Source organism: Symphalangus syndactylus, chromosome 15 (assembly GCF_028878055.3).
Source record: "Symphalangus syndactylus isolate Jambi chromosome 15, NHGRI_mSymSyn1-v2.1_pri, whole genome shotgun sequence".
Classification (NCBI taxonomy): domain Eukaryota; kingdom Metazoa; phylum Chordata; class Mammalia; order Primates; family Hylobatidae; genus Symphalangus; species Symphalangus syndactylus.
Genome location: NC_072437.2, coordinates 93,239,274 through 93,309,631, shown reverse-complemented (window position 1 = coordinate 93,309,631; position 70,358 = coordinate 93,239,274). Strand labels below are relative to the sequence as shown.

The 70,358-nt window shown below is 47.5% G+C and overlaps 4 protein-coding genes across 7 annotated transcripts in view; 3 read left to right on the top strand and 1 right to left on the bottom strand.

Annotated features, from left to right (window-relative positions):
* FLT3 (fms related receptor tyrosine kinase 3) overlaps positions 1 to 6,799 on the top strand; it is a 100,529-nt gene extending 93,730 nt beyond the window's left edge. For all 3 annotated transcript variants that reach the window (XM_055244380.2, XM_055244381.2, XM_055244382.2), the window contains one exon: positions 6,238 to 6,799. In XM_055244380.2, the coding sequence (XP_055100355.2) occupies positions 6,238 to 6,360 (123 nt within the window). In that variant the 3' untranslated portion in view covers positions 6,361 to 6,799. The remainder of the gene's footprint in view (positions 1 to 6,237) is intronic.
* Positions 6,800 to 25,425: 18,626 nt separating this feature from the next.
* Positions 25,426 to 36,111, top strand: URAD (ureidoimidazoline (2-oxo-4-hydroxy-4-carboxy-5-) decarboxylase). Its single transcript, XM_055244387.2, is given in 4 exon segments — positions 25,426 to 25,600; positions 35,751 to 35,816; positions 35,819 to 35,998; positions 36,001 to 36,111. Coding segments are annotated over 4 exon segments (513 nt in total). The 3' UTR covers positions 36,093 to 36,111.
* An 8,770-nt stretch (positions 36,112 to 44,881) lies between these two features.
* Positions 44,882 to 52,051, top strand: CDX2 (caudal type homeobox 2). Of its 2 annotated transcripts, none has more exons than XM_055244384.2 (3): positions 44,882 to 45,735; positions 49,179 to 49,320; positions 50,819 to 52,051. In XM_055244384.2, exons 1-3 carry the CDS (start codon positions 45,195 to 45,197, stop codon positions 50,955 to 50,957), a joined length of 822 nt encoding a protein of 273 aa, XP_055100359.1. In that variant the 5' UTR covers positions 44,882 to 45,194; the 3' UTR covers positions 50,958 to 52,051. The 2 variants fall into 2 exon arrangements, with proteins under 2 accessions (XP_055100359.1, XP_055100358.1); XM_055244383.2 differs by having other exon boundaries at positions 49,179 to 49,324.
* A 15,660-nt stretch (positions 52,052 to 67,711) lies between these two features.
* Positions 67,712 to 68,068, bottom strand: LOC134732569 (ATP synthase subunit epsilon, mitochondrial-like). The gene has a single exon (XM_063618495.1). It carries the CDS (start codon positions 68,018 to 68,020, stop codon positions 67,865 to 67,867), a length of 156 nt encoding a protein of 51 aa, XP_063474565.1. The 5' UTR covers positions 68,021 to 68,068; the 3' UTR covers positions 67,712 to 67,864.
* Between the last annotated feature and the right edge of the window lie 2,290 nt (positions 68,069 to 70,358).

The window sequence follows — 70,358 nt, the reverse complement described above, 5'->3', positions numbered from 1 at the left end:
ACGGTGGCTCACACTTGTAATCCCAGCACTTTGGGAGGCCGAGTGGGGTGGATCACGAGGTCAGGAGATCGAGACCATGGTGAAACCCCGTCTCTACTAAAAATACAAAAAATTAGCCGGGCGTGGTGGCGGGCGCCTGTAGTCCCAGCTACTCGGAGAGGCTGAGGCAGGAGAATGGCGTGAACCTGGGAGGCGGAGCTTGCAGTGAGCCAAGATCGCGCCACCGCACTCCAGCCTGGGTGACAGAGCGAGACTCCGTCTCAAAAAAAAAAAAAAAAAAAGAAGTTTGGAAAAGCGAGGCAGAAGATGAGACGTCAGGACACCAGTTGAGAGGGGCGGCAGCAGCAGGGATGGGCATGCTGAGGGGGAGCGCACTAGGCAGGGGCCGTGGGCTGATGAAAGGGGACACATGCTTGTCCCCTGTTTCAGAAAAGGGATCTGAACTAACATCACTCCCCTCTCCTACTCGGCTGCATAAATTATAGGAAATTTTTTTTTTTTTTTTTTAAAGAGAAGAGAGGCCAAGTGTGGTGGCTGACACATAATCCCAGCACTTTGGGAGGCTGAGGCACAAACATAGATTGAGCTCAGGAGTTCAAGGCCAGTCTGGGCAACATGGTAAAACCCTATCTCTACAAAAAAATTTAAAAATTAGCCAGGCGTGGTGGCACATTCCTGTGGTCCCAGCTGCTAGGGAGGCTGAGGTGGGAGGATCGCTTGAATCTGGGGGTGGGTCATGGCTGCAGTGAGCCATGATCATGCCACTGTACTCTAACCTGGGTGACAGAGCAAGACTCTGTCTCAACAAAACTAAACTAAACTTAAAATTGAGGCCATAATTGGCTTTGACAGTAAGAAAGAGATCTTTTTGTGGACCAGAAACTGTGGAAAATCCCTGAGACAATGAAAGCAGTTAAAATTGCACTGCAGAGGGAAAACCCACCACAGAGGATGCCTGGGAAAAACAAGGACAAGGCTAACACAAAGGCAGCAAGAAGTCCTGGGACCCTGCAGAAGCTCTGAAGCGCGAGTAGCCACATGGTGAAATCAACATAAGATTACATGTGGGTGTTAAAAGTGTAAGAACGATATGGGTGAGATAGAAATGTAACATATAACTTCTGGTTCAGTACAGGGGAAAAAAATGACCATAGAAAACATAATCAGTCCAACAAAATGGGGAAGAGAAAAATAAAGAGAATTCATGGAAATAGAAAACACAAAATTAGCTGGGTGTTGTGGTGCACGTTTGTAGTTCTAGCTACTCAGGAGGCTGAACTGGGAGGATCCCCTGAGCCCAGGAAGTCGAGGCTGCAGTGAGCTATATAACTGGGCTGCTGCACTCCAATGTGGGCAAAGGAGAGAGACCCCATCTCTAAAGAATAAAATAAATAAATAAAAATTGAAAATACAAAAATAAAACAAAATGGCAACAATCAGTTAGCCTACTTAGGAAAGAGAATCTCAGAATAAATAAAGTCGTTAACATACATCGTTAGTGAATGCCACATTCACTAATCTCAATACAATGTAATATAAAAATCACCCAACCAAAAAAGCCCCCAAATTTATATACCAAAATTAAAAATCAGCCAGGCGTGGTAGCTCACGCCTGTAATCCTAGCACTTTGAGAGTCCAAGGCGAGTGGATCACCTGAGGTCAGGAGTTCGAGACCAGCCTGGCCAACCTGGTGAAACCCCGTCTCTACTAAAAAGACAAAATTAGCCGGGCGTGGTGGTGGGTAGCTACAATCCCAGCTACTTGGGAGGCTGAGGCATGAGAAGTGCTTGAAACCAGGAGGCAGAGGTTGCAGTGAGCCTAGACTGCGCCATTTCACTCCAGCCTGGGTGACAAGAATGAAACTCTGTCTCAAAAAATAAATAAAATAAAAATCATGCTTCTTAAGGAAGTCTTTGCTTAAGAAGAAGGGGAAAGAGGGAAAAGGAGTAAAAATGGATATTGCCTATTAAAACCTGTGAGAGTTACCCAAATTCGTAATTATAAATTCATTTATTAGAAAACAAAGAAAAATGAAAATCAATAACTAACCTTTTTTTCCTTTGTTTTTTTTTTTTTTTTTTGAGACAGGTTCTTGCTCTGTCACCCTGGCTGGAATGCAGTGACATGATTATATAGCTCACTGTAGCCTCAAACTCCTGGAATCAAGTGATCATCCCACCTCAACTTCCTGAGTAGCTTTTTAAAAATTCTCTTTTGCAGAGATGGGGATCTTGCTACATTGTGCAGGCTAATCTCAAACTGCTGGCCTCAAGCAATCCTCCTGCCTCAGCCTCCCAAAGTGCTGGGATTACTGGTGTGAGCCACCACACCTAGCCTGATTAGCCTTTCAATTTAAGAAGCTAGGGAAAAAACAAACAACAATAAAGAAGAAAGTGCAGAGAGAGAGGAGGAGGAGAATGAACAAAGCAGAAAGAAGGAATTAATAGAGATATAGCCAGATTTAATGACACAGAAGAAGTAGCAACAGCAAAATAATAGCGAAGATCAGGAAAACCAAAAGTTGTTTTTTGAACTAATAATGTAATTGTTAACATTTTTTGAGTATTTAATCATAGAGCTTACTAATGTATTAGCCACAAAATTAGTAACTCTTAATCCTCACCTCAATCTCCTGAAGTAGGTTCTATTATTACCCCTTTAGCAGACTGGTAAATTGAGGCACGGAGAGCTTAAGTAATTTGCCTAAGGTAACATGGTAAATGTCAGACTTAGGATTTGAATACAGCAGTCTGAGTGTAGTCTATACTGTATATTAATATTGTATATCAACAAAGTATACAAATATACTACTAAAGCTACTATCTTTGAAGTGAACAATTAAGAAAAAAAGAAGTCGGGTATGGTGGCTCACGCCTGTAATCCCAGCACATTGGGAGGTCAAGGTGGGAGGATCACTTGGGTTCAGAGGTTTGAGACCAGACTGGGCAACACAATGGGACCCCATCTCTACCAAAAATTTAAAAATTAACCAGGTGTAGTGGCGCACACCAGTAGTTCCAGTTACTCAGGAGGCTGAGACAAGAGAATCACTTCTGCCTAGGAGGTTGAGGCTGCAGCCAGCCGTGATTGCACCACTGTACTCCAGCCTGAGTAACAGAGCGAGACCCTGTCTCGAAAAAGAAAAAAGCACAAATAAATAACATTCAGATGAAAAGGAAAAGAAAACTAAGGAAAAAAGAACTATTTTTTAAAGTATAAGAAAATTTATGTACTTCTTTGAAAACCCAGGGTTTGTTTCACAATTTCATAAGGAGAATGTATTTAAAAAGTCATTTAAAGGTCACGTTTATGATGTTACCTGTGGGCTTGTTAAAAACAACAGTGGCTGAGTGTGGTGGCTCACGCCTGTAATCCCAGCACTTTGGGAGGCCTAGGTGAGTGGATCCCTTGAGGCCAGGAGTGCAAGACCAGCCTGGTCAACATGGTGAAACCCTGTCTCTACTAAAAAAATATAAAATTAGCCAGGTGTGGTGGTACACACCTATAGTCCCAGCTACTTGAAGCACAAGAATCGCTTGAACCCAAGAGACAGAGGTTGCTGTGAGCTGAGATCATGCTACAGCACTCCAGCCTGGGCGACAGAGTGAGACTCTGTCACAACAGCAACAACAACAAAAAAAAAAAAAAAAAAAAAAAGGAAAGAAAGGTCACTTAAAGAAATGGAAAAGAGTGATGTATTACAACTATACCCAGTAACTAGCTATGGGAGTGGAGAGAGATTGAGATGTCAGAGATGGTTCTAGAAACTTCTAGACAGTGAGACAGGATGAAGAGCATATGTTAGTTAATTCAGGTGGAAGATTGGAAGTGTTATTGGTATTTATGCTACACAAGTCCTTCATGAGATGGTTAGAAATTCAGTGGTAGAGATGTACATTTGGATTCAACAGGTTCAACAAATGCTAACTAACTGCTATGTCTACTTCGCAAAAGGCATGCATGAGTAGTTACTGTTTATCCTTCAGGGTACAAGCAAAGCTGTCATTGTGCAGCACCTGGTTCACAATTGATATATTTTGGGTCAAAGGATACACACACACACACATACACACACACACACACGCACACACACAATTTTCTAGAAAGAATAGTGAAGTGTAGGAGGCAGTCTGGACAGTTCATACTAAAACTGTCAAAAAGAAAAAGAAGTAGACAGTAACCGGCTGTGGGAAGGGAGCAAATCTATAAAATTTAAATAGAATGCATGATTCTTAAATCATAAAGTTCTTATAAACAAATAATAATAAAAATGTATCACCTTTTAAAAAGTTCTTTCTTTTAGAGACAGAATCTCGCTATGTTGGCCAGGTTGGTCTTGAACTCTTGGCCTCAAGCAGTCCTCCTGCCCTGGCCTCCCAAAGTGCTAGGATTACAGAGGTGAGCCACCATGCCCAGCCTATATAGCCTTTTATGTATATAAAAGGCAAAGGAAATATTCAAAATGAAAACAAATGCACATAAAGTATAGGAAAAAGGCCCAACTTTGCAGATAATGAAACATATATAGTTAAGGAGATAGAACTTCTTGCTCAGCAAAAGAGAAGAGATGTGAGAGGCTGACATACCCATTGTTCAGAAGGCTCTGGAAAATGTAGAGTTCCCAGGCACCGTTGATAGGAGTAGAAATAAATACAGCCTTTCTGCAGGGCAGCCTGGCCTTGTGTATCACAGTTCAAGTGTGCATTCTTTTTGATCTAGCAATTCCACTTCTGCTTATCCCAGCGTCAGACTAGATCGAGTGTGCACTTTTCACTTTGTTTTGTATAACTAGTTGGTCAAAAGGTTAGTTATGACGCATCAGTACTATGGAACTCTAGGCTGCTATGAAAAAAAAAAATGTGGCCATCCTTAGTGAATAACATAAATATGTGACACAGGCAACATATGAGCAGTTTAATAACAATATATTGATAATTCAAAAATAAGGCTCTAAAATAGAATATACAGCCTGAGCCCACAGACACAAAATTGTGTGTGCATAGCAAGCTGTCTATAATGGTGGGTACTTGTCATGACTTGTAGCCTTTTTTCTTTTTCTTTTTCTTTTTCTTTTTTTTTTTTTGAGATGGAGTCTTGCTCCGTCGCCCAGGCTGGAGTGCAGTGGCGCAATCTAGGCTCACTGCAGCCTCTGCCTCCCAGGTTCAAGCAATTCTCCTGCCTTAGCCTCCCGAGTAGCTGGGACTGCAGGTGCGCACCACCATGCCCGGCTAGTTTTGTATTTTTAGTAGAGACAGAGTTTCTCCATGTTGACCAGGCTGGTCCCGAACACCCGACCTCAGGTGATCTGCCTGCCTCGGCATCCCAAAGTGCTGGGATTACAGGCGTGAGCCACTGGGCCTGGCCTTCTATGTCTCTTTCTGTATTTCTCAAATTATCTATATGAATGCGTGTTAACTTCATATTTGGGAAAGGAAAGTAAATCTCTTCATTTCAGAGAAAAAATTTTAAAGTCATGAAACTCCCAAGGGAAAACCGAAGAATCAGTCCCTTGTATTAACTCCATAATTAACAGATTTCCTTTGTGGCCTTTCTCTTTTATGATTTTTCTGCATGGTTTTAGGATTTCTAAAGTGACATTTTATATCTAAGAGTAGACTCAATAATGAAATAAAATAGTTGACTATGACTTGATTTCTCCATTAATAAAAGGACCAAAATTGCTTTTTTAGTTATGTAGAATATCCTCTGAGACTTATGCATAATAAAAGTACTTGTCTACACATTTCCTGAAAATATGTACATCTATTATATATCAGCTTAAACATTTTAAAAGTGATGTCTAGGCCGGGTGTAGTGGCTCACACCTGTAATCGCAGCACTTTGGGAGGCTGGGGTGGTGGGGGATCACTTGAGCCCAGGAGTTTGAGACCAGCCTGGACAACATAGTGAGACCTCGTCTTTACAAAAAATTAAAAAATTAGCGGGGTGTGGTGGAGCCTGCTTGTGGTCCCAGCTACTCAGGAGGTTAAGGTGGGAGGACTGCTGAAACCCAGAACATCAAGGCCACGGTGAGCTATGGTTGTGCCACTGCACTCCAGTCTGGGCAACAGAGTGAGACTCTGTCTCAAAAAATAAATAAATAAACAACAAACAAACAAAAAAGTAATTGTCTATATAGAACAATTGTTTTTATTTAAATAACTTATAATATGGGCGCATAACATGTACATCTACATCAGATGGTAATCAGTGTTCTGTCTCGTTCCCACATTCAGATGTATCAGAATGTGGATGGTCATGTTTCGGAACGTCCTCACACCTACCAGAACAGGCCACCTTTCGGCAGAGAGACGGATTCGGGGCCACTGTCTCTGCAGGCTCAGGTCGAAGATTCATAGAGGAACAATTTAGTTTTAAGGACTTCATCCCTCCACCTATCCCTAACAGGCTGTAGATTACCAAAACAAGATTAATTTCATCACTAAAAGAAAATCTATTATCAACTGCTGCTTCGCCAGACTTTTCTCTAGAAGCTGTCTGCGTTTACTCTTGTTTTCAAAGGGACTTTTGTAAAATCAAATCATCCTGTCACAAGGCAGGAGGAGCTGATAATGAACTTTATTGGAGCGTCGATCTGCATCCAAGGCCTTCTCAGGCTGGCTTGAGTGAATTGTGCACCTCAAGTATGGTATATTCTTGTAAATACATAAAACAAAAGCATTTTGCTAAGGAGAAGCTAATATGATTTTTTAAAATCTATGTTATAAAATAATATGTAAGTTTTTCAGCTCTTTAGTGATATATTTTATGGATGGGAATAAAATTTCTACTACAGAATTGCCCGTTATTGAATTATTTACATGGTATAATTAGGGCAGGTCTTAACTGGAGTTCATGAACCCCCTGAAATTGTGCACCCATAGCTACCTACACATTCCTTCCAGAGCATGTGTGCTTTTACCCCAAGATATAAGGAATGCGTAGGCGGCTATGGTTGTCACAGCCTAAGATTTCTGCAACAACAGGGGTTGTATTGGGAGAAGTTTATAATGAATAGGTGTTCTACCATAAAGAGTAATACATCACCTAGACACTTTGGCGGCCTTCCCAGACTCAGGGCCAGTCAGAAGTAACATGGAGGATTAGTATTTTCAATAAAGTTACTCTTGTCCCCACAGTCCCCCTCATTTTATTTTTATTTATTTGTTTGTTTATTTAATGTTTTAGTGACAAGGTCTCACCCTGTCTTCCAGGCTGGAGTGGAGTGGTGAGATCACAGCTCACTGCAGCCTGAAACTCCTGGCCTCAAGCGATCCTCCCACCTCAGCCTCCTGAGTGGCTGGGACTACAAGCACAAGCCACTGCACCCAGCTAATTTTTAAAATTTTTTGTAGAGATAGTGTCTTGCTATGTTGTGCAGGCTGGTCACAAATTCTTGGCCTCAAACAGTCCTCTTGCCTCAGCCTCCTGAAGTGCTGGGATTACAGGTGTGAGCCACGGCGACCAGCCCTCTTTGTCCTTTGAAGCTTAGCACCCTCCATCCCATAGGCTTATGATCTTGGCTTGTGCCCCTGCCCCGCCCACCTCCACTTACACGACAGGTGCCACCAAATTCTGCCTCTTCTTTCTCCTCTACCTCCTGTTGTGTGTAGTGGTGAGGGACAAGGGCTCTGGAACCGGTCAGCCCAGGTTGGAATTCTCTTTTCACCTGGTCTTAGCTGTGTCATCAGGGGCAAGTAACTCAACTTCTCTAGCCTCAGTTTCCTTTTCTGAAAAATGGGACCACTAATGGCATCTCTTTTATAGAGTTGCTGGAATAATTAGATGAATTAAATATATACGTAGCTTAGAAATACAGAAATATAGAACATAAACATATACCTCATGTAGATCAATGCCTGGCACCTCAGTGTGACCTAATAGCATCATTTGTGCTTTCCTTTATAGTTTTAATCCTTTGCTTAGTACCAGGTCACCATAAACTCCCTTAGATTACCAGCCCTTTTAATGGCAGCAGTGGCCCATCTGGAGTGGCCACTGCAAAGATGCCGGCTGCAGTGCGGGAGCCACAGGGGCTGTGCGCTCCATGGAGCTAGTGGGAGGCCCGCCCCCTTCTGAGATGGCCAGGCGGGAGCCCCACCCTCCTGGGAGCAGCTGCCACCAGAGTTAGGTGAGGAAGGAGTCACTCAGGCGTCCCTGCGCTCCCGGCTGGGAAAGCCCTTCCTGCCCCCACTGCTCACAAGTGTCAGTTCTTGCTGCCTGGCCTCTTTCCACTCCTGGTGGCACTCAGATTTTGGAGCAATGTTGAGGCTGAGCCCCGGCACTGTCACCACCCTGCCAGGTGTGTGCGCACTTAGGGTGGTGCTGACATGCCAGCCTCCTGCTGCCTTGGCCCCCTCTGGACTTTGGACACCGACCAGCACAGGAGGGAGGCCAAGCTGGGGCTGAGGGTGGCTGGGCATGGGCCTGTAGGTGCCCCTCAGCAGGAACAGTCTGGGCACCGTGGATGACGTAATTGATGGTAGCAGGAGGCAGATAGGCTCCTGGGCAGAAGGGGTCAGGTCCCCAGTGAAGCCCCACCTTCAAGCCAGGGACTGCCTGAAGCATGGGGGCCAAGCTGTCAGTTCCAGGTGGAGTCCCCAGCAGGAAGTGAGAAATTCTGGTGCTTTTTCGCTGGCCCATGCACCAACAATCAGTATGAACTTTCTCCTTTCTGAAGCCCATTAACCTCTCCGCACCCCACACCCCCCTCCCCGACCCCCACAACTCAGCCAGACTTGCAGAGACCTCAGGACAACTTGCCTGTGGAAAGGAACTACCCCCTTCAGGTCTCCTGAGAGCTGTTCTGTTGCACAGTGAAGCTCCCCTCTGCCTTGTTCGCCCTCCACGTGTGCGAGTACCTCATTCTTCCTGGACACTGGACAAGGACTTCGGACCCACTGAATGATGGGAATGAAAGAACTGTAACAACCTGGTGACAAGGGGAGAAGACATGTGGCCCTTCAGGGGGCCCAGACCTAGGGGCTCCCCAAGCCAGGGCTGTGACAGCCTCTTTGGGGCTCTGTGGTTCCTGGCATCTCCAAACTGCCAGGCCACCGTGTTCCCCTCATCCAGACACAGGTGCCTGCAGCGGAAGCAGCATGTGGTATATCTAACCCAGCTGTAGCCTCGCCCTGAGCCGGCACCTGTGCCAGTGCCTGGAGCTGCCCACCCTGCTGCAGCAGCCAGTGTGCCTGGCTGCACAGAGTGGTCGGACCCTTGGTCACTAACCCACGCACCCCTCCTGGCTCTGCACCTGGCTCGCCCTTGGCAGGTGTGGGATCTGGGCCCATAGTGCAAGCTGAGCCAGCCTGCTGGGCTGAGTGGGTGGAATAAGCCCAGAGGCTGCGAGCAGTACTCAGGCAGAAGGCATCACGAGCCACAAAGGTTTCCAGCTGGCAAAGCAACACCCCAAGGATCCTGTGACTCCTTCCTCACCTAACTCTTCCTCCAATCTCTCCACTGAAAACTTCAGTGTTTTCTGTAAGCCACTGCCAGGTTCATCTTCCTAAAGTACTGATTTGCATATGTTGCTGCCTGCAGGGCTTCCTGGGGTCTAGCAGCTAGTTCCCAGGGTCTAGCAGCAAAAGCCACGCTGTCTTCCTAGCACTCCATGCACCCACAGCCTGGCCTCAGCATTGCTCAGCACTGGCTGCATAGCCTGTCCCTCTAGCGAGTATGTCTTGAACATTCCCACCTCCAGTTTTCCTCTCCTTGGAATGTCAACTTCTACTCTTCCTTGTTATGTCCTTGCTTCCTGACCAGACTTCAGCTCTTTCTTCTCCTTCAGGTCTTTGCCAGTTTCCACGCCCATGAGTGATGTCTTCCTGCACTGAAATGTAAGGGCTTCTGGTCTGTATCTTAATGTAGAGCTTGCCCACCTTATGCTGTTATTTATCTTCTTAAGTAAATGTCCTGTCTTCTCAACAGAATTTTAAGAAGTTTGAAAGCAGATATGATTTATGCCAAGTTGTATGCTTAACTCTGATTTGGGTATACAGTCAAGATACAATAAGTATACATAGTCAATCACTTTTTTACTTACTCAAGTAAAAACATAAAATATGCTTGATGTTAAAAATCAAATCATTTTGACCCGGCGCAGTGGCTCACGCCTGTAATCCCAGCACTTTGGGAGGCCGAGGCAGGTGGATCACGAGGTCAGTAGTTCAAGACCAGCCTGACCAAGATGGTGAAACCCTGTCTCTACTAAAAAATACAAAAATTAGCCGGGCATGGTGGTGGGCACCTGTAATCCCAGCTACTCGGAAGCCTGAGGCAGAGAATTGTTTGAACCCGGGAGACGGGGATTGCAGTGAGCTGAGATCACGCCACTGCCCTCCAGCCTGAGCGACAGAGCTAGACTCTGTCTCAAAAAAAAACGAAAATCAAAAATTATTTTATTTTTACCTATAATAATAAGTGGGACCTTTTATTTGCACAACCCAAATCCCAAAATACTTCTTCGGGAAAACTACTGATGAAGTTTGAGGTATTGGCTGGATGCAGTGGTTCATGCCTGTAATCTCAGCACTTTGGGAAGCTGAGATGGGAAGATCACTTGAGGCCAAGAGTTCAAGACCAGCCTGGGCAATGTGGTGAGAGACCCCATCTCTACAAAAATAGAAAGAATTTAAAAACTAGCTGGAAGTGGTGGTGTGTATCCGTAGTCCCAGCTACTTGGGAGGCTATGGTGTAAGGATTGCTCAAACGAGTTCAAGGCTGTGGTGAGCCATGATCACACCATTGCACTCCAGCCTGGGCTACAGAGTGAGACCCTGTCTCTGAAAAAATAAAAAAGTTTGAGGTATATTCCCCCATCTTCTTGTTAAATATATTTACACAGCTGGGCACAGTGGCTCATGCCTGTAATCCCAGTACTTTGGGAGGTCGAGGTGGGCGGATCACCTGAGGTTGGGAGTTAGAGACCAGCCTGACCAACATGGAGAAACCCCGTCTCTACTAAAAATACAAAATTAGCCGGGCATGGTGGCGCATGCCTGTAAATCCCAGCTACTTGGAGGCTGAGGCAGGAGAATCACTTGAATTCAGAAGGTGGAGGTTGTGGTGAGCCGAGATGGATCCATTGCACTCCAGCCTGGGCAACAGGAGCAAAACTCTGTCTCAAAAAAAAAAAAAAATATATATATATATATATATATACACACACATACATATATATATATGTATTTACACTGCATACACATAGTTACACACACACACACACACACACAAATCTTTGTTTTTTACGTAAATGAAATCACACTGGCTATATTGTCAGACATGCCTTTTATTCTTTACAATGTGTCAATATTTGCCCAATATGCATATCTGTGAAGCCCTTGTTATGTGCTAGGCATTGTGCAGGGAACTAGATGTGTGTTATCTCATTTAGTCTTCCTAACTACCTTATGAAGTAAGTTCTAAACTTACACCAATTTTTTCTGAGGAAATTGAAACTTGAGCTAATAACTTGCCGTCTCCAATCCCCTGTTAACACTTACCTTGAGATGACTGTTGGGTTCTACTATTATGTGATTTTCTGTATTTCTTTACTTTTATTTCTTAGCTTTTTGTAATTCTCATTTCGTCTCTTTTTCTCATATCTGTCTTTATTTTTTATTGTGGTAAAAAAAACCCACATAAAATGTACCACTCCAACCATTTTTAAGTATAAATGGAATCATGTTAAGTATATTCACACTGTTGTGAAACAGATCTCCAGAGCTCTTTCCATCTTGCCAATCTGAAACTCTGCACCCTTTAAATACTAACTCCTCATTCCCCCTTCCCCTGGTCCCTGGCAACCACCATTCTACTCTCTGTTTCTGAGTTTGACTGCTTTAGGGACCTCCTATAAATGGAATCATTTAATATTTGCTCTTTCGTGTCCGGCTTATTGCACTTAGCATAATGTCCTCAAAGTTCATCCATGTTACACACGTGTCAGAATTTCCTTCCTTTCTGAGGCTGAATACGATTCCATTGTATGTATTTACCACATTTTGTTTATCCATTCATCCTTCCATGAGCATTTGGGTTGCTTCCACCTCCAGGTTATTGTGAATATACCTCTATGAACATGGTGTGCAAATATCTCTTGAAGACCCTGCTTTAGGCTGGGCACGGTGACTCACACCTGTTATCCCCCCACTTTGGGAGGCTGAGGTGGGCGGATCACCTGAGATCAGAAGTTCAAGACCAGCCTGGCCAACATGGCTGTTGGCCGTCTCTCCTAAAAATACAAACCCCGTCTCTCCTAAAAATACAAAAAATTAGCCAGGCATGGTGCCATGCACCTGTAGTCCCAGCTACTTGGGAAGCTGAGGCACAAGCATCACTTGAACCCAGGAGGCAGAAGCTGCAGTGAGCCAAGATGGCGCCACTGCTCTCCAGCCTCGGAGACAGGGTGAGCCTCCATCTCAAAAAAAAAAAAAAAACAAAAAAGAAAAAGAAAAAAGACCCTGCTTTCAATTCTTTTGGGTAAATCTTCAGACATTAGATTGCTGGATCATAAGGTAGTTCTATTTTTAATTTTTTATTGTATTTATTATTATTATTAATCTTGATTATTGGTAGAGACAAGGTCTCGCCATGTTGCCTAGGCTGATCTCAAACTCCTGGCCTCAAGTGATCCTGCCACCTCAGCCTCCTGAAGTGCTGGGATTACAGGCGTGAGCCACCACACTGGATCCATATTTATTATTTTTAAAGACCCTATTGCACTGCTTATGTGTTTCCTCAGCCATCCAGTATCAATTCCCATTTCACAGCAGCAGCGCTGTAATTTGGGATATTACTTCTCCCCAGCATAATGCAGTTTGTTGGGACTTTAGACAGGTAGCTTTGCCTTCTAACCAAGTAGGGTCCTTGACCCACCCAAGGCTAATCAACTTCCTTTCTTGTTCTGGAACTTTATACCTTGGCTAGATTCAGACAAGGACGAAAAAGAGTTGGAGCTTATTCATACAGTTCCAGTCTTGAAGAATGGCAAGCAGTTCCCACTTTCTAGATCCCTGGAGCTGTTCTGGTCTCTCTTCTTTCCCCAGCCTGGTCTCCAGGCTTCCTCTGAGCCACCCAGTATCCTTTTAGTAAATCCCCTTCTGATGTCGTGAGCCCAGGTCTGCCTCTGTTGCTTACAACTTGAGAACCTTGTGATGGGTCCACTTGTGCTGACTCAAAGATTCCTTGGCAGAACTGAAGGTTTCATCTGCTTTACCTTTTTGTTTGTTTGTTTGTTTGTTTAAAGACAGAGTGTCACTCTGCCCCCCAGGCTGGAGTGCAGTGGCGCAATCTCGGCTCACTGAAACCTTGACCTTCTGGGCCCAAGTGATCCTCCCACCCCAGCCTCCTGAGTAGCTGGGACTGCAGGTGGGCACCACCAAGCCCAATGAATTTTTTCATTTTTAGTGAAGATGGGGTCTCAGTATGTTATCAGGCCAGTCTCAAACTCCTGGGCTCAAGCGATCTTCCTGCCTCAGCCTCCCAAAGTGCTGGAATCACAGGCGTGAGTCACTGTGCCCGGCCTGGTTTGCCTTCTCTAGAATGTCCTCTCTGGTTTGGTCTGCTAATGGTCTTTCTAGCTTTAGTGCCCCACTAATTTATTTTCATTTTTATATTCTTCTATTATCTGGATAGGATCTGAGGAGGGATTAGAGTCACAAGCGTTTGGTAAGCCCGCTTAAACTGCTTGTCCCAAAATGCTTTCTGGTGATGATAGGGAGGAAAATAAATGTGAGTTAACACTTGTAGAAATTCCCGCCTTTCCCTTCTGCAAAACTGATTTTGTTCAGGACACATGCACTTCTTTTTAGACAGAGTCTCGCTCTGTCGCCCAGGCTGGAGTGCGGTGGTATGATCTCGGCACTGCAGCCTCTGCCTCCCGGGTTCAGGCAATTCTTATGCTTCAGCCTCCCAAGTAGCTGGGATTACAGGCATGCGCCACCATGTCCGGCTAATTTTTATATTTTTAGTAGAGATGGGGGTTTCACCTTGTTGGCCAGGCTGGTCTTGAACTCTTGACCTCAAGTGATCTGCCCTCCTTGGCTTCCCAAAGTGCTGGGATTACAGGTGTGAGCCACCATGCCCGGCCACATGCACATTTTTAGTATGACTTGTCTGATTGAAGCCCAAAAAATACATTTATACCTGGCATCACCAGTGGAGCACATTCATTGCAGTGTGCAGTATGAAAGTCACCAAAGGATTTCTTTGAAAGTGAATATTCTCTTGTCCGTGAGTTTTATAAAAATAGTATAATGTAAACCTCCAGATCCTGCATTTTTTTTTTTTTTTTTTGAGACAGAGTCTCACTCTGTTGCCCAGGCTGGAGTGCAATGGTGCAGTCTTGGCTCACTGCAGCTTCCGCCCTCAAGTTCAAGCGATTCTCCTGCCTCAGCCTCCTGAGTAGCTGAGATTACAGGCAACTGCCGCCGTGCCCAGCTAATGTTTGTATTTTTATTTGTCAGTTTAAAATAAAACTTTAAAAACCCAACCCAGTAGAGATGCGGTTTCACCACATGTTGGTCAGGCTGATCTCGAACTCCTTACCTTGTGATCCACCGCCTCGGACTCCCAAAGTGCTGGGATTACAGACGTGAGAGATCCTGCATTCTTAAGAGTAAATCAACATTATGCTTTTAGGATTCATGTATGGTATTAACATGGAGCTGAAGTGTTTTTTGTTTCACTGATGTACTATATGAAAATACAATTACACTATTCTCACACTAATAACATGTGAGTAGTGTTTGGGGTTGACAGTTTGGCTGGATAGTGGCTCGAGGTGTGATTGTACTTTATTTATTTATTTATTTATTTTTGAGACAGGGTCTCAGTCTGTTGCCCAGGCTGGAGTGCAGTGGTGCAATCATAGCTCGCTGCAGCCTCAAGTTCCAAGGCTCAAGCCATCCTCCCACCTCAGCCTCCTGAGTAGCTGGGACTATAGGCATGTGCCACCACACCTGGCTAATTTTTCGGGGTCTTGTCATGTTGCCCAGGCTGGTCTTGAACTCCAGGGCTTAAGCGATCCACCTGCCTCGGTTTCCAAAAGTGCTGGGTTTACAGGTGTGAGCCACCATGCCTGGCTGCTGCTGTGCTTTGGAACGTTTCTTTCGTATGTGTCAAATCTGATATTTAAAAGGCAACATTCTCTGTGGAATGATGGCACTTAAGAACCTCTTAAGGAGAAATGAAAATTAACTCTTATTAAACCAAATTCTTACCACAGATTCTGTTTTAGTTTGGGTCAAGTTTTGTCCCTGACATAACTACCTATTGTTAACACCGAGGAGGAATACAACTTGCTATTCCTACACAGGCTGTTGCTGTAGAGGGCAGCCCTTTCCACCAGGCCTTTGTAGTAATCTTGCCAGCAGCTGGCGCCCTAGCACTACTTTAAAAAATTGATCTCAGGCCCCAGGCCTGACTTCACGACTACGCCCTGCCTGCCCCTGGAAAGGCAGATTTTAAGCAGCAGAATGAAAGAAAAAGCCAGTCATTTCTTCAGTATTCAGTTGGGTTTTTAAAGTTTTATTTTAAACTGACAAGTAATAATTGTATATACTTATGGGGTACAATGTGACGTTTCAATACATGTAAACATTGTGGGATGATGAAGTCAGGGTAATTAGCATATCCATCGCCTCAAATATTTATTATTATTATTATTATTATTATCATTATTATTATCATTTTTTGAGATGGAGTCTTGCTCTTTTGCCCAGGCTGGAGTGCAGTGGCATGATCTCTGTTCACTGCAACCTCCACCTCCCGGGTTCAAGTGATTCTCATGGCCTCAGTCTCCCGAGTAGCTGGGATTACAGGTGCGTGCCACCATGCCCAGCTAATTTTTGTATTTTTAGTAGAGACGAAGTTTCACCATGTTGGCTAGGCTGCTCTCCAACTTCTGACCTCAGGTGATCCAATTGCCTCAGGCTTCCAAAGTGCTAGGATTACAGGTGTGAGCCACCACGCCCGGCCTCAAATATTTATTATTTATTTGTGGTGAGAACATTTAAAACCCTCTGTTTTCGCCATTTTGGAACATACAATACATTACTATTAACTATACTCATTGTGTTGTACAATAGAACACCAGAGCTTATGCTACTGTCTAACGGAAACTTTGGACTCGTTGACAAACTTCTTTCCTCACCTCTCCCCCACATCTTGCCTGCCCCAGCCTCTGGTAACCAACATCTGACTCTACTTCCGTGGTTCGACTTCTTTAGATTCCACACCTAAGTGAGATCATACAATATTTGTCTGTCTGTGTCTGCCTTATTCCAATTAACATAATGTCCTCTAGATTCATCCACGTTATCATAAAGGACAGAATTTCCTGGTTTTTAAAGGCTGAGTAGACCGAGCCTGGTGGCTCATGCCTGTAATCCCAGCACTTTGGGAGGCCAAGGTGGGTGGATCACCTAAGATCAGGAGTTTGAGACTAGCCAGGCCAACATGGCGAAACCCCATCTCTACTAAAAATACAAGAATTAGCTGGGTATATTGGTGGGTGCCAGTAATCCCAGCTACTCTGGAGGCTGAGGCAGGAGGATTACTTGAACCCGGGAGGTGGAGGTTGCACTGAGAGAAGATCATGCCATTGCACTCCAGCCTGGGCAATAAGAGCGAGACTCTGTCTCAAAAAAAAAAAAAAAAAAAAATGCTGAGTAGTTTCTATTGTGTATATGTACTATATTTAAAAAATCCATTCGTCTGTTGCTGGACACTGAGATTGTTTTTATATCTTGGCTATTGTGAATAGTGCTGCAATGAGCATGGTTATGCAGACGTCTCTTCCACATACTGATTCCAATTCTTTTGGATATATACCCAGTGGATTCCTGGATCATGTGGCGAGTCTATTCTTAGTTTTTTGAGGATTCTCCATACTGTCTTCCAAAATGGCTGTATTAATTTACTTTCCCATCAACAGTGCATAACGGTTCCTGTCATCTTTTTATAATAGCCAATCTAACGGATGTGAGGTGGTATTTCATTATGGTTTTAATTTGCATCTGTCTCTCTCTTTTTTTTAAGTGAAATTTTGCTCTTGTTGCCCAAGCTGGAGTGCAATGGCGCGATCTCGGCTCACTGCAACCTCTGCCTCCCAGGTTCAAGCGATTCTTCTGCCTCAGCCTCCTGAGTAGCTGGGATTACAGGCACGCACCACCATGCCTGGCTAATTTTTTGTGTTTTTAGTAGAAACAGGATTTCACCATGTTAGCCAGGCTGGTCTCAAACTCCTGACCTCAGGTGATCCACCCACCTCGGCCTCCCAAAGTGCTGGGATTAGAGGCACGAGCCACCACACCTGGTCTTCATCTCTCTTTTTTTTATTTTTATTTTTTGAGACAGGGTCTCTCTCTGTTGCCCAGGCTGGAGCACAGTGGTGAGATCTTGGCTCACTGCAGCCTCAACCTACTGGGCTCAGGTGATTCTCCCAAGTACCTGGAACTACCGGCGTGTGTCACCATGCCTGGCTAATTTTGTGTGTGTGTATTTTTATTAGAGATGGGGTTTCACATGTCACCCAGGCTGGTTTTGAACTCCTGGACTCAAGCAATTTGCCTGCCTTGGCCTCCCAAAGTGCTGGGATTACAGGTGTGAGCCACCATGCCCAGCCTGCATTTCTCTCTCTCAATTTTTTTTTCAGTACACTGTTGTTGGCTTGAACTGCATTTCTCTTATAATTAGTGATGTTGAACATTTTTTCATATATCTGTTGGTCATCTGTATGTTTTCTTTTGAGAGATGTCTATTCAAGCCCTTGCTCTGTCTCCCAGGCTGAAGTGCAGTGGTGCCATCTCAGCTCACTGCAACCTCTGCCTCCTAGGTTCAAGCGATTCTCCTGCCTCAGCCTACTGAGTAGCTGGGATTACAGGCACGTGCCACCATGCACAGCTAATTTTTGTATTTTTAGTAGAGGCAGGGTTTCACCACATTGTCCAGGCTGGTCTCAAACTCCTGACATCAAGTGATCCACTCATCTCAGCCTCCCAGTATGCTAGGATTACAGGCGTGAGCCACTGCGCCCAGCCATTTGCCCATTTTTAAATAGGTTTGTTTGCTTGTTATTGAGTACTTTGAGTTCCTTGCACATTTTGGATATTGGCCCTTTATCTGATGTGTAATTTGCAAATATTTTCTTCTAATCTATGGGTTGCCTCTTCACTCTATTAATTATTTCATTTGTTGTGCAGAAGCTTTTTAGTTTGATACAATCCCATTCATCTATTTTTGTTTTGTTGCTTGTGCATTTGGGGTCACATCCAAGAAATCACTGTCCAGGTCAGTGTCATAGACATTTCCTGCTATGTTTTCTTCTAGTACTTTTATAGTTCAGGTTTGACATTTAAATCTTTAATCCATTTTGAGTTGATTCTTGTGTAAGGGGTAAGATAAGGGTCCATTTTTATCCTTCTGTGTGTGGATATCCAGTTTTCCCAACACCATTTATTAAAGATTGACCTTCCCCATTGTGTGTTCTTGGCACCTTTGTCAAAAATCAGTTGACGGGCAGCCTGGGCAACATGGCAAAACCCTATCTCCAGTAAAAATACAGAAAATTAGCAGGATGTGGTGGTATGCGCCTGAAGTCCCAGCTACTTAGGAGGCTGAGGCAGGAATTTGAGCCCAGGAGGTGGAGGCTGCAGTGAGTTAAGATCACGCCACTGCACTCGAGTCTGGGCAGCAGAGCAAAACCCTGTCTCAGAAAAAAAAAGATTATTTTGCCTTTATAGGGTCTTCTGAGGTTCTGTATGAAATTTAGTATTTTTTTTCTTTTCTTTTTTTTTTCCTTGAGATAGGGTCTCACTCTGTCACCTAAGCTGGAGTGCAGTGGCATGATCATGGCTCACTGCACCCTTGACCTTCCCGGCTTAAGCGATCCTCCCATCTCGGCCTCCCAAGTAGCTGGGCATGCTTAGGGTTGTTGGAACCTGGACTGGCTTCCTATACCGAAAACAAAGAGCCTGTTGCCCTCTCCTCACGAGTTTTAGGGATTTGGCATGCAGTAGGAAGATGTCTTGGGCAACTTCTTATCACAGTTCTAGCCCCCATCACTACCACTTGTGTTTCTTCCTCATTTTCTTTTTTCTTTTTTTTTTGAGGTAGAGCCCAGGCTAGAGTGCAATGGCATTATCTCAGCTCACTGTAACCTCCACCTCCCGGGTTCAAGCTATTATTGTGCCTCAGCCTCCCAAGTAGCTGGGATTACAGGCATGCGCCACCACGCCCAGCTAATTTTTGTATTTTCAGTAAAGGTGGGGTTTTGCCATGTTGGCCAGGCTAGTCTTGAACTCCTGACCTCAAAGATCCACCCATCTCGGCCTCCCAAAGTGCTGGGATTACAGGCATGAACCACTTGTGCCTGGCCCTTCATTTTCTCTTCTTTCATTCTCTTCAGCTTCTCATGAAAGACTTCCACAGTAACAGACTTAGCTGAACTCCTCTGCCACTCCCTTTATTTTTTTTTTGTCAAAAAGAAATGATCGGCTGGGTGCGGTGGCTCACTCCTGTAATCCCAGCACATTGGGAATCGGAGGCGGGCGGATCACTTGAGGTCAGAAGTTTGGTCTGGTCAACACGGCGAAACCCTGTCTTTACTAAAAATACACAATTTAGCTGGGTGTGGTAGTGCGTGCCTGTAATCCTAGCTACTTGGGAGGCTGAGGCACAAGAATCGCTTGAACCTGGGAGGCGGAGGTTGCAATGAGCCAAGATCACACCATTACACTCCAGCCTGGGTGACAAGAGCAAGACTCCATCTCCAAAAAAAAAAAAAAAAAAAAAAAAGAATCTATCATTGTTTACATTTGATTCTGTCCATGCTACAGTCACCATCAACAACAGAAATAAAAAGTGGGAGGAATTACCACCTAAAAAATACACATTTTTTTTTAGCTCCTAGGGGGTCCAACATGTATTAAGTTCCAAATTATCTTAATGAGAGACAAAAAGGCTTTGGTGAATTTTTTGTGGCAAAATAAACATAACATGAAGTTCACCATCTTAACAACTTTTCAGTGCACAGTTCGGTGGTATTAAGGACATTCACGTTGTTGTGCAACCATCATCACTATCTCGCTCCAGAACTTTTTCATCTTGGAAAACTAAAACTATATGCCCATTAAACCCCTCCCCACTTCCCTCTCCCCCCAGCCCCTCACCACCGCCACCCACTGTCTCTCTGAATCTGACTACTCTAGACACCTCTTATAAGTAGAATCATGCAGTATTTGTCTTTTTGTGACTGGCTTATTTCACCTGGCATAATGTCCTCCAGGTTTGCTTTGATGAATTCTTTTATTGATAACATACTCTGTGCTAAAGGCTTCATACAGATTGTCCCATTTAACAAATCATGAGGTAGGAACTTGCTCTATAGCAGTTTAACAGATGATGAAACCAAGGCTTAAGGAGGTTAAATCACTTTTACATGGAGCCAGTACCTGCTGGGCATGACCTGGAACCCATGCCTGCCTAGCTCCTGGCGGTCACACAATGTGGCGGCCTTTCAGGGCCCCTCCCACCTGTACTTCATCTTTCTTGGCTCAGTCACCCGGCCAGTGAAGGGGTCTGGTAACAGCAGAACAAATGAGTTCCAATTTCTAATTTGCCTCAAATTGAAGATGTATATACCTGGAAGTGATTTGTCTTTCTTGTATCTTATCCAAAAACCATTTCTACATAAGCTCCAATCATGAATAGTGAATGGCTATAGTTGAGAACAGATACAGATGCATGAAATGTTGTTTTGTTTTTTTGAAATGGGATGGGGGTTTCAATCTGTTGCCTGGCGTCAGGTGGTGTGATCATGACGCACTGCAGTGTTAACCTCCTGGGCTCAGGCCATCTTCCTGCCTCAGCCACCACATCTGGCTAATTTTTAAATTATTATTATTTTTAATAGAGATGGAGTCTCTCCATGTTGCCCAGGCTGGTCTCAAACTCCTGGGCTCAAGCAGTCCTCCCACTTCAAAGTGCTGGGATTACAGGCATGAACCACCACACCTGGCCACATGTTGTTTGTGTATATGTGGTGTTTTTGTGTTTGTTTGGTTGTTTTTGTTTGTTTGTTTGTTTTGTTTTTTTAGATGGAGTTTCACTCTGTCGCCCAGGCTGGAGTGCAGTGGCGCGATCTCGGCTCACTGCAACCTCTGCCTCCCGGGTTCAAGTGATTCTCGTGCCTCAGCCTCCCAAGTAGCTGGGATGACAGGTGCCCACCATCACGCCTGGCTAATTTTTGTATTTTTAGCAGAGATGGGGTTTCGCCATGTTGGCCAGGCTGGTCTCAAATTGCTGAGCTCAGATGATCTACCCTCCTTGGTCTCCCAAAGTGCTGGGATTGCAGGCATGAGCCACAGCACCCAGCATTTTTTTTTTTTTTTGAAGCAGGGTCTTGTTCTTGTTCTGTTACCCACTTACCCATGCTGGAGTGCAGTGGTACGATCATAACTCACCGTAAGCTTGAATTCCTGGGCCCAAGCCATCCTCTCACCTCAGCCTATAAAAATGCTGATATTACAGATGTAACCACGATGTCCAGCCTGAAATGTTTCAACTAAAAAATGAAATAAAAATTTAATTTTACCTATTTAAGAACTTTCTCTATATGCTGCAAAAACAGTCTCTTAACAAAATTATAATAAGGTCAAATATATTCAGCAACCAGAACACAAGAATCATATATTGTGTGGTTAAACAAAAATTATGAGGCTACATCAGTATATAATTTAGCTTAAAAAACAGCTTTATTGGTATATAATTTACATAGCATACAATTGTACACTAAATTATAATGTACAATTTAATAAATTAGCTTTTTGCTTGGATGAAAATTGCTTTACTTCCTGACCACCTTACATTTCTTTAATCGATTTGGCTAATGAGAATCAAACAGGAAAAGTTAAGCCCAGAGTACATTTGTGACATGGACTGTCAAATTCCACATTAATAATGTATTTGTTTGGTTTTTGTCATTGTTGCTTCTAAATCCATGACTATTTAGTTTTGTAACCTTTTGTGTCTTAAAGGTTTCTATGTTAGTGAATCATTTGGAATTCCATTATTTTGTGATAGATATAACAAAGTAAGAGGAGGTTAGGTGTCTGGTCTGGTGGAGTAGCATCAGGGGTGTAGCCCTTCCCGCTGCTTGTGCCAGCGTGTCCTTGAGCCAAAGGCATTTCATCTCACAAATTCAGATGTCTCTCTCCTGCTGCAGACGAACTGAGCCCCCCAGCCCCAAAGTGCAGGCAGGAGCTCTCACAGCCCCGGAGACCCTCAGTGTGTGGAGGAAGTGGGAGGGTGGTTCACGCACAGGGGGTGAGCTTTCAGAAGTCAAAGAGCAGCGGCCCAGGGTCTCTTCATCCTCAGCACTGCTCTGCCTTCCCCTCCCACTCACCACAACCCCTGGGATGAGGGACACCTGTGAGGCTGGAGGCCTGGGCAGAGCAGTGGTAGGGGCCCTGACACAGACTCTACCTTCCCTGGTCCCACAGGCCAGCCTGCAAATTAACTGAGGCTGGAGGTGGCAGCAGAGGGAAAAAGAAAACAAACAGATACTGGGCTGTTGGACTATGTCTGTGGCAAAGCATGCCTAGACAAGGAAAAGAGGATGCGACTCTGCTGGCAGAAGGGAAAAAAAGAAAATCCTGTGGCAGTCCAGCGGAGAGACTGCACACAGAAGACGTGTTAGCCAACACCTGTGAAGCGCTCTGAGACAGGAACCGTCGGAGCACTTTGGTGTATTAATTTGTTTAATCTTTGCAAAACTCCCTGAGGCAAATAGTATTTTTTCTTTTTTTCTTTCTTTCTTTTTTTTTTTTTGTTTTTTTGAGACGGAATCTTTTTCTATTGCCCAGGCTGGAGTGCAGTGGTGCAATCTCAGCTCACTGCAATCTCTGCCTTTTGGGTTCAAGTGATTCTCCTGCCTCAGCCTCCTAAGTAGCTGGGATTTCAGGTGCGCGCCACCACTCCCAGCTAATTTTTGTATTTTTAGTAGAGACAGGGTTTCACCATGTTGGCCAGGCTGTTCTCAAACTCCTGATCTCAGGTGATCCACCCACCTTGGCCTCCCAAAGTGCTAGGATCACAGGCGTGAGCCACTGCGCTTGGCCGTAAATACTATTATTATCCTCATTTTACAGATGAGGAAACTGATACATAGAAAAGTTCAAGAACTTGTCACATGTCACACAATAGGTGGTGGAGCTGGGATCAGAACCCAGGTGGTAGCTTCCGAGTCCAAGCTCACTATGCCGTGCTGCACGGCCAGAAACAGCATACATGCTGCGTGATTCCATATACATATACAAATACATATACAAATACATATACAAATACATATACAAATACATATACAAATACATATACATACACACACACACAGGTATACACTGTAGAAGTGTTAACCCTTCCTTCCTTATATTTCAATAGAAGGCCAGTCATGCTGGAACTTCTGGCACCAGATTTATCCCCTTTGAAAAGCAAGTTTTAGCAGCTACTTTTTAAGAGATGAGGGCTCGGTTGGTCAGGTAGTCAAGGAGAGGTGCCAGCTGGGGAACAGTCTATAGACTTAGGACGAAAATAATGGCTGCTGGTAGATCACATGGGTACGGTTGTTGTTTGCCTTTCACAGACGATAGGAGCACATGAGACTGGTTTATGAATCCTAATATGGTTGTTCTCTCATTGAATTTTTGTTTTTTGAGATAAGGTCTCATTATGCTGCCCAGGCTGGCCTGGACCTTCTGGGCTCAAGCAATTCTCCTGCCTCGGCCTCCTGAGTAGCTGGGGCTACAGGCACATGCCACCTTACCTGGTTCATTGAATTTTTATTCAGATGAAAGCAAATGCGTAACTGGTATGGCTTTGGGAAATGTTTGCATTTGTAGTTCTAAAGGGAGATAGCAGTAATGTGTTTATTTGTCAATTCTGACCCCTTCTTTTCTTTGACTTTACCTTGCACATTATTTTGTTTTGTGTATACCTGGAAGACATTAGTACCTGAAATCTAATCTATGTAGTTAGCTAACTGGCCAACCAATTCATCCCATAGTGTTTCTTTCATGCCTACCGTAGGCACAGCTCTGGTCAGCCATGTTACAGAGGCAACAAGACACACTGGTCTCCAGGCTTTTAGAATATGTCCCGGCTGAGAACCGACATACAAGTAAATATATACAAGAAGCAACATAGGCACAGATATTTTCAAGAAGAAAATAACTCCTAATGGGGTTTGAGAGACTATTGAGAATGGGGCAGAATTATTCCTTAGACATTTTGTCCTGCTTAATGAGCATTTATTAAGTACCTGTTGTGTTAAGCATCTGGCATACACAGACTGAGTAAAACATAGTACCTGTTCTTAACAGCAGCAATAACAATAGATAGGAAAGCAAGTTCCAAGTGGGTTGACCCGTGACCTGGCTAAATTATCAGGGAAAATGTCCGCGGTAATGATAATATTAAAGTGTTAATAACAGCCAGACGTGGCTGTAGTCTCAGCTACTCAGGAGGCTAAGGCAGGTGGATCACTGGAGTCCAGGAGTTCTGGGCTGCAGTGCGCTCTGCCGATCAGGTGTCTGCACCAAGTTCGGCATCAATCTGATGTCCTCCAGGAAGACCGGAGCCACCAGATTGCCTAGGGAGAGGTGAACTGGCCCAGATTGGAAAGAGAACAGGTCAAAACTCCACTGCTGATCAGTAGTGGGATTGTGCCTATGAATAGCCACTGCACTCCAGCTTGGACAACCTAGGCAGAACCTATTTCAAATAATAACAATATAATAATTACCTGTAATTCCAGCAATTTGGGAGGCCAAGGCAGGTGGATTACTTGAGGTCAGGAGTTTGAGACCAGCCTGGCCAACATGGTGAAACCCCGTTTCTACTAAAAAAACAAAAACAAAAAAATAAACTTAGCTGGGTGTGGTGGCAAATGCCTATAATCCCAGCTACTCAGGAGGCTGAGACAGGCAAATCGCTGGAACCCAGAGGGTGGAGGTTGTATTGAGCTGAGATTGTGCCACTGTGCTCCAGCCTGGGTGACAGAGCTAGACACCAAAAAAAAAAAAAAAAAAAAAAAAAAAAGGCTAACAACATGAAAAACAGATCTAGCTCTAATGCTTAGAGTGAAATATGGCCCCTGCTGCCTTTGATTATGGGAATGGTTTGGTTGGACACATTGACCATGCAGAGATCTCTGCTCCCTGGATTAGAATCTTAAGCCTGTGCTGGTTCATTACACAAGTATTCCAGATCTGCTTCTCCCAAAGGCATTTAAAACACGTGAAGGTGGTGTTGCGTAAAAAGCAAGCTCTTGTGTTCAGCAAATATAACCGAGTGAGCTGAGACAGAGTCACTCACTCACCGAGAGGGGAGCTGGACTTCCCGCTGTCTCCAGTGGAATACAAGCAATGGACATTGAGAAGGTCAACTCCATGGACTTTGGAGAATTCGTGGATGTGTTTGGGAATGTCATTGAGAGATGTCCTCTGATTGCAGATGCTGTTTGGTCCCAGCGACCATTCTCTGATTTGGAAGATTTAGAGAAGCATTTTTTTGCCTTTATTGATGCCCTTCCACAGTCAGGTAAGGCTTCAGTATCAGACATTCTCTGCAAAGGGATTTCAAATATGCTTATCAAAATATTTTTAGATATTGGCCAGGCATGGTGGCTCACACCGGTAATCCCGGCACTTTGGGAGGCTGAGATGGGAGCATCACTTCAGCCCAGGAATTTGAGACCAGTCTGGGCAACAGGATGAGATCTGTTGCTACAAAAATTGTTTTTAGGCCGGGTGTGTTGGTGGCTCACGCCTGTAATCCCAGCACTTTGGGAGGCCGAGGTGGGCAGATCACAAGGTCAGGAGATCAAGACCATCCTGGCCAACATGGTGAAACCCCATCTCTACTAAAATACAAAAAATTAGCCAGGCGTGATGGTGCATGCCTGTACTCCCAGCTATTCGGGAGGCTGAGGCAGGGGAATCGCTTGAGCCTGGGAAGTGGAGGTTGCAGTGAGCTGAAATTTCACCACTGCACTCCAGCCTGGTGGCAGAGCAAGACTCTATCTCAAAAAATAAAACAAAAAACAACAAAAAAATGTTTTTTTTAAAAATCTATCTATCTATCATCTATCTATCTATCATCTATCTATCTATCTATCTATCATCTATCATCTATCTCTCTCTCTCTCTCTCTCTCTCTCTCTCTGTCATCTATTTTAGTCTAATTCCTTATACTTGATGTGTTTATTGAGCTCTTTCCTTTGGAAGGTTCAGTAAGTTTCCTCAGGTCTAGTCCATGAGAGTCAAGCACTTGCGTGGTTTAGGTCAGACATGGACTGGAAGAACGCGTTGGCTAAGGTAAGTGGCTGCTAAATATTAGAGCTTTGAGGTCACAAGGAGGAACCTGGCAAAAGACAGAGTGATTCGGAGGCTAAAGGCCAGGCTGAGAGCCCACCCTCTCTTAGCCACCCCATCTGGCTTGGGAATGTCCTGTGTGTGACAGAGAGGACAGCTGGATATCAGACTCTCTCCAGAGCCCACGGGAAAGGGCAATCGGCTGACTTTTGTACCAGAAAGGGCCAGTTTGGACTGGACGGCCGAGGAGAGTGAATTCATTCAGATCAGCAACTCCCTGAGGGATGGAGGGGAAGGAGGAGAATCTGAAGGCATCCCTCTGGAGAAAGGGAAAGAAGTTACTGATTTCTTCTGTGGAGAGAGAGAGAAAATGAGGCACTTCTTGGTGTGGGGTGAGGAGAAGAGGGGGTGACTCCGAATGGCACACACAGCTTCACAGAGACCAGGCTGCCTCAGGGGCTGTCCTGGATGGTCTGTGGAGAAACCTGAAATGTACTGAAGGGGTGGTGAGGGGCAGAGAGGCCTCCGTGGATGTCTGGGTGGGGAAGGAGAGCCCCTGCTCTCTTCTCCAAAAAGGAGCCAACAGACAGTGCTGCCCATCAGGACGGCCTTTGACAGTCAGATGGCTTCTGACACGTCATACAGATGTCTCCAAAATAAGGAGCTCCTTTTAATTCATTTGAGGCTTATCTAGGCAGAGCAGAGGATGTCATAAAATCCAACGGACAGGAATGTCGGGGCCGTGTGGACACTCACCCACTTCTGGGGGCCTCTCCACAGCTGAGGACTTCAGCTCCTCCACTGGGCTTGGGGGTCATCACTGGAGCCTTCTGACCCTTGACTCACAGGGACAGCCCAGTCCCCGCCTGATGAGTGAAAGGACCACAACCTCTCAGCTGAACTCCTGCAGGGCAGGCCGGAAGGAGCACGAGGCCCCGGAACCCACCCTCTCAGTGTCTGACAGGAAAACAGAATAGAGGAGGCAAAATGACAGCCTCACTGGAAAGTAATTTCTTTTCAGGGAAAAAAAAAAAAGAGAGAGACAAATCCTTTGATTATCTTAATACCCAAAGGAGTGGAGAGGCTGAGGAGGGAGCATGTTGAGAGAGAAAGCTAGGATCGCGTGAATAACTTAAATCTATTATTCTTGGGTTTGGCCAGTTATTTAACACACATTTTGGGGGCTTTATTATGCTGTGCCTGGAACTTTGAGAAAAACATAACAATTTCTCCATTTTCATCTTATTGCTCACCAACACTCCCCACAACCCGGCTGGCCAGAGGTTCTAGTTACGGGTCAATCCAGTCAGGGCCCTGAGCACAGTGGAGTGTGGGCAGCGCTGGACGTGGGCTATCCCCGCTCCCAAGGCTTGTTTTGATGCCCCCGTGACTTGACGAAACCTCTGTCTCCTGGCTAGTGTCAGAATCCCAGATCACAGAGTGAACAGGATGTTGGGACTTAATCAAAGGTTGCTGAATGAATGCATGAAATCGTTTCCAAGGTGATACTGAAAAATGAGAATTCTGGCATTACTCCCTCCCCCACACATTTTAACTGGGTGACTCAGTGGTAGGTCAGTGGACAAAATGGCTGGAGGGGGTTTGGGCCCCCTGGACGGTTGTTGGTGTCTGCAGTAGACACGGTTCTGGGGAGGAGCTCCCTGTCGGGGAGGCTGCTTCTCGGTTCTGCACTTGTCTGGGAGCAGCTGGGAGCCTCAACGCTGTCTGGCGGCAACTCCTCATCTTAACATCTCAGTGACAGTAGACAAGTGATCTTATCGATAGCGACAATAACAACAACAAATAGCTAAAATTTATTGAACTGTTGCTACTGGTGTGTTTCAGGCACTTTTCCAAAAACTTCGCACTTGCTAACTCATTCAATCCTCTAATGTCTCTATAAAATGAGGAATAGTATTATTATTACTCCCATTCTTACCAATGGGAAAACTGAGGCACACAGAGATTAAGTAACTTACTACTTAATCTCTACTACTAGATTAAGTAACTTACTACTTAATCTCTACTTAATCACTACTAGAAAGTGGCAGGACTGGAATTCTAATAACTCTGAGCGTCAACCCAACAGGTTTTGAAGGCTTTTTCCAGACAATGAGAAACAAAGTCTAGAAACAGTTTTTAAGGTTTTCATTCATTTATCCACTAACGGATTTGATTAACATAAATGCTTGATGTCCTAGACCCCATGTTTTATTGTTTAAATAATCAAATAAAATGATCTATTTCACAGCATGGTGACTATAGTCAATAATAATCTATTGTATATTTGGAAATTGCCAAGAAAGTAGGCTTTTTTTATTTTTTATTTTAATTGAGGTAGAGCCTCACTCTGTCACCCAAGCTAGAGTGCAGTGGCACCATCTTGGCTCACTGCATCCTCACCCTCCCGGGTTCGAGCGATTCTCCTGCCTTGGCCTCCCTAGTAGCTGGGATTACAGGCACCTGCCATCATGCCGAGCTAATTTTTCTATTTTTAGTAGAGATGGGGTTTCATCATGTTGGCCATGCTTGTCTCAAATTCCTGACCTCAAGTGATCTGCCCATCTTGGCCTCCCAAAGTGCTGGGGTTACAGACATGAGCCACCTTGCCAGACCTTCAAGAGAGTAGATTTTAAATGTTCTTACTACCAAAAAAATGATAAATATGTGAGGTGATAGATATATTAAAAATCTTGACTTCATCATTTCACAATGTATACATATATGGAAAGCATCAAGTTGCACACTATAAATACGTATAATTTTTTGTCAAAAATCCAATAAAATGGTTTTTGTTTGTTTGTTTTTCTGAGATGGAGTCTCGCTGTGTTATCCAGGCTGGAGTGCAGTGGCACAATCTCAGCTCACTGCAACCTCCGCCTCCCGGGTTCAAGCGATTCTCCTGCCTCAGCCTCCTGAGTAGCTGGGATTACAGGCACACACCACCATGCCCGGCTAATTTTTGTATTTTTACTAGAGACAGGGTTTCACTGTGTTAGCCAGGATGGTCTCGATCTCCTGAGCTTGTGATCCGCCCACCTCAGCCTCTCAAAGTGCTGGGATTACAGGTGTGAGCCACCGTGCCCAGCCTTAAAATGGGATTTATTACAGTCTAGCTTTACCCTTTGGATAGTAAGAAACAAACTGAGTGAAATAGATTCTTTGAATCTAAAACGAAGGTATCTTAGAGAGACGTTCAACTTACAGTGGTCTACCTAGTCATGTATTTGTTTTGGTGACTGAGGAAAAACCTCCACCATTAACAGAAAACAAAATTGGGTTTCTAGACTAAGGTTGAGTCCATTTAGGTTCTGCTAGGATGATTATTGGCCAGTAGGTGGCAGTCCAGGATTAATATTGAGCTCTAGTGCTCTTGGGCAAAGTACCTTCTCCAGCCAATCAGTTCCTACAGATTAAAGATGAGGCAAAGGTTTTCCAGGAAAGAGAACTGACAATTAGCAAAGGGAAGAAAGTTGAAACACACATGCACTAGCTGAAGAAATTCAGGATGGATTTGTGTTATAAAATTAAAGAGCAATACAACTTTCATAAGAGTTAATTAACTGTGCATTTCCGCTGGCTATGGTGACTCACACCTGTAATCCCAGCACTTTGGGAGTCTGAGGTGGGAGGATCGCTTGAGCCCAGAAGGTTGAGGCTGCAGTGAGCCATGATTGCACCACTACACACCAGCCTGGATGACAGAGCGAGAACCCTGTCTCAAAAAAAAAAAAAAAAGTGCATCTCTGTGTCTTTCAGAATTATACTAATGCCACAATTTATTACTTTATGCTTATTAAACAACATTTTTGTTGAATGAATGGAGTTGGAATCTAATAAGTTCCTTATAATACAGGCTATGAGGGTTTTAGATTGAGCTATTAAAATGTGTTTGTTTATTCAGAAAACAAAACAAAACAAAACACTTCTTACCAAAAGTGCTGTGTTGGTCAAAAAATACTCAGTGAGTGCCCACTGTGCCCAGGGATTGTTGTGGGCACTGGGAATGGGGTAGTGACCAAGACGAGTCCTTGCCTTAAATGAGCTTACATTCTAGTGAAGAGAGACAGGATTAACATTAAAAAACCATTATTTCAGGTTCTAGAAATTCTCAGAAAAAATATATGTAATATGGCAGAAAATATGTAATAAAGGTGGTCTTTCTTAGGAGGTTAAAATTTAAGATCGAAAGATGAGAAATAAGTAGCTGAAATCTGGGATGAGGCCACTCTTAGAAAAGGAACCTGGCTGGGCGTGGTGGCTCATACCTGTAATCCCAGCACTTTGGGAGGATGAGGCAGATGGATCACTTGAGGTCAGGAGTTCGAGACCAGCCTGGCCAACATGTTGAAATTGGTCTCTGCTAAAAATACAAAATTAGCTGGGCATGGTAGCACACACCTGTAATCCTAGCTACTCGGGAGGCTGAGGCAGGAGAATCACTTGAACCCAGAAGATGGAGGTTGCAGTGAGCCGAGATCGCACCACTGCACTCCAGCCTGGGTGACAGGACAGGACTCCAACTCAAAAACAACAAAAAAGCAAAAGAACCTGAGACCAGGATGAACTTGACATTTTTGGGGTACAGAAAGATCAAGGTAGTTGGAAAATAGTAAGGAGTGGAGGGATGTGAGGAAGAGGCAGCAAGGGCCTGATCATGTAAAGCTGCTTAGGTCTAATAAGGAACTTGCTTCTCCATTTGCAGTGGGTCACTGGGGTTTATGCTTTAGGATGGTGACATGGGGGCTATGTCAGATGCAGGGGGCCAGGTCGAGCGGCCGTTGCAGTAGTAAGAGTAAGAGATGAGGTTGCTTGGACTGTGGTTGGAGCAGTAGAGATGGAGAGATGCGAATGGATTCTCAGAATAGGGCTTACAGTTAGAGTCAACAGGATTTTTTTTTTAAATGGATTTGATGACGGAAGGCAGATCAGAAACAAAGCTGAATGGTCACTCCTAAGCTTTCAGTCTGAGCCACTGGGTGGGTGGTGGTGCCATTTTCCGAGTTGAGGAAGACTTAGAGTTGAGAAGACAGGATGGAGGAAGGAGCTTGCTGAGTCTGAGATACCCAAAAATCATCCAAATGAAAATGCTGACTGCTCAGTTGCATCAAAACAGAGGAGCTTGGTGAAACACTGAGGGCTAAACTATATCTTGCTGTCATCAAAGAATGGATGGCATTTCAAACCCTAGGACTGGCTGAGGGCACTTAGTACTAGTACATTGGTGTCAACAGCAAAGGGATGAGATGTGGGTACTGAGTCCTGTGGTACTAGTGCTAGTGACCTATCTGGCAGAGCAAGATGAAAGTAGGCAAAGGATGTCTCTGAAGGTAAGTGGTAGTCATTTTTTTTGAGGCAGAGTCTTGCTCTGTCACCCAGGTTGGAGTGCAGTGGCACAATCTCAGCTCACTGTAACCTCCGCCTCCCGGGTTCTAGCAATTCTCCTGCCTTGAGTAGCTGAGATTACAGGTGCGTGCCACTATGCCCAGCTAATTTTTGTATTTTTAGTAGAGACGAGGTTTCACCATGTTGGTCAGGCTGGTCTCGAACTCCTGACCTTGTGATCCACCCGCCTCGGCCTCCTAAAGTGCTGGGATTACAGGCGTGAGCCACTGCACCCGGCCGTTTATAGTCATTTTTTAAGGAGAGAGGGCCAACCAGGTGACATGGTCTGGAGAGGCTGAGAAAGAAGAGGTCAGCCATTGGTCTTTGGGCTCAGGCAAGATGTCCTTAATGAGTGCAGATCAGTTGGTACAGTGGCTTGAAGCTCGACAGAGTGAGCCTGGAAAGGGAGGTCAGAAAGTGGAGAGGCCAGGAGACAACTCCTTCAAGGTCTTTTCTGTAAGGAGGAGCAGAGAAATAGGGAGAAACAAGAGAGCAACAGGGAATCAAGGGAGAACATTAATATTGTTTATGGGATGAGTGATTCTAAGGCATGTTTGCACATTGATAAGGGTAAGCGGTGTGGGGATGGAGAAATAGATTATTTGAAATTGCAGAAGCAAAGTGTTTGACAGGAAAGGAGAGCTAGCTTCAAGAACACAAATGGAGGGGTTGGCTTTCCATAGGAAAAAACAGATTGTCCATTGTACCAGGGGTAAGAACATACCCAGATACCACTGGGTATGGACCAGGAGGCAGCTGGACTGTTATGGGATTCTGGGCTTCCATGGCCACAGTTGCCTGCCCTGTTCCTCTCCCATAGAACAATGAGTGTCTGCTCTGTGCCAGGAGTTCTTCTAGGTGCAAAAATTCGGTCCTGTGGTCCCGGCAAATAACACACATCCACACCTACATCTCTAGACGTGACATGCCAATGCTTAGGAGGTAAGTCCAGATTTTCAAGAAAGACTGAAGAACGGGCAGTACCTAGATTCCCTGAGAACCACGGGCTGTCTGACTGGCCTGGCTAGCACCTGGGCTTCCAGGTGGGGGACGCTGAGGACTGGAGGCAAGGAGATGGCACCTACTTGCCCAGTATCCAGCCTCCCACTGGGACTTATGGGCAAAGCTTAGGGATAGCATACTGGCGCTGGCAGGGAACTGGGTCCTTGCTGCAGGCCAGTGGGCACAGTAGGCACCATTCCCGATGTACTTACTTAAGGGTCCAGTGGTTTGGGGCAATGAAGATGGGATATCTGGCCAGGTGAAGTCAGGCTCTGTTTCTTCTGAGCTACCATCCTCTGCCTGATTCCTCACACCTTTTTCTTGTTAGGCGCAGCTAAGAGACAGACAGAGAGAGAGAGAGAGAGAGAGAGGGAGAGAGAGAAGCGACTGAGACAGAGAGTAAATTCCAGTTTCTCCTTTTTAGTCTCTTTTCTTCTGCCCTTTGCTCTGCTAGTTTATCTGCGTCTTTTCTCTTCTCGCACTGCAAGAGTGGAAAACTCGTGCTCAGTTCTAGGCAAACATTAACCCCGGGCGACGTTTCCAAGCGGGAGACAAACTCTAGAGAGTGAGAAGCGAGATGCGAGGGCACCAAGGGCAAGAAGGGGGCCGGGCGTGTGCCGGGTTCCCGGGACGCCGCCGCCTCTCTCTGCGTGGGGAGCCTGGTGGGGGCGGCAAGACGACAGACCCCGCGCCCGGGCCTCCCACCAGTGACCACCGCCCCCGGCCTCCCACCAGCGACCACCTCCCTCGCAGCTTGGGCTGATCCTCCAGACAGCATGCGATGGTGGGGAGGGAAGTCCCCTGACTGGGCGGGGGACCTAGCGGCTGCTCTGAAACTCCGAACACCTGAGGAGGAGGTGCGGAAAGTCCAGCCGCCCAAGACTCGCATTTTCCCCTCCTCCGCAGCCCGGGCAGGTTGCCGTCCTGGGCCTGGGTAGGTTGCCGTCCTGGGCCTGGGTGAGCGCCGAGGGGATCCGGGCGGGAGCTGAGCTCGGTTCCCCAGGCCTGGCAAGTGGCCGCGTGGCACGACCAACTCTGGGCCCAGGGCTGGGGCTGCTCCCCCAGGTGGGGAGTTTAATTCTCACATTTTCGCACTACCCGGACGGGGCTGGACGCGGGAAGCGGGAAAGACCCGTTTCTGTTTGCAGTGCCCGAGGGGCAGGACACCTACGAGAAGGGCTCTATCACAGTGGTGTTAGGCCGGCTCGGTGGCTCACACCTGTAATCCCAGTACTTTAGGAGGCCAAGGCGGGAGGATCGCTTGAACCCAGGAGGCAGAGGGTGCAGTGAACCAAGATCGCCCCACTGCACTCCATCCCGGGCGACAGAGCTGTCTTGAAAAAACACACAAAAAACAAAAAACAGTGGTGTTAGAGGGATGGGATTATTTGTGACATGACTTTCGTTTTGAACTTTCCTTAACCTTGCAGGGGCAGCCGTGCTCCGAAAACGTCTGTGATTTGGAGTAGAGGGTCCAGGCGCAGTGTGGTGAGTGACCCTAGGCAGGTCACTAGTTCTTTTTGAGCCTTCATTGAATTCTCTCTTACACGGGGATGTTACCCCCAGTTCTCCGTGTCTTTCAGGGAGAAATTAGTTCATGAGTTGGATGGTGCAATATCAATCATCCTTTTATTAGACAGAAACAATAAGTTTGAGGAAGAGGACATCTACCTTACAGGGGGTTTAATTTTCAGCTTCTTTGAGATAAAATTCATTGAATGGTGTTTTACATGCGCGCCTTTTTCAACAGACCCCACGCCTATTCCCAGCGCCAGAGGCGGACAACCGCTTTACTGGGATACAGAGACAGGTACCTCCCGAGGCACCTCAGTCCAGTTCCACTGGGTTTACTACAGTGGAACCTGTAGGTATTAGGCGATGTGTTTTAAGTAAGTGAATTGTCTCTAATCCTCACAACTCTAAAGCAAGTTAGGCGTCACCCGCATTATACAAACCATGGCGCCCTGCTCACCATATCTGGAATCTTGCCTCGCCCCGAGGAATCTAAATTTCACTTTAGAGAGCTGAGCAAGATGATTGCCCAGCGCTAACTCCGGGAAATCCCTGGGACTGAAAATCACAGGTAACTCGCCAGAGTTTTTCAATTTTAGGCCTAGGAGATTATGTAAAGCTTTCCTAAAAAAAAAAAAAAAAGCTTTCCTTCAAGTAAACGCTGTTCTCTGGGGCCTCTGGGATCTACAGTCGGAGAAGGGGAATGAGTCCCGGGCCGGTGGGGGATGGGTGGGTGCAATTTCCTAAACAGAGGAAAGCCACTTTCATTGAAAGGGCTGTGGAACTCTGGCTAGAGGTGGGTTTCTTTGCAGTTAATCATCTGCAAGCCTCTTTGGATGCCTGATTCCAGAAACCCAGAACTCACACTTAGGGTCACAAAATCCAGGGCATTTATTTGCCGAGCCCCATGGATGTTATCCCTATGGATGCAACCCCGCCCCTGTCCGTTCTCCTTTGGAGCAGAACGAAACCCATTCCAGAGCTTTTGCAGGAAGTCTTCAGGCCCTTGCGTCCGGCCCCTTTAGACATCAAAGCCCCCCCTGAGAGCAAAGGACTTTGAAAGATAGGAAAAGCTCAGGATCCTTATCGCGTCTCTGCTCCCTCCCGACCTAGTCGTAAATTCCGAGCCTCAGCGGCCGCCCTCTCTCTCCTCCGCTCTTCTTGACCCAAGGTCTCAAAAGACAAACGTGTCACTTCCCGCGCCGCCCCTGGATCCTGGTCCCGACCGAATGTAGTGGGTACCAAGAAGCGCAAGGTCCAGGACTTGCTAGAGGGGCGCGCCAAGGGCGCCCCTGTTCCGCCAGGACATCACCGCCTGGGTACTCTACTTCACCCTCCCGCAGCCTTCTTTGGGGCGGGGCGGGGCGGGGCGGGGCAGGGGGGCAGGGGGGCAGGGCTCGGCCTACGCGCCCCCTCGAGTGCGCGGTGCGGAGCGGGCGCGGCGACGCGCTCCCGCCTGTGTCTGTGCTTCTCCGCAGGCCAGGAGGGCATCCTGCGCTGCCACCCGGACCTGGCGGGCAGCGAGCTGCAGCGGGGCACGCTCACAGCGAGTCGCAGCGGGAACAGAGCGGCGCAGGCCTGACGAGCCTGGGCGCGGACGAGCGGCTCCGGCTGGCCGAGCTCAACGCGTAGTACCGCGCGCGCTTCGGCTTCCCCTTCGTGCTCGCCGCGCGCTTCAGCTACCGGACGGCAGTGCCGCGCGAGCTGGAGCGCCGGCTGCTCTGCCCGCGCAGGAGCTGCGCACTGCTCTGGGCGAGGTGAAGAAGATCAGCAGCCTGCGCCTGGCCGGCCTCCTCCGCGCCGACCCCGCCAAGCTGTAGCTGCCCCGCGGGCCAGGGACCCGGGACGCACAACCGGACGCGCGGGGGCCACGGCCCGGAGCTGTGCGTCCTGGGCGGGAGGCGGACTCGGGCCTGGAACAGCGTCCACACACGTGCACAAAGGAAGTGGAGAATTGAGGCAATCATACGAGTAATGAGTCCTTTTGTCCGGCCACCCACACGCGCACGCGTTGCCAAAATATCCATATTGTTTAGTGCTTTGCCCCGGATTTATCCAGCTCACTGTTTCAATTCTCCACTCCCTTTGCGGCCCCCGACACCACTGGCCTTTGTGGATTCCAAAGCGTTTACCCAGTTCTCCCCAACCCTCTCCTGCTAAGCCCGAACTGCAAAGCAAAACGGACGGAAAAGGAATCTTTTATGCCACAGCGGTTTGTCTGTTTGTTTTTCTCTTTTCCCAGTTCATTTGCTGCACCCGACCTTTACATGTGAGCGGAAGCGGTGTTCTCGCTCTTGGGCACTAGGGGAGCAGACTGGGAGCCAGGAAAGCCAAACGCTGGCCTTGGCCCGGCCCGGGGAGCCGGGGAAGCCGCGAGAAGGAGGCGGTGGGCCGGGAAGAGCCCTCCGAAAGGAAGAGCCAACCGAAGGGTTGGGAAGGCGCCCCGTGGGGACGGACGGAATAGTTGCAGCCATCGCTCCTAAAAGGCGGGGGGCGTCCTTGCTGAAGATCTCTCCCGGAGGTCGGCTTTTGGGAGGGTGGCTCGACTGCCCCGGGAAACCCATCAGTTATTAAAATAATAACACTCATTGAGCAGCGCGGGGTATTTGGACCCCAGAATGAAGCGAGATTGCAGTGTCGATTAAATGGAGGGAAGTGCCCATAGAAATCTTTGCTTGTCAGCCCTGGTGTTTCAGACCCCTATTATTAGGCTGGGCAGCTTTCTGCACCAGCAGCCAGACAGCAGTCCACTGGGGGAAAGTACATTAGCATCCTGCGGAGGAGCCCACCACATTCTACCACCCGCCGACACACACCCCCACACACACACATGGAAGATGTAAAGAGCCCCAACAAATACTACTTAGGCTTCTATTGGCAGAGGAGAAACGAAACACCCATGGTCTCCCCAACAAAGACAAGGTAATAGGCGAAGGCCAGAGGTGGCCCTTTTGAAGACAAGAGCTTTCATTAGTCACCAACCGTGTCCAGGGTTAGCAGCAGCAGCAGCAGCAGCAACAACAACAGCAGCAGCAAGGAAACCTTTCCATAAAGAGTTGCGTGGCTGCACCCTTGGTTCTGGGGCTGATGTTCCATAGAAATAAGTCACTCCTGGAGCACTAGGAATTTTAGGCAAGGAAGCCCTTTTCCCGTTCCCATCTCACAGTGTTTCCTGCTGTGGTAAGGCTGAAGGAAAGACAGGCTGGTAGTGGGGCAGGTGTCAGGAAAGCGGGCTGTGCTACCAGCGTCCCTGGGCTTGTGGCCAGACACCTTCTCTGGGTGTAGGAGCGCCAGGTGCACACCATGAAGAAAGTTCCATGGCTCGCTTCTGTTCTTTGGGACCCTGCAGCAATGGTGGGGTGCTAGGCCTGGGCCAGACACCTGCTTCTCTCTAGCCAGGGTAACCTGGGGGATTTCCTGACACACACAATAACTTGCTGCATGGTGAAGAGGATTTTCTGACCCAGGATCCAAATACCAAGGCTGGGCCTAAGACTCAGAATAACCCACTGTAGTCAGGGCGCCCAGTCCCAAGCCTGGGGATAAATCCGACGCTTAGATAAACCAGACCCCAAATGCAGCGTCTGTGCTCTTTATGTAAAAAAGCTCATGTGAGATGCACAGATCCCACCGGGGCTGGGTTCCCCGCAGTTTAGCATGAGTGTAGATGAGCTCAGAATCTCCCAGACACGACCCCGGTGTCTCCAATTACACGGTTACATTTCAACAGTTGCAAGCTTGTCCAGAAAATGGTTTATTCCTGCGGGAAGGGATGCAGATGGGGGCAGACGCTGAGTCTGTCCCTTTAGAAGGAGCTGGAGCTGAAGGGACAGAGAGCTGGCTGCGCGGCGCCTCTTCCGAAACACCTGAGCATAAGCAGCCGCGAGGGCGAGCAGGACGCGGGGCGTGGGCGTCGGGCTGGGAAGAGCCCGGACCAAACCCGCGGGTGGCTCTGACTCTCCCCTTCGGGAGGCCGTGGCTCGCGCGGGCAAGTCACCTGCGGCAGCCTGGCAGGGCAGTTCTCTCCGGCAAATAGCGACATGCTCTCGGTTTCTGTCGGCCTTGGCCTGGCAGAGCCGCTTTCCGCTTTCTGGCCTCTGGTGCGCCCGAGGCGGGAGAGGAGCGCCGGACGCGTGGACCCTAGCTTGCGCGGCAATGATCGCGCATTGACTCTACGCCCGGCTGCTCAGGGAAGGGACAGCCCAGGGCGCGCCCAGCGAGCTTCAGGGGATACGGAAGTGCTTAGGGCAGATTTCAGGGTGAACAACTAATATTTTACTTACTAATTCGTTAAAAACACAAAGAAAACAAAACCAATCGCGGTGGCAAGGCCAAGAAGAGTTGGAAGGCAAGGAGCTGATTTCAATTTCTGTAACCCGACGACTCTCCAGGCACAGGCCCTTACGAAGTGGGGGCAGCTTTGCGGATTTTCACTTCCCCTGGAAATGTCCAAGCCCCGGCAGGAGAACGCTCCCAGTAAAGAGACGGGAGAGCTCAGCTCCGGATGAGAACTCAGGAACCGACCCGGGCTTGTCACTCACCTGTGTAACTTAACTGGGATACGGAATGGGGCCTCCTCTTTATTAACCCAGAAAGGTAGGCATTTTGGTCTGTGTGCCCAAAAGATGTCTACAGACGCTAAAATTGGAAGGAAAGAAAGGGAAAAGGGCAACATAAATTCTATACATGATCTTTACCCATTTTAAATATGCCACATTTCTGGAGATCAGCCACAGGATATCAGTTCTGACTGATTTTTTTTTTTTTTTTTTTTTTTTTTTTTTTTTTTTTTTTGGAGACGGAGTCTCACCCTGTCGCCCAGGCTGGAGTACAATGGCGCAATCTCGGCTCACTGCAAACTCCGCCTCCCGGGTTCAAGCGATTCTCCTGCCTCAGCCTCCCAAGTAGCTGGGATTACAGGCGCGCGCCTCCACTCCCAGCTTATTTCTGTATTTTTGGTAGAGACGGTAGTTCACCATGTTGGCCAGGCTGGTCTCGAACTCCTGACCTCGTGATCCACCCGCCTCAGCCTCCCAAAGTGCTGGGATTACAGGCGTGGGCCACGGCGCCTGGTCCAAGAGGACTTATTCTAAGAAAGTATTTACTGTGAGACAAAAGTAGATGGATACCATCTTTGTCAACTGGAGAAAAATCTGGGATGGAATTTATGGAAAATTCATGCAATAAATGAATAAACCACAGTTATGGGGTGCCTGTGAAAGACATAGGACATGGAGCATGGTCAGAATTGTAGCAATAGCAGAACATTGTTCTGGTGCTATTTGGTGTAGGGGGTGGGAGTGGGAAAATGGGATTCTCTAAATCGTGCTAGTTGGTTTTGTGTTTGGGTGCAATGTTTCCAGGGTGGCACCAGCAGCTGTAGTAATAATAAACATCTATACAGATCGCTATGGGTTGCAAAGAATGCACATACTGTAGCTCATTTACTTTAAGGGACTTGAACAGCTAGCTGTGCAACTTGGGAAAATCACCTAACCTCTCTGAGCCTTGGGTTCACCTTTGTAAAACGGAAAGGTTACACAGATTTTAAGACCCCTGGCTCCCCTCCAGGGAATGCAGCTAGCCAATGGGAGCAGTAACTCAAGAAGAACAGAACCTTTATTTAAGCTCCTTCCCTTAGCCACATAAAACTTACCCTGTAGGACTTCCTAGGAACATATTTTCATGTGGCAAACAAAGGTCATTCCAGGCACGAGACAACGGTGAGTGAACAAATGTGAGCGAACAAATCTCTCCACGCCAAAGCCACGTGGTAACAGTTGGCTGGTGCTGCCTGGGGAGCCTGGGCTCCTCGTATCAAGAGGTTTCCTTTGGGGTGGAAGTCCTGATTGCTAGTAGGGACACCAATCTTTGAGACCTCCAAGTCCCTCCCTCTTGTGGATTTAAATCATCCTCTGTCCTCACCCACCACACAGAATGTGTTATACAATGCCCAGTGTCCACAGGCCCTAGTTTCAGAAGAAAGGAAGAAAATGGGCAATGACTATTTATTTGCCTAACTTTTACCCAGTGTACCAAACCAGGTTTCTGTACCCAAATATTACCCTTTCTCCTGAGGCTCTTAATTTTCCTTGATCTCTTGGATGTGAGAATATATTTTGGATAGAGAAGCATAAAAAAAAAAAAGTGTTCCCTGCCTTGGATCAGAAAGCTTGGTGGTCTCTTCACAACAAGAGTAAAACAGCTGGCTTTTCTTATCCCATTATCCTGCAGCCTGGTCCCTGAGTGGTAACATGTTAGCCCACAATGACCTCCCATTAATTCAGAAACCTTTCCTCAGGTAGAGAGGGTCAGACACCCAGTTTGCTTGGGAAGAAAATATGCTTCACTCCACTGGGCAAGGACACATCTGCTTCTGTGAATGAAGCCTGGGCGGCTGTGGGCAGCTGCGGCCCCTCCCTGCTGTTCAGGATGGACATGTTGGGATCCATTGTGGTCTGATGGGGCTGGACAGGTGGCGGACTCTCGGGAGGCCCTACAGAAAGGACACTGTCATTGATTTCCTTCCCAGATATGTTAGCTGAGTGGGCTGTGGCAGGGCTAGGCAGGGTTGTTGGGGTCAAACCAACCATTATCGAGCCTTTCTTTGTGTGAGTAGATGGCTGATTGAGTGCAATGGCTGAAAGACTCCCTAAACTCCAAATTAAGTAGAGATTGAGCTGTTTTTCCACAGCAGTATAGATGGCCAAGCTGAATAATTTTGTCAGCTGACATTCTCTTCCTTTTCACTCCTCCTTAATTATCCCTGGAATTCAGGTCAATGCAAGGTAAGAGTTTCCTGTGCAAGGTATAGAAAGACTATATTATTTGGATAATTTTATTTTCCTTTTTTCAAATTAAAAAAAATTTTTAGAGACAGGGTCTCCCTCTGTCACCCAGGCTACAGTGCAGTGGCACAACCATAACTCACTGTCACCTCAAACTCCTGGGCTCAAGCCATCCTCCAACCTCAGCCACCCAAGAAGCTGAGGCTATAGGTGCACATCACCACACCCAGCTAATTTTTTCGTTTTTTTGTAGAGATAGGGTCTCGCTATCCTGGGCTCAAGTGATCCTCCTGCCTCGGCCTCCTAAAGTGCTGGGATTACAGGTGTGAGCCCCTGTGCCTGGCTGGACAATTTTCTTGATCTAAAAAAGATTCAGAAAGTCAACTTACATGCTAAGGTGGGTAGAGATGGCCTGCCCTAACTGGGTTTTGTTAGTCACTGGGCTCCCCAGTTTCCAGGAGCCACAAATATAGGGCAGAGCAGGGTCCGCTTAGTCAGAGCACATACTAGGACCTTTGAGCAGGGAGGGAGCTATGTCAGTGATGTCTGGATTTAAGGAGTGTTTCATCTGCTTGGAGGGGCAGCCCGCCCTTCCAACAGCCTCCTGCTTCCCACCCCCTTTTTGGCCCCTGCTCTTGCCACCAGCCAGGATCCTGCATGCCGGGACCCTCTCTGAAGAATGTGGAATGGCCTCTACTCTGTCAGTAACAGAGGCGTCCTTTTGATAACCTGATCATGGCCACTCCTGCAGTTTTACTGTTGCTTCATTTACCAGGGTCTTTTTTTTTCCCCACCCTTTTCTGCCCTTAGATGTCAGCTCTAGCTCTGGCTCTGTGGGGTTGCAGTTTCAGCCCCAGGCCAACCGCAGGCCCGAGCTTCCCAAACAAGTTTGCCTCTCCCAGAGTGAGTTGCTACAGGCTTCTCTGGCCCAGCAGCAGGACTTACAGGGTGGAAGGGCCCTTCTGGCATCGGGGGTTAGGGATGACCATCCCCGTCCCTTCCTGGGGGCTTCTCAGTGAAGGCCAAAAGGCTCCTAAGAAAGACACCAAGCACCTGGGGCCTAGGACTAAGAAAGCCCTGCATGGGGCCCTGATGTGGGTGGCTTCTGCCTCCTCCCAGGGACACAGGCCTGCACTTGGAAGCTGGAGAGGCTGCCCCTGAGCACAGCGAATCTCCAGAGGCCAGTCATGGGGCACCAATCTGCTAGGGGCCAGGGCTGTCTAAATGCAAAGACAACCAGGCTCCTAGAGTTCAGTCAGCCACCTTCTACCCCTCTCTGCTCCCACAACCCTGCCTTGTCAGGGACCCAGCTGGGCCCTCTCCTGGCTGAGAGCAACCTGGATGTATGGGGACACTTACATTCTGAGAAGCTTGTCCGAGGACATCATTTAGCAGCTCCTTTCCCCTCACCGAACAGTCTAGACCCTGGGACCACAGCTATGCCATGCCATTGCTAAGGAGACCCATTTTTTGCAATGAGGGAAACATTCATTTTCACAATGATTTCCTTTCCATGGCTGGAGCACTCCAAGTGAGCCTCAGGCTTCCCTGTGGTTTGGCCTGCTCTGGGGCCTGGCTTGACCTGAGGGGCCAGAGCAGCCCTGGCCACTCCCAAAGCTGTTGGATGAGCAGGCCAGAGCCACGTTTTCAGGGCACAGCACAGAGACACAGCTGGAAAACAGGGACAATTAGCCAGCGGCCGGCAGCCTGGGCCATAAAAACGCAGGAAGCGGCCACCGCAGGGCGGAGGGAATGGCTGTCCCTAATAAAGCGATTGTTCCAAAGAATGCCCGCATTCCGAAGACACAGGCTGGAGCCTCGGCTTCCAGAGCTCAGGCCTGGGAGGTGGGGTGGTGTGGGGGATGGAAACGGGAATTGTGTCTCCAGGAAGAGGAGGAAGATATTTGCTAGATCAAAAGTTCGAAGTGCCCACCACTTAACCTCTCACATTCCTGCCCCATCAGGTCTGCGGACCTCCCCTACTGCCCTTCTCTCAATGATTTGGATTTTGTAACGGGGTTTGCAATTTACTTCCGGTTTTATTTCTCAGGAAGTCCGATGACACTCCAGGCCAGGCGCTGGAGGTCCCCCAGGAGGACCAGCTCGGTCTCCCACCTCTTGAGTGCGCAGCTCCTTGGCCCCTGAGTACCCCACCACCCCCATTTTTAGCCTTCTTCCTTACAAACACGAAGGGTGGGAGGAACCAGAAAACAGGGGATCCTGCAGCCCTAGGCTAGTTCTGATCGCTTTCAGGTGTCTGCAGAGGCAACTTGCTGGTTGTCACCTGTAAGATGGGGAGGATAAAAACACCTCCTAGGTTTTGTTCTAGATCCTAGGGGGATGTGAGGCTCAAGGGAGATAAAGGACACTGGAGAGCACCGCAGAAATGACAGGATGAAGGCGATGGTGACAAATATCCGAGCGAAACGCTTGACAATGAGAACAGACAAGTGCAGGTCTCCAGGAGTGCCGCGAGCGCCCGCCGGTTCTGAGAGCGCTCAAAGCCACCGAGTCAGGCTACCCAGCCCGCCGGGCCTCGCCGCAGTGATCCTTATTCCCGAATCTGGCAGCGCTGTCAAAGTCTGGTATAGGAGGTGAACGGCGGCCGCAGGCCCACTCCACGCGGTTGCTGAAATGGAGCTGGGCGCGCGCGGGGGCCGAATCTCGCCGCCTCCGCGCTCCTGTCGGGGCAGCTCCCGATCCCGGGCTGCGCGGCTCCGGTCCCCAAGGCGGCCACTTCCAGCCCTAGGCCCTTTGGCCGCAGCGCTTCCCAAACCAAGAGAGATCCTTTCTCAACTCAGAGCTTTTCATTAGCAGTCGTTAATAACGGCCCTGAGTTGCCTTGTCATCTCCTGGAAATGAAAAATAAATTTCTTCGGAGAACGTTTCACTTTGTAAAGGACAGAGAGTTTTAAAGATATAGGTATGATGTAAGACACATAAATACCTAGGTAAGCATTAGCAGAAATTCTCTTTTCCTTATATTTAAGTATAACAAACATACAAGTGTAGCTCAATGAATTTTCACAAGCTGATATTCTATGTAACCAGCAGCCTAAGAAACTGCGTTACCAACGATCCCCTAGCTCGCCTCCAGTTATGCACGCCAATAACCACTAGCCTAACTTCTACCACATGCCTATTACTTTTGTAGTTTAATACTTCTGATTCTTGAATGTAAACGTTTAACTCAAATTTCAAACGTAAGATGAAGTCAGAGATGCAGCCTGAATCTAGGATCATAATTTATCTTGTGCGGAGGGCGAGTAATTTCCTTGGGCAAGAAAATAACTGATTGGAGGTGACAGTTGTTTGGGGCTGCAGCCGTCCGGGCCAGGAGTACAGGGCGGGAAGGAATGGCCCATCTCTTAGGGCTCTCTGCTTGTCACCTACCAGGTTGGTCAGAAACGTTCTCATCAAAGCAATGGTTCTCTTTTCTTTTCTCTTTGGGACAGAAGGAGTTTCTTGACCGCCCCCTTCCCTGCAAATGCATAAACAACCACTGCCCCTGTCTCCAAGCCCAGATTCCCACCAAGATAGCCTTTTCTCTTCCCCTCTCTTTTGTAAGTCTCTTGATTTCATTCTTTGAACCTGTGATTGGAGGTTAAAGTGCACCAGGTTGGAAGGAGGAAGCTCTTAACAATAAAGGTTTGAATATTTAGCTGTGTTCAGGTCGCTGCCCTCTCACGAGCCTCCCCCCCCCTTTATCTTTTAAAATGCAAATTATGTTTCGGGGGGTTGTGCGTAGAGTGCGCTCTGCGCCTCGACGTCTCCAACCATTGGTGTCTGTGTCATTACTAAGAGTCTTGTAAACACTCGTTAATCACGGAAGGCCGCAGGCCTGGAGCTCCGCACGCCAGCCTGTGGCGGGTCTTCCCCGCCTCTGCAGCCTAGTGGGAAGGAGGTGGGAGGAAAGAAGGAAGAAAGGGAGGGAGGGAGGGAGGAGGCAGGCCAGAGGGAGGGACCGCCTCGGAGGCAGAAGCGCCGCGAGGAGCCAGCGGAGCACCGCGGGCTGGGGCGCAGCCACCCGCCGCTCCTCGAGTCCCCTCGCCCCTTTCCCTTCGTGCCCCCCGGCAGCCTCCAGCGTCCGTCCCCAGGCAGCATGGTGAGGTCTGCTCCCGGACCCTCGCCACCATGTACGTGAGCTACCTCCTGGACAAGGACGTGAGCATGTACCCTAGCTCCGTGCGCCACTCTGGCGGCCTCAATCTGGCGCCGCAGAACTTCGTCAGCCCCCCGCAGTACCCGGACTACGGCGGTTACCACGTGGCGGCCGCGGCTGCAGCGGCAGCGAACTTGGACAGCGCGCAGTCCCCGGGGCCATCCTGGCCGGCAGCGTATGGCGCCCCACTCCGGGAGGACTGGAATGGCTACGCGCCCGGAGGCGCCGCAGCCGCCGCCAACGCCGTGGCTCACGGCCTCAACGGGGGCTCCCCCGCCGCAGCCATGGGCTACAGCAGCCCCGCAGACTACCAGCCGCACCACCATCCGCATCACCACCCGCACCACCCGGCCGCCGCGCCTTCCTGCGCTTCTGGGCTGCTGCAAACGCTCAACCCCGGGCCTCCTGGGCCCGCCGCCACCGCTGCCGCCGAGCAGCTGTCCCCCGGCGGCCAGCGGCGGAACCTGTGCGAGTGGATGCGGAAGCCGGCGCAGCAGTCCCTCGGCAGCCAAGGTAAGCGGAGGCTGCGCCCCGCCGGAGGGTGCTTGGGACGGCGCGGGTCGAGCCAGTGGCTGCTGCGCGTCGCGCGTCCAGTGCGCACAGGGGCGTCCCGGGCTGTCTGGGAGCTCGGCGCCAGGAGGGGCACCGCCTGGGGACAAATTCGGGGGCCTCTGGACCCTCGGGGCTTCGGACCTACTGAGCCTGGGAGTGAATATTCTGAGTCTCAACACCGTGTTCAGGCGTCCTCTTTCCAAGAGCTCCTCATTCGCAACCCCGGGACACCTTTGGGAAGCTCCGGGGAATGTCGGCGTGAGCACTGCTGGACACGGGCAGAATCGCGTCCTCTCCCACTTGCTGCGGCGTGCATTCCTTGCGTGGCTCCTGGCCGCCGAGGAGAGAGGGAGGCTCGAACCTTCTTGGGCTAGGTCTAGGCCATTTCTCTCCTCTCTCTCTTTCCCCATCTGAGCCATCTAAGAAGAGAAGTGACCTGGGGGGGTCGGGGGATGGCTAGGCTGTGCGTGGGACCGGGTTTGGCCATTCAGGCCAGTTCAAGGTACAGCGAGCAGACAGACCAGGGAGAGCTGCTGTCGCTGGGAAGAAGGTGCTAGCCCCAGCTGCTAAGGCGACGGGGGCGCGCCCCGTCTCTGAACCTCTGACCTGTGAAGGGGTCATTTCAAGCAAAAGCTGGAAGGCTAGGGGCAAGAAGCCGAGGGGCAGGCGTCTGCGGAGAGAGCAGGGAGACGGGGAGGAAACCCTGGTGGGAATTCAAGCCGCCGCTCAAGGTAGGGGTCATTTCTCCCAAAGCTTCCTTTCAAGGGTGTCAGGGATGTCTGTGAATGTGTGTGTGCGCAACTGAAAAAGATCCTAGGTTTGCCGGACTGTGGGGCTCATTGACTCCGGGTCTGCCCCTTCTGGTGTTCGAGGGTTCCTAGAGGTGGCAAGGAAATGCGGTGGGGAGAGTCCTAGTTGAGTGCCCCCTTTATTTCAAGTCTTTCCCCAGCCCTCAGCGCTTCCGCTTTTCTTGCTTCGCTCCTTGCTGCCCCAGTTGGGCAGGCACGCTGGTTATGGGCACTTTGCAGAAGTTTATAGCCAATTACAACTGTATAAATCAAAGCAACCTTTGGGGGCTGTCTTTGGGCATCGGTTTCTGCGTCACTGTGCACATGCTAGGGAGAGTCCTGGTGGGAATGCGGCCGTCCGGGGAGAAGGCCACAGATAAGCCTCGGGTGGGCCTCAGAGCTTTGGCTTGGTCCCTTCTCCAAGAGGAAGCGCCTTTCTCCTGGCAGGGGCTCCCAGATCCTGGCTCCCAAAGACCCACTTTCTACAGCGCCTGTCTGGGGCGCGGTTGGCGGGGGTGGCGCACGCCCTAAGGAAGACTTGTGCGTGTCCCGGGAGAGTGGCCGCGGGGTGAGGGCCGGGAAGGGGGCGGGAGGGAAGCCGCCAGAGCCCAGGCCGCGGGGTCAGCAGATGAGAGGCCGCTGTGAAGTCCTGCGCCGAGGTGGCAAGGCCGCAGTCGGCGCCGGGTGCCCTTGTGATGTTAATGTGGGGTGGCCGCAGCCCGCGGGCCAGAGCCGGGCTCCTCTGCGGAGCGTCATCTGTCAAGGGTTGTGGGGGAAACGCGGCCCGGCTTGCTTTGATATACACCTTCCCAGCCCTGCCATTGTCTCTTTTAGGGCCCGGAAAGAGGGTGGTGACTTTCGCAGTCAATAATGAATTCTGACAAGTCCCTCTCATCCCTCCCCTCCACAGCCCCGCTCCTAGGTTCCCAGGGGGTGTGGGGCGCCTTCAAGGCCCTTGCGGTGCGGGCCGAAGAGCGCTCAGGGTCTGGTCATCGCTTTGCCCGGCCCGTCCGGGACACTGAAGGGGCAGCACCCGAGCAACCGTCGCTCCGAGGTACTTCCAGGCGAGTCTCCCTCCTGGGGTGTTCGGCTGAGGGAACTGCCCTGCGCCCCAGCTCCGGAGGTGTCCTCTGCGGCTCCAGCCAGGCTCAGGTGCCAATCCCGCCTGATTCTGCGTGACCCGGTCTGATTCTCCATTTCCTCATCTGTAAAAAGGGGCGAGTACCAACGGCAGCCTGGAGTGGGTTTGAGGCGGTCACGCGTGTCCGAGCGTCCACTGCGGAGAAAGTCGCCTTAGTTCCCTTTACTTTCATAGCATGCGCGGGGTCGGGGCCGCAGCCCCATTCAAATGCGCCTGCAGGGTCGTGTTTATGTTAATGCGCCTGGCGGGGAGGGGGATGAAAGCCGGGGCCGCCATTTGCTCAGTAGTGGTAATTCAAACAGAATGTGGTTGTTATTAAGGCATTGAAAGGGCTTTTCTTTGATAAGATCGCCTTGTCCTGCATTGTTTGCGGCTGTGTTCCCCTTTCAGCGGCTCGGGGGAGCTCCCTCTGATCAGGACTGTATCTTCCCAGGATGCTTTTGTTGTGGTTTGCAAAGAGTTTTACCTGAACAAAGTCAGCCTGCGGGGCATTAAACACCTCCAGGCAACTCCCAGGCCCTTCAGATCTTTCTGTGGGATTGGGCACTGGGCGATTGAACCTGTTCAGCTGCAAGAAGACCCAAAAGTGGGACGGAGCCAGAGAGAATAGCTTCTGGCCAGGGCTCTGCCAAGGGCTGAGCCAAGACAGACCTGGTGGAGACGCCAGGCTCAGGCCTGCTCCAACATTGTGGACACTATTTGTCAAGGCCCTTCAGTAAAACAATCAATCTAGGATTTAATATGTTGACTCAATCCAATGAGCATAGATCACTGGTCAGGATAACTCTGGCCGGATTTGCAGCAGGAATAAATGGAGGATCAAAAAAGAAAAAGTACCAAACGCCAAACCTGGTTTGGGCAGGCATAAAGTGTCCCCAGCAGGAGGGATTTTCTGCCTATTCTCTGGGCCAGAGCCCAGCTCAGAATTCCACCTGATGGACCTGGTGTATCTGGGGGATGATTCTGGCGACTTGTCAGCTCCTGTGTCCCGCTTTCCATTTGTAGTAAAGCAAAGTAGTAACCCCCACACCCCCCTACAACATGTGCCCACAATGACAGCTGTTTTCGGGGTGGGCTTCCATCTCTGGTAGGCCTGGAAATCTGGATGTTTCCAGGATCCCGGCCACTTCACCCTGCCCCCTTTCCCTTGGTGTCAAATATATGCCAATACTGTATTTGGTTTACCGAAAGGGTGGTTACATTCTGCTATCTTCTGTGTGAATGAGGTTTTCACTTTTCTTAATTTTTAAAAACCACTTAATACCAAGGTTAGTTTAGTTGCCTCCACTAGCCCCACACCCTCCCCCCACAGGACCCTCTGGGGGGTCCTGTCAGACTTGGCAGGAACCAGCCAAACCCGGGCCCCCCAGGGTGGTGGAGGAAGAGAAATGTCCCTGGGTTAGGGAGGTTTGTCATTACCCATGACTGATGGGCTGCCTTGCAGTTCTCAGCCCTCACTTCTCCTTCCTCCACAGTGAAAACCAGGACGAAAGACAAATATCGAGTGGTGTACACGGACCACCAGCGGCTGGAGCTGGAGAAGGAGTTTCACTACAGTCGCTACATCACCATCCGGAGGAAAGCCGAGCTAGCCGCCACGCTGGGGCTCTCTGAGAGGCAGGTGGGGACCGCCTAGCTCCCTCCCGGCGGGCCACTGCCTGGGAGAGGACCATGAGAGTTAGAAAATCTGGCTGCAGGGGCCATCTAAATCTGTGGAGAGACTGAAGCAGGAGGATGCAAGCATTTTTCTTTGGAGTCCTTTTTTTTTTTTTTTTTTTTTGTAATAGAGATGGGGTCTTGCTTTGTGGCCCGGGCTGGAGTATAGTGGTGCAATCATAGCTCACTGCAGCCCTGACTTCCTGAGCTGAAGGGAGCCTCCTGCCTCAGTCACCTGAGTAGCCTGGACTACAGGCTCGAGCCACCATGACTGGCTAATGTTTAAATTTTTTGCAGAGATGATCTCACCGTCTTACCCAGGTTAGTCTCAAACTCCAAGTGATCCTCCTGTCTTGGACTCCCAAAGTGCTGAGATTACAGGTGTGAACCATGAACCACCATGCCTGGCTGGAGTACACCCCCTTCCAGCCGAGACGCAGTTTCACTCTTGTTGCCCAGGCTGAAGTGCCATGGCGTGGTCTCAGCTCACTGCAACCTCTGCCTCCCGGGTTCAAGCGATTCTCCTGCCTCAGCCTCCCAAGTAGCTGGGACTACAGGCATGTGCCACCACGCCTGGCTAATTTTGTATTTTTAGTAGAAATGGGGTTTCTCCATGTTAGTCAGGCTGGTCTCAAACTCCTGGCCTCAGGTGATCCACCTGCCTCGGCCTCCCAAAGTGCTGAGATTACAGGTGTGAGCCACTGTGCCTGGCCCTGGAATACTTTTTTTAAAAGCCTCCTTCTACCTTAATCCTCTTTTTTGATGTTGTTGATTTTTTCTCTCTCTCTGTTTTGAGGGATATAGGAAGTGTGAAAAACAGCCAAGGGCATTAGTTTAATCCAGAATTCCATTTGGATCTATAAAGACATATTAAAGACCTATTCTCTTTGTTTCTAGCACTGTACCTAAGAAAATAAACTAAATAAAGTACTCAGTCTCTCATAAAAACTAGAGGGACAAGACTTGGTTCATGAACATTTTATATGTATAGTCTAGAAAAACAGGCCAACTTCACAGCCAGGAAGTCACACAATTAAATCTCATTTTCAGCTCTAAGGTGAGGAAAATTACATTTTAGTTTAGCCTTGAGAGGCCAAAGGTTGCCATTTGAAGTACACCACCCAGCACTGGCCTCCCTTTGCTGTGTAGAAAGGGCCTTGCAGTTTCCGTTTTCCTTGGTTCTGAGACTTTAAACTTTTCCAGTAAATATGTAGATAAAAGTTGCTTTGAAAAGAAACCCAGGGAGCAAGGAAGGAGGAAGACTCTTCCCCATGAGGCTGAATTGGGCCTGAGAATGGATACAGGGTTGGGCTGTTATGGGGATGCCCAAGGAACGCTTCTAGAAAGACTTGGAGTTCTGTAGCTGGAGCGGAGGATGTTGATGATACTGCTGGGTACTGCTCCTCTTTTCCCTCACATCTTCACCACCATGTGCTTTTCTCCACCTTTCCATTTCTAGGTTAAAATCTGGTTTCAGAACCGCAGAGCAAAGGAGAGGAAAATCAACAAGAAGAAGTTGCAGCAGCAACAGCAGCAGCAGCCACCACAGCCGCCTCCACCGCCACCACAGCCTCCCCAGCCTCAGCCAGGTCCTCTGAGAAGTGTCCCGGAGCCCTTGAGTCCGGTGTCTTCCCTGCAAGCCTCAGTGCCTGGCTCTGTCCCTGGGGTTCTGGGGCCAACTGGGGGGGTGCTAAACCCCACCGTCACCCAGTGACCCACAGGGGTCTGCGGCGGCAGAGCAATTCCAGGCTGAGCCATGAGGAGCGTGGACTCTGCTAGACTCCTCAGGAGAGACCCCTCCCCTCCCACCCACAGCCGTAGACCTACAAACCTGGCTCCCAGAGGAAAAATGGGAGCCGGGAGTAAGACAAGTGGGATTTGGGGCCTCAAGAAATATACTCTCCCAGATTTTTACTTTTTCCCATCGGGCTTTTTCTGCCACTGAGGAGACAGAAAGCCACCCCTGGGCTTCATTCCGGACTGGCAGAAGCACTGCCTGGACTGACCACACCAACCAGGCCTTCAGCCTCCTCCCCAGCTCTTCTTTTCCTAGATCGATCTGCAGGCTGCACCTCTGGCTAGAGCTGAGGGGAGAGAGGGACTCAGGGGAAAGGCAAGCTTGAAGCCAAGATGGCTGCTGCCTGCTCATGGCCCTCGGAGGTCCAGCTGGGCCTCCTGCCTCCGGGCAGGCAAGGTTTACACTGCGGAAGCCAAAGGCAGCTAAGATAGAAAGCTGGACTGACCAAAGACTGCAGAACCCCCAGGTGGCTTGCGTCTTTTTTCTCTTCCCTTCCCAGACCAGGAAAGGCTTGGCTGGTGTATGCACAGGGTGTGGTATAAGGAGGTGGTTATTGGACTCCAGGCCTGACCAGGGGGCCCGAACAGGGACTTGTTTAGAGAGCCTGTCACCAGAGCTTCTCTGGGCTGAATGTATGTCAGTGCTATAAATGCCAGAGCCAACCTGGACTTCCTGTCATTTTCACAATCTTGGGGCTGATGAAGAAGGGGGTGGGGGGAGTTTGTGTTGTTGTTGCTGCTGTTTGGGTTGTTGGTCTGTGTAACATCCAAGCCAGAGTTTTTAAAGCCTTCTGGATCCATGGGGGCAGAAGTGAAATGGTGAAGGGAAGTGGGGAGTATTTGAACACAGTTGAATTTTTTCTAAAAAGAAAAAGAGATAAATGAGCTTTCCAGATTTCAGATTCTGTATTTATCTTCACATTTTATCTGCAACTATTTTTTATTTTTTAAAGAAATGAAATATCTTCTCTGCTTGCAAGCTGATTTGGAAAATTCAGAGAGGGAGTGGAGATTATCTGGACAGCCTAATTTTCCCCAGAGCATCAGAAGCCTGAAAGAGCAGGTTCTGAGACCTTCCCTGCCCCCAAGCCTGAGCCCAGCCTTGGAATGCGTGGCTCTCCTGGGGGTGCCTTTGGGCAAAATGCACATTTGAATGGCCAGGTGCTTCCCAGCAGCCAGATATTATGGGGGGTGGGGGTGAGAGGGCCCCCTCATAGCATCTCAACAAATCCACATGGCGGCTTTTTGCAAACAGCAGGCAGTTCCCTTCTGCAGTGACTCCCTCCTAAGGACACCCCACAACTCAGCTAGTTAAACGTGAGCATTAAATTGTTTTAAAAAATCCCCCTAGTTTCCCAAGACAGCATTTCCATGAATTTAGTCTTCTGTAAATCACTGGGCATTTCCGTGAGCCCTTTCTGCCTCCACTCTCTTCTCTGTCTTCGCAGTTTCCTTATCCCCGACCGCGCCCCCCTTCCCGCCCAATCACCCCCACAAACAAGATTTCAAGACCCAGTATAAAATGATCCTTTTAGTGACAGTTTCTTGTTATCTGGCTGATCCACTGGGGACCGGGCTGCAGCCTTTGAGATTTTTGATCCTGGAGGCCGCGGAGCTGAGCTTTCCCGGCAGGACCTGGGCGAGGGCGCTTAGCCCTTCGTTTCGATCTTCCCACCAACATCCGAGAGCCTAATCAGCGCGCCCACGGAGGCGCCTTAAGGGCAGTTGGGGAAGATGAGCAGAGCTGGGAAACAGCAAGAGGTATAGACCCTCTGCAGCACCTCTCCAATTCCGCGGCCCTTCCGGGTGGCGTACACAGCACCAGGATTGGGAAAGGGGCTCCGGTGGCCCGGCCCGCGGGTGCCTGGCCTCGAAGCCAGAGGGAGGAGTGCGGGGCGTGGGGGCGGGGGGTGCCGGGCAGAGGAGGAAACCGTGTCCGGGTCCGCTGGGCGAGGGGTCCAGGGTCAGGGCCGGTCTGAGCGCCAGTGCCCCGCAGGTCTCCCCGCGCCCCGGCCGCGCCCACAGGCCCGCCCCCTAGCCGCTGCGGTTGCTATGCGTTGCCGTGAAACGCCTGTCAATAAACCCTGTTTGGACAGTGGAGCAAGAGCACATGGGTTGTTTGCTTAGTGGTTAGAGGTTCAAAAGTCGACATTGTCCCGCTGCAAGCGATTACAAGTTCTTCCCCTTCCCGGGGCTCGGTCCCCTTGCACGCGGGTACGGGGCTAAGGAAAGGAGCTCGGCTGCTCTCTGAGATGCAAGCACCCGGCTCGCTGCTGCGAGCGCCTGGCCAGCCTCCCGGGCCACGGAAGAAGGCGCAAAACCAGGACCCTCTCCGGCAAGTGAGGCCACCGCGCTTCTAACGCCAATTGTGTCACCCCCGAAGCAATACCTACGGAACAAGGGATGTGGCATGAGTGGGGAGCACAGCTTGAGGAGTGTAGGGAGGCCTGCACAGGGGCGCCTAAGGTTATTTGAGACCAGATGACCTCGCGGCTCCTGGCGCCTCCAGCGCAGAGCTGGGGGTCCGGGCCTCCGAATCCCACGCCTCCACCGCGTCCAGTCGTCGGTTCAGGCGCCAGAGGGCGCGCGCGCTCTGGGAAGAGATGGGGCTTGGGCTCGTGGACCCGGAAAGGTTCCAGTTTTCACCCAATTGGGAGGTGCAAGCGCCTCTCCCGACTCCGGCTGAGCCCAAACGGGGGCGCTGCAAGATTTTTCTACATTGGCCGTGGGCCTGTTGAAACTAAGCTAAAACTAACTCAGGCAGAGAAGATTCTTGGATTTGTTGAATGTTTAAGAAAAACAAGGCCAGGCGCGGTGGCTCACGCCTGTAATCCCAGCACTTTGAGAGGCACAGGCGGGCGAATCACTGGAGGTCAGGAGTTCGAAACCAGCCTAGCCAACATGGCGAAACCCCGTCTCTGCTAAAAATACAAAAATTAGCCGGGCGTCATGGTGCGCTCCTGTAATCCCAGCTATCGGGAGGCTGAGGCAGGAGAATCACTTGAACCTGGGAGGCGGAGGTTGCAGTGAGCCGAGATCCAGCCACTGCACTCCAGCCTGGGCGACAGAGAGAGACTCCGCCTCAAAAACAAACAAACAAAAAAGTATTTATGGAGAATGAACAGCCTGAGTCTTCTCCCCCACGCCCCGCCGTGAACAATTCGTGGCTTTATCATATTCATCCAATAAAGTTAACACGATGGACTGCCAATGAAAGCAACAAATATTTCATTGCAATGTGTTTCGCTTCTTTCTAATAATATCCAGAAAGATGCCTACGTCAGTGAAGAAAATATTAAATAACAATCTAAATATACACATAGCAATATTCTTGCTGTTGTTACTCACAACCACTCAGGAAAAAAAAAAAGGCAACAAGCAGAAATGAAAGAAGTCTCAGCTACAGAATGGCAAGAAAAGTTTTTTTTTATTTTTTATTTTTTTTCTGAGATGGAGTTTCACCCAGTCGCCCAAGCTGGAGTGCAGTGGCATGATCTCAGCTCATTGTGACCTCGCCTCCTGGGTTCAAGAGAGTCTCCTGCCTCAGCAGCAGGTGCATGCCACCATGCCCAGCTAATTTTTGGTTGAAAAGTTATATATATTTTTAGGGCTACTCTTTGCACCTTGAGCAAGATAATTTCTCAAATTATGATAGAATAACCCTTTCCCAGAATTTTTTTTCTAATGCATTCAGCTTTGCTTACTTTGTCAAAATTGCCTGAAGTCTGTTGTTCCTTGATTACCACTTCCTAAGCATCTGCATAAAATCTTGAGTGGCAAGGCACTAAGTAGCATTTCAGATGTGGCGACAAGTTGCTGATCTGTATAGCTCACTTGCCCTTTCATTTACTAGAAGACATGTTCCCAACTAGAACATCTAGTTTCTAGCTGTACTTAGGAGAATAAAGATTAGTTGAGGATGTAGTTGAGAACCTTCTAATAATCCATCAGCGCACTCTTTTTTTTTTTTTTTTGAGACGAAGTTTCGCTCTTGTTGCCCAGGCTGGAGTGCAATGGCTGGATCTCGGCTCACTGCAACCTCCCCCTCCCAGGTTCAGGCAATTCTCCTGCCTCAGCCTTCCGAGTAGCTGGGATTACAGGCGACCGCCACCAAGCCCGGCTAATTTTGTGTGTGTGTATATTTAGTAGAGACGGGGTTTCACCATGTTAACCCACGCTGGTGTTGAACTTCTGACCTCAGGTGATCCGCCCACCTCAGCCTCCCAAAGTGCTGGGATTACAGGTGTGAGCCACTGCGCCTGGCCATCAGCACGCTCTTAACCCAAAAGGAGCAGACAGGCAGATACTCTAACTAGATGGCATTAGAAGTTTCTTTATTTTGAGATAATTTCTACTTCAACACCTCAATATTAATTCTGTACTCTTCAGGAGCCACCCCAAGAGTGCAGATTTAATACGTTAAATCTGTACCTCAGGCTGCTGAGGTTTAAATTCTCTAAGGCTGATTCACCCTTAGATGTTGTTTTAAGAAAAGTGTTTTACTCTCATCTCCAGAATTCTCCCTTACAGTAAAATTACAGCAGCAGATCTTGCATTAAATTGGTTTTGTTTTAGAGTATAACAAAAACATTCATATCTGAGTAATGTAGATCAATTTGTAAATATTTAAGATAAACATTTAACTTATCTTCTTAATCACACTTAGACTGCACAAATTTTCAACCCCACGACTCCTACATTCAGTCAATTTTCCTTTGCCTTTTTCCTTTTGCTTCCTGCTCTTCTTGGAGTGGGTGCACTATGATTTTAACAAACCAAGCAGGTTTTAGAGATGGCTGTGGGGCTAGCTGTGTGACACTGGGCCAAAAGAATCACCTGCTGTCTTCTTTTTTTTTTTTGAGACAGAGCCTCGCTCTGTCGCCTGGGCTAGAGTGCAGTGGCGATCCTGGCTGACTGCAAGCTCTGCCTCCCGGTTTCACGCCATCCTCCTGCCTCAACCTCCTGAGTAGCTGGGACTACAGGCACCCGCCACCATGCCCAGCTAATTTTTTGTATTTTTTAGTGGAGACGAGGTTTCACCGTGTTAGCCAGGATAGTCTCGATCTCCTGACCTCGTGATCCACCAGCCTCGGCCTCCCAAAGTGCTGGGATTACAGGTGTGAGCCACCACACCCGGCCTCACCTGCTGTCTTCTTTCTTTAGCTACAAATCAGAGGAATACATATATATAAATAAAGATGGAGATATTTTATATTTAGCTACAAATCAGAGGAATACATATATAAATAAAGGTAGACATATTTTATACATATTTACACACATATAGACATATATAAAAAATATCATGACTTTCTAGAAGGTTATGACATTAGATTTAGAAAAAAAAAAACCTCTCAAATTCCAAATAAAGAAAGTAGACTCTGTGAGTTCCAGAGATTATATCAACATTTACCTTGACATTCTTCCTGGAGGAATCAGTCCAGAGAAGGTGGGGGCAGCATTTAGGTGACCTTTTGGCTCCTGCATCTCTAGTGCCCAAACATTACATTTGTTTTAACAACAGCTTTTCCCAATTGGAATTTGTCATTAACTACAGCACATATAGATAATATCAACAAGGTTGCCAGAGCCCCAAAGTTAAATGACCAGTAAAGCAGGATCCTGGTGATTCTGTGCTAGAGATCTAATCCATAAACCACAACACAACCAGTTTTGATCCATGAAAAAGACTTCCCTGAGATGAAATGATTACCAAACCATCCCTTCACATGCCCATTTACTTAAAAATAATATTTATATTATGTACTGGGTTTATGTGTCCAATATTTTATTGGTAAGTAAAAACCCCAGGCAGTTTATGCACTTTCATATTGGAGTTTAAACTTCAAAACTAAAAAGGAATTTTTTCCTAATTGCTCATGTGTTATCTCAGAACTTTCAGGATTACAGTCTGCTATCTCAAACTTAGTATCTGTAGTATGATGATAATAGGTTTTATGCAAGTGGTAGTTGATAAGTTCCTCTCCAACCTCAGGGAAGCAAACAAGGAAAAACAATGCAGCGCTAAAGTCATTGTAATACAAACTTATGATGGCTTGTTATGTGGCACTTAAATAATTTTAACTTATTGATAATTAGTAGAATCAAGAACAAGGATTATATACCTAAACCACAGATTAGGAGTTGTTAAAAATGACCAGGGCAGGCTCTGTTTCCTACTCACGAAATACACTTAGGGTATTGTTCTTTCACTCTGTGTAGCTAATATTTAAAAAACAACAGCTACAGCAAAATTTAACAGAACTAGATTCTGTTTTCAGTCTTCACTTCACCTGGCCCTCTCTTTTCTTTTCTTTCATTTTTCTTTTGTTTCTTTTTTTCTTTTATTTTTTTTTAGATGGAGTCTCGCTCTGGCTCCAGGCTGGAGCGCAGTGATGCGATCTTGACTCACTGCAATCTCCGCCTCCTAGGTTCAAGCAATTCTCCTGGCTCAGCCTCCTGAGTAGCTGGGATTACAGGCACGCACCACCACACACAGCTAATTTTGTATTTTTAGTAGAGACAGGGTTTCACCATGTCGGCCAAGCTGGTCTTGAACTCCTGACCTCGTGATCCGCCCGCCTCGGCCTCCCAAAGTGCTGAGATTACAGGCGTGTGCCAACGCGCCCTGCCAGCCCTCTATTTTCTAGACAGAAGCAGCTCATGTCGTGACTGGGGTCTAGTCATAAGCGTACAATGCTACATTGTCTTACATTACTTCACTGGATCCCCAGGTTACAGATGAGGAAGTGGTAGCTCAGAGGTTGGGGTCTTCCCAAGGTCAGTAAGCTGATAAGTAGTAACCTGTCTCTAAAACGAGGTGCAAAGTGTGGCCCTAAAAAACATATAAAGTTTCTTGCCATTCTGTGGCTGAGACTTCTTTTATTCCTACTTGTTGCTGCCTTTTTTTTCTCAGTGGTTGTGAATAACAACAGCAAGAATATTGCTATGTGTATTTCTTATTAGGTGCATTGCCAGAAACAAATAGAAAAAAGACATAAATAAGTCAGAACCAGAGATCACTGTCTAGTAACAATATAGAAATGTAGGAGAGTGCAGGAAGAACAAAAAGAAAGAATGCTTGTTTGGAATCTGCACATAAAAAATTAAAACATTATTTTTCCCTTGGACCACTTTATTAAAAATAATGCATATTTTAGAAATCCAGATTCTTGTATTTATTTTCATTCATTCTTATTATTTTCATCAAATCTATGAATTTTACATAAACATCTTTACGCTTTTAGATCGCTGTTAGTGATATATTGTTATATACATGGCACATTAGACAATGACCCAGATTCTGGTAACTGGAAAATGACAGCTCTTGGGCGTGATCACAAGTCTACAGAAAACCAACAATCGACATTTATTTCTCATTTCTACAGAGAAGTGAGAGTCTTGACATGTATTAATACATCCAGTGTTATGATTGGTTCTTTTGGGTGGATATTTGTCCGGAATGGGAAACTAAAAAGCGATTCATCAAATGATCATGCCATGTGAAGCTGTTGAGTGGGTAAGTTTCTAGGAGGGCTTGGTATTACTGAGTAAAGCAGGGTGCTCCTTTTGCAAATCTATAGTCAGACAAAATAGACAAGAAACAAGCTCCTCACCCCAACTTTTAGTTTATTCCCACCCACCCCCCAACACTTCTATCTCAGGGAAACTATTGTCTAGATTTGAGTCTTTGAATGTTTTAGACAGAAAAATGGATGAAATTTGTTCTTTGTTCATGCTCAAATGGGCCCGTTGTCTACAACACGCCTTGGGGAAGCGTTCGGCCTGGTATTCAAGTATCTCCGCGGATCTATCCCAGCCATTAGAGCAGATAGAGCTCAGGCGGCGGCAACGCGCCCCTTCCCCTGCGGCCGGGGCGGACCAGTCGCCTTCACTCCCGGCAGCCGCGGGGCCCGGGCTCCCTGACCCTCCCTCAAAGCCACTGGGAGCGCAGCTTCCCTGAGCCCAGAGCTTCCCCGCGCTCCCAGCGGGCGCCCGGGGGCTGGTGTCCCGCTGCTCTCGCCCAAGGCGGCCGGTCTCGGCCGGCTGCCGGTCCTTGCTGGGTCTCCGCCGCTGCCCGGGATTCCCTGGAAAGATTCGGGGCGTCTCCCGAGGGGGGGCGCGCGGTGAGGGCAGGTGACGTCCTGGCGCCGCGGCCTCCTGCCGGGTAGGAAGCCCTGTGAGCGCCTCTCTGCCGCCGCCCGTCGCCCCGGAAGTCGCGCCCTGAGATTCCGGGCACTTTCTTTTTCTTCTTTGGAATGGTGTGACGTCCGCGGTTGTTTTTGTCCTTATACTTGAGGACGCCATGCTTTTCAAAAGGCGCGCGCAACTACGGCGCGGAGGTGCGGGGAGCCTAGGCCGCAAGCGCCGAAGCCACTCGGTGAAGAAGGCCCGGAGCACTGGCCTTCGACCTGTTGTAGCTGGACGACCTGGGCTGGCGATGGTGGCACCAGGCCCAAGGGATTTGATTTTCAAAAGGCGGAACGGGAGCGCTGGTGTGTTCGGCCTCTTAAAGCTGCCACCGCCCGCGGCCTCCGGCGTCTGGCCTGTCTCGCTTGCGCGAGGCCCCCGGCAGGCGGCGCTGCTGCTCCGGCTGAGCGGGCGGAACGGCCGGGACCCCGCGGCCTCTGTCCCTAGCCCTGCGGCCAATCTGAGAGCTGGGACTCGGGGCGGGGAGCGGGAGGCTGAGCAGGGGCAGCCGGAGTCGCCGCAGGAGGGGCTGAGGGGTGCCCCGCGGCCCCTTTCGGCCGCCTCGGTGGCTTTCCGGGCCTCCTGGCCGAGGGCGCGGGGCTGCGGATGGGTCTCGCGGGGAGTCGCCTCGCATAGCAGGCGCGAGCGAATCTACTCCTTTCCACTCTCCCGGCGGCGCTGTGCCTCTTAAAACCCCCGCTCCTTCTCTTCACAGCCATCAGAAGGCGCGGCCTGCCACCTGGACAAACGCGGTCTCCCCCGGAGCCCGGTTGCGCCCCAAAGCCGGGTTCCATCTCATCTCCGACAAAGACACTTCCTGATTTGCCCCTCGCCAGACTCCAGCAATTTTCTGGGTCCCCGGGAAGCTGATTTCGCCTCTGGGCTTCCATGATTAGTGGCGGCTGGAGCGCTGCTCCCCAACCTGGGCTCACTTTAGGGTGTGTGGGGCAGGGAGGAGGGTGGGATCACTCTTAATCTCGTGTCACAGCTAAATAATTTACTCAAGGTCTTCTCTTCCTGCCAGTTCCCTTCCCTGTTCCACTGCCCTTGACTTCCTGCTTTGTGAAGCCCCGGGGAAAGAAAGGCCAACTCTTAATAAAAGTTAATATTAATAGAGGCCCCATGCTCCGGGCTTCTCCAACACCTCATCTTCCCCTCTCACTTCCACCCACTCCACTCAAGCCCCGTCTCTCGGGGAATTCTTTCAAAACTGGAGATGGGACTTGTACTTTGGGGTATATTCAGGAAACGAGGACGTTTGGGCCGCATTGTGTCTAAACCACATCCTCCTCCAGTTCCCATCAGCGCGGAGGGTGGCAAAGGTCGAGCGTGCACACAGTAGCTGCCACACAGAAGCCGCGCTGGTTCCCAAGCAGTCCAGAGATAAGGGCGGGGGCCAGCCAGCCGGTTCTGCAGGAGAAATACCTGCTGGAAAGAACAGGCCGAGCGACTACCGAGAGGCGGGGAGCAAAATTTACCAGTGTTCAACAGATACTTTAAAAAAGGCAACAAACCAATATTGTACAAAGAATACGTAACAGTATCAAGGTCACTGTTCCCTGATGTGTGTGCGAATTCGAGCCTACTGACTTTCCCATGGCAAAGTCTAGTTTGGTTTGAGCTAAGGGCTTGCACAAACAATTCCTTCCAAGAAGGTTAAACAACGCAGAAATGTGAAAAGAAAAAAGTAACTTCTCCTCCATCCTTTCAATTCCATCCCTCTGTTAACAATGTTAACTGTTGGATATCATTTCGAGAATTTTTCTGTGCTTACACAAATACGTATTATGTTTAAAATCTTGTTCTTTCTTTTCTGTCCTTTAAAAAACAACAACAAAAATGAAGTCACACTTTACTTTGTGACTTGCTTTTATTATTTAATAATATATCATAGACATTTCCCCAGGTCATTACACATAATCACATCAATTTTTAAAATATCTATTGCATTATGTAAATAAAGATATAATTTTATCTATTCAGTCATTTCTTTTGAATATTTACTATGTTCTAAGTGCTGGGAAAACAGCAGTAATCGTCACCGTTAAAAATCCCTATTCTTGGGAAACTTAATTCTAGTGGGAAAAAATTTAAAATCATTTATTTAACGATTTCCTTACAGATGAACATTTAAGTTGTTGTCATTGTTTTGCTCTTACAAACCATACAAAGGTAAACTTTTAACATATACCCTTTTGTAGTTTTGTATATTTATAGGATAGATTTCTTAAATTTGAAATGGTAGGTCAAAAAATATGTACATTTTAAAACTCTAGTAAAGATAGCCATTGCTTTCCAAAAAACTTTAGCAAGTCACACAATTCACTGTCCCCTTGAGTGAGTTTCTCCTTCTTCATATCCTCTTTGCTCTAGACATTATCTCTTAAATTTTTGCCAATCTGATGGACAGAAGATGGTAACCAATTTAATTTTTCATTCTGAAATTATTAAGCAGGTTGAGCATATTTCATGTTTATTGGGCATTCACATTTTGTCTTCGACGATTTTTCTTTTCTAGTAAACAGAACCAAAAGAAATGGAGTGAGTACTTGCATATCCCAGCCTTCATGCTTGATTTTTAAACTTAAATTATTTTATTTAAGGTTTAAAACAACCAGCATTCATTTCTATGAGATAGATTCTAATCTAGGCCTTTCTGACATCAAACACTGTGCTATTTCAAGCATTATTGAGTCTGCTCTCTGAATAGTGTAGACTTTGGGCCAGGCGCGGCCGCTCACGCCTGTAATCCCTGCACTTTGGGAGGCTGAGGCAGGAGAATCACTTGAACTCGGGAGGCAGAGGTTGCAGTGAGCTGAGATCACACCACTGTACTCCAGCCTGGGTGACATAGCAAAACTCCATCCAAAAAAAAAAAAAAAAAGGTGCAGACTTTATAAGTATACAGGTAGAGTGAGAAGTCACAAAGAAAACAGCAGATAGCAATTAAGGACATCATATCTGAAATTTAAAAACAAATAAAATGATGAAAAAATATTTGCTACAAAAATGCCAGAAAATTGCTAACCTATAAAGAATCCAATACAAAATGAGAAGAAAACAGACTTCTAAAGAAATATTGGCAAGGCCGGGTGCAGTGGCTTATGCCTGTAATTCCAGCACTTTGGGAGGCCAAGGCGGGTGGATCACAAGGTCAGGAGTTCGAGACCAGTCTGGCCAACATAGTGAAACACAAAAAAGTAGCCGAGTGTGGTGGTGTACACCTGTAATCCCAGCTACTCGGGAGGCTGAGGCAGGAGAATGGCATGAATCCGGGAGGTGGAGGTTGCGGTAAGCTGAGATCACGCCATTGCATTCCAACCTGGGCAACAGTGCGAGACCCCGTCTCAAAAAAAAAAAAAAGGGCAAATAATAACCAAAACTAAAAAGTCCAGTACTCAATGCTGGCGAGGATATGATGAAACAGGCACCCCACAGGAATAATAAAATAATACATTAATATGCATTTCTAAATGGCAATCTGGCAATAGAGTCACAAGTCGTAAACTGCTCACACTTACTACGTTCCATATCTAGAATCTAGTCTCAGGAAATACTAAGAAAATAGGGAGCTGGAAATAAAGTGTCCAACGTTAAGGTTTTGGATCACAGTGAGATATCATCTCACACTAATCAGAATGGCTATTATTAAAAAGTCAAAAAATAAGAGGTAGCGAAGTTGTAAACAGAATGTTTATACACTGCTGGTGGGAATGTTTAGTTCAGTCATTATGGAAAGCAGTTTGGAGATTTTCAAAGAACTTAGAACTACCACCTGAATCAGCAATCCCATTACTGGGTGTATACCCAAAGGAATATGCCATTCTCCCAAAAACACAAATACACACGTATGTTTACTGCAGCACCATTCACAATGGCAAAGACATGGAATCAACCTAGATGTCCATCAACGGTAGACTGGATAAAGGAAATACAGTACATATACACCATGGAACACTACACGGCCATAAAAAAGAATGAAATCATGTCCTTTGCAACAACACAGATACAGCCAGAGACCAGGAAAAGAAAACTAAATACTGTATGTTTTCACTTATAAGTGGAAGCTAAACATTGAGTACATATGGCTACAAAAAGTGGAACAATACACATCAGGGCTTCCTTGAGGGTGGAGTGTGGGAGAAGGGCGAGGATCAAAAACCACCCAATAGGGCTAGGCTCGGTGGCTCATGCCTATAATCCCAGCACTTTGGGAGGCCGAGGTGGGTGGATCACCAGAGGTCAGGAGTTTGAAGCTGGTCTCAAATACAAAAATTAGCCAGGTATGGTGGTGCATACTTGTAATCCTAGCTACCCAGGAGGCTGAGGCATGAGAATCACTTGAACGGAGGTTGCGGTGAGCCAAGATCATCACTTTAGCCTGGGCGACAGAGCGAGATCCTGTCTCCAAAACAAAACAGAACCTATCCATTGGGTACTATGCTCACTGCTGCCTGGGTGATGAAATCATTTGTACACCAAACCCCAGCAACATGTAACTTACTCATGTAGCAAACCTGAACATGTATCCTTTGAACCTAAAATAAAAGTTAAAAGAAGAAAAAAAAATTAAGGTTTTGGATAACTAACTTATGTTACATTCACTCAATAGAATATTACATAACCATTAAAGTTGCTGTTTTCAGAGTATGTAATGGCACGGGAATGCTTATTTTGGCTCATACATTTACAAAGGCAAGATACAAAAGAGTATATACAGTGTAATATTTTGCAACTATGCAGTGATAGCAGGCTGAAAAAGGGCACCCCAAAAGATATCCATGTCCTAATTCCTAGAACTTATGAACATTACTTTATATGAGAAACAAAATAAGCAAGCAAACAAACAAAAAATCAAAATCCAACTCAAAAGGGTCTTTGCAGGTATGATCAAGGGTTTTGAGGCCAGGTGTGGTGGCTCACACCTTTTATCTCAGCACTTTGGGAGGCCGAGGAGGGTGGATTGCTTGAACTCAAGAGTTTGAGACCAGCCTGGGCAACACGGTGAAACCCTGTCTCCGTAAAAAATACAAAAAATTGCCAGGCATGGTGGTGGGCGCATGTAGTCCCAGCTACTTGGGAGACTGCGGCGAAAGGATCATTTGAGCCTTGGACGCAGAGGTTGCAGTGAGCCGAGATTGTGCCATTGCACTCCAGCCTGGGTGACAGAGCAAGACTCTGTCTAGGAAAAAAAAAAAAAAAGGATATGGAGATGGAGAGGTTATCCTGGACTGTTCATGTGGGCCCTAAATGCCATTGCAAATGTCATAATAAGAGAGAAACAGAAGGCCACTCACGCCTGTAATCCCAGCACTTTGGGAGGCCAAGGTGGGTGGATCGTCTGAGGTCAGCCTGGCCAACATGGAGAAACCCCATTTCTACTAAAAATACAAAAATTAGCTGGGCATGGTGGTGTGCACTTATAGTCCCAGCTACTTGGGAGGCTGAGATAGGAGAATCCCTGGAACCCAGGAGGTGGAGGTTTCAGTGAGCCGAGATCATGCCATTGCACTCCTAGTTGGGCAACAAGAGTGAAACTCCGTCTCAAAAAATAAAAAACAAAATAAAATAAAAATATGTATATATATATATATATAGAGAGAGAGAGAGAGAGAGAAACAGAAGAGATTCCCTCCACCCTGTCTCATCTTATGCACACACACACACACACACACAGACATGCACACACACACTACACGAGAAAGCAATGTGAAGAAGGAACAGAGAGAAATTTGTAGATATTGGCTTTGACACAAGTCAATGTCAGCAACCACTAGAAGCTGGAAGAAGCAAGGAAGGGGTATTCCCCAACAGTCTCCAGGGGGGTGTGGCCTGGCTAACACCTTGATTTTGGCCCAGTGATAACAATTTTGGACTTCTGGCCTCCAGAACTGTAAGAGAATAAATTTCTGTTGTGTTAAACCACCAAGTTTGTGATAATTTGTTACAGCAGCCACAGGAAACTAATATAGCAGTGTTCCTGTTATTACTGTCAAACAACAAACAACTTCAAACTTAATGTCACACAACAACTATCTCACTATGTTCATGGATTCTGTGGGACAAGAATTCAGATATGGTATGTAAGAATGACTTGTCTCCATGCTACAGTGTCTGGAGCCTCAGTTAGGAAGAATTGAATGGCTGGGGCTGAAATCACCTAGAGGTTTCTTTACTGGTATCTGAGCTAAAACAAAGTTGAAATTTGAGCTTACTTTAGGTTGTTAACCAGAGTCCCTCTTCGTTTGGCTTGGGTTCCATAGGGTTGTGACTTCTAACATTAGTGGTTCAGAGCTCCGAGAGTCAGTGTTCCCTGTAGGCAGGATGGAAGCTATATGTACTATTCTGACCTAGCTTCAGAAATCACATGGTGTCACTTCCACCATCATTTTCCGTTGATTGACGAAGTGACAGGCCCTCCCAAGTTTGAGAGGGGGACACAAATCCACCACTCCATGGGAGGAATATCAAAAAATTTGCAGCCATGTTTCAAACTTCCAGTTTGCCGCATGTGCACAAATTATTTACGTTCTTCCACATCCAAGCTCTTTCCTCCCAAAGTTTCAACTCATTAAAGCACCGGGCTTATGCTCAAGGTACAGGGTCTCATGATATAAATCAGGTCCAGGTGCAGATTAGGCTCCTTCAGTTAAGTTGCTTGAATATGGTTCCTCTTGATCTGAAAACATGAAATAAGGTTTTCTGCTACTCTTCCCCCAAATAAACCCAACACAAAGTGATATAGGTATAGGATAATGTGTATAAATACTCTTGTTCTCAAGTATGGAAATGGAAACATGTAACAATCATTGGTTTATGTTAATTCTGAAACCCATCTGAGCATATGTTGCCCATGTATTGATTAGGGCCCAGTCCTGCTTGTTGCAAAGTACTCTCTGGAAATTTTTCCTCTGCTTTGTAGGTCTTTATTCCCATTTTCTGAGTTATCCTTTCTTTTTCATAAAAATCAGCCTGTGTGTGGCTGGGCACGGTGGCTCACGCCTGTAATCCCAGCACTTTGGGAGGCTGAGGCAGGTGGATCATGAGGTCAGGAGTTCAAGGCCAGCCTGGCCAAGATGGTGAAACCCGGTCTCTACCAAAAAAACAAAAATTAGCCAGGCGTGGTGGCGGGTGCCTGTAATCCCAGCTACTCAGGAGGCTGAGGCAGAGAATTGCTTGAACCTGGGAGGCGGACATTGCAGTGAGCCAAGATTGTGCCACTGCACTCCAGCCTCGGCAACAGAGCGAGACTCTGTCTCAAAACAAACAAACAAACAAACAAAAACAAAAAGTAGCCTGTGCAGTTTCAGCCTGCTTTCTGACTAGAAGTCTGGGGAGCCTTACTTTATTTTGTACTATCTGTTCCTTTCGAACAAAGCTGATATAATTCCTTTAACATCTTTGTGGGTTTCTTATGTATCAGTTTATAAACTCCATTCCATTAGATAAGGGTACACCCACAAATCTCTTGGTGATAAGCTCTTCTCTACCTTGAGCTCCCCATGAAGCTATAGTGCAACAATGCCCACAAGAATCCTTAGGAGGCCTTTTGTCTACTTGAAAGAGTCTACAAAGGACCACCTTATACCTTTCTTAAATCTCAACAAGGAGCTTTAAAGTCGCATGTTTGTCTTCATTTTTATTCTGAGAACACATTTTCTTGACTGTGTCCTAGATTTGATCTTCCCTAGAGGTCTTTTCTTGCCTTGAGAATCTCCTGCTGGATAAATTCAGCTGAAAGCCCTCTGTGTGTCCTCTTAATTTGACTTGAAAGCTGAACATCATTTTTCTTTATTTCATCTTCATCATTTCAGATTTTACATAGGCAGCTATAAGAAGCTGGTAGCACCTTTAGTACCTTGCCCAGAAATCTCCTTAGCTGGACTACTTGAGCTTATTAAGTACGCTTCCTGTTTTCCATATTATCTCAGATGACAGTGTTGCCAAATTTTCTGCCAATATATAATAAATATTTTATTTTATCCAGCTTCAAATACTATTTTTCTCACTTTATTCAAATACTCGCCATCAGCTTACCCCAATGCCTATCTGGCTTCTTCCTGCCACTCAGTCCTCAAATGACATGTTTTAGTATTGGCTAATGTTTTAGGTGTTTAAGCAGTACCTTATTTCCAGGCACCAAACTCTGTTCTTATTATCCATTATCATTTAACAAATCACCTCAAATCACAACTATTTTAATACCTTCATGGCTTAAAATGACAAGGTTTATTCTCTTACAGTTCTGAAGGCCAGGAGTCTAAAACCAAGGTGTTGGTAGGGCTGGTTCCTTCTGGAGGTTTCTGGGAGAGAATCCATTTCCTTGCCTTGCACTTTCCAACCTTTTTTTTTTTTTTTTAAACAGTGAACCATATTTCAATTTATTGACATTGTCAATTTATGAACAAGACAGGATTTTTTTTTCCCCATGAAATGAGATCCTTTTCAATCTGCCATAACATGTGCCCACACATCTTCACCTTGGAAATGTAGCATTTCAAGCTTTAGTCAGGGTAGATTATTCCTTCTTTACTTTCACAATTTTTACGCTGCTGCCAGAAGTCTTCTTGGCATTTGCTTTGAATCCTGTCTTCAGTGCATCCCTCACTGCTTTTGCACAGATCTGGGAGTATCGGATGTAGCTGAGTCCAGCCTGTCTCCAGTAGGCCACCATGCTGTAGCGAAAGCGGAGAGCATCGGGCCAAATCGCCAAGACGCCGGCAATGTCCCTTTTTTTTTTTGTCAGACAGAGTTTCACTCTTGTTGCCCAGGCTGGAGTGCAGTGATGTGATCTTGGCTCACTGCACCCTCCACCTCCCGGGTTCAAGCAATTCTCTTGCGTCAGTCTCCCAAGTAGCTGGGATTACAGGCATGTGCCACCACGCCCAGATAATTTTTTTTTTGTATTTTTAGAAGAGACAGGGTTTCACCATGTTGGCCTGGCTGGTCTCGAACTCCTGACCTCAGGTGATCCACCCACCTCGGCCTCCCAAAGTGCTGGGATTATAGGCGTGAGCCACCACGCTCGGCCACCCTTTCCAACTTCAAAAGGCTGCCTGCACACCCTGGCTCATGGCCTTCCCTCCCATCCATCACCGCAGTCTCTTGCTCCCATCGTCATCACATAGCCACATTCTGTGGTCAAATCCCCCTGTGTCACTTTAAGCCACGGCATTTGTGGTAATTTGACAGCAGCAATTCAAAAGGAACACAGGGATTAGGCGTGGGGGCCTTCTTTGTGCTCTTTCTTGCTTCTGCATCTTCACCCCAGGTATTCTCTGGACCTGAAACTCCCTCTCCCAGCCACCTTCCTCCAGGCTGCCTACTGCAAGAGAAACTCTGCTAAGACTCACTGAATCCTTCAGGCTTGATTTTTCCTTCCTCTGCATTCCTTGAGAGGAATAAACCTGTGTTATATCACTTGTCTTGCTGTGTTATAATTTATCTTTTCTACCTGTCTAATATTTACTTTTGATGAGAGACTTCTTGGGGGCTGGGATCCTGTATTTTGCCTCTTTCTATCCCCCACCAGGCATGAGCAGAGTGCTTGGTAAATAATAAGCAGCTCACACAAGTTAATGGAGTGAAAGCAAACAGAAAACCACAATAAGGAATCACACCATATAAAGAATCCCTTAACAACGGCCACTTGCTCTGCAGTACCTGGTATTGCTCAGCCTGGTTCTGATGGTGTCCACACTCCACGCCCCAGGAAAACTCCCACTCCCTTCCCAGTCAGTCTGACCTTGAACCATGAGGTCTGAGGTCCTGAAGGATCTGAAGTCAGACAGCCTTCCCAAGCCCTGTGCAGTTTGACCTCATGCCTTTATTTCTGGTTGCTGAGTCTCTATAGGTCAGCCAATGATTAATGAGGTGAAGAAGGGTTCACAGACTTCTGAGAGCAAGACCTACTTGTAACTTGATACACTTGTTGCGCTTTCTGCAGGAAAAGTGACGACAATGTAGTCGATGTTCTTTTAAATAATGCTTATTTTTCTCAATATAAATATTCAAATAATAAAAAAAAATCTGTAATCACTCTACTCAAAGTTAATCATTGGTAATATTTACAAAGTTTGTTTTTTATTTATTTATTTATTTTTGAGATGGAGTCTCACTCTGTCGCCCAGGCTGGAGTGCAGTGGCGCGATCTCCGCTCACTGCAAGCTCTGCCTCCCAGGTTCACGCCATTTTCCTGTCTCAGCCTCCCAAGTAGCTGGGACTACAGGCACCTGCCACCGTGCACGGCTAATTTTTTGTATTTTTTAGTAGAGACAGGGTTTCACCGTGTTAGCCAGGATGGTCTCAATCTCCTGACCTCGTGATCCACCCGCCTCGGCCTCCCAAAGTGCTGGGATTACAGGCGTGAGCCACCGCGCCAGGCCACAAAGTTTATTTTTAATTTTAAAATCAATACATTCCCATTGTGAAAAATACAAACAATGCAGCACATAAAGTAAAATAAAAGGAACAGCCAGTTCCACTCCCCAGAGTTCACTACTACTATTAATGCTTGGTTGTAGCTTTGTCTAGTCTTTTTTTTTTTTTAAACTATAAGCAACTCTTTGAAAAAGCACAAAATCTCAGCAATAAGAATGGAAACAAATAAAAAACATTCCACTAACCCTAGTAAGATCAACTAATTTCTTTTTTAAAAAAAATCCTAGTCTTTTGTTTATGAGTGGCTAAATGGATTGTGTGGGAGATATGCTTAGCAAGGGGAACACACCCTATAATTACACAAATCCTGTCATAGATTTAGTGCAGAGCAGACAGGGATAACCGTAGTGATGAGGACTCAGCACTTTATCAGCATTGTTTGGTTATTTACATAATGCCTGTATTTTGTAAATGGCAAAGCTAATACAGCTGAAAATGAGATTGTAACAGCCTTTACAAGTTAATTGCTGGCCTAAGTAAAGAACACTGGACTCTCGAGTTCCTATTTCTGGTCTCTATCCCACTTTTTCTCATCACTGAGGATTGAGAGCTATGTGGTGCTTTAAGTAATA

Excerpts from the sequence above, each read along its gene's own strand:
- CDX2 (XM_055244383.2), top strand. The coding sequence starts at position 45,195 with ATGTACGTGAGCTACCTCCTGGACAAGGACGTGAGCATGTACCCTAGC. Across the intron at positions 45,736-49,178 it reads GCAGTCCCTCGGCAGCCAAG|TGAAAACCAGGACGAAAGAC; the intron begins GTAAGCGGAGGC and ends CTTCCTCCACAG. Across the intron at positions 49,325-50,818 it reads TGGGGCTCTCTGAGAGGCAG|GTTAAAATCTGGTTTCAGAA; the intron begins GTGGGGACCGCC and ends TTCCATTTCTAG.
- LOC134732569 (XM_063618495.1), bottom strand. The coding sequence starts at position 68,020 with ATGGTGGCCTACTGGAGACAGGCTGGACTCAGCTACATCCGATACTCC.